The sequence below is a fragment of the Ochotona princeps genome, chromosome 3 (genome assembly GCF_030435755.1).
Source record: "Ochotona princeps isolate mOchPri1 chromosome 3, mOchPri1.hap1, whole genome shotgun sequence".
NCBI classification, from domain to species: Eukaryota; Metazoa; Chordata; class Mammalia; order Lagomorpha; family Ochotonidae; genus Ochotona; species Ochotona princeps.
In genome coordinates this window covers 16,892,388-16,964,476 of record NC_080834.1, presented here as the reverse complement: position 1 = coordinate 16,964,476, position 72,089 = coordinate 16,892,388, and the positions used below count along the sequence as shown (strand labels likewise).

At 42.7% G+C, this 72,089-nt stretch overlaps 1 protein-coding gene and 1 pseudogene across 1 annotated transcript; one reads left to right on the top strand and one right to left on the bottom strand.

Moving 5' to 3' along the window:
* Positions 1–20,318: 20,318 nt before the first annotated feature.
* MLF1 (myeloid leukemia factor 1) lies at positions 20,319–65,041 on the bottom strand. Its single transcript, XM_004598577.3, has 8 exons — positions 64,842–65,041; positions 37,693–37,837; positions 31,878–31,919; positions 27,487–27,570; positions 25,978–26,106; positions 23,965–24,124; positions 21,858–21,999; positions 20,319–20,440 (listed from the first exon to the last, which is right to left on the bottom strand). The coding sequence occupies exons 1-8, from the start codon at positions 64,886–64,888 to the stop codon at positions 20,335–20,337; spliced, it is 855 nt and encodes a 284-aa protein (XP_004598634.3). The 5' UTR covers positions 64,889–65,041; the 3' UTR covers positions 20,319–20,334.
* LOC131479768 (chromatin accessibility complex protein 1-like) lies at positions 39,523–40,748 on the top strand (annotated as a pseudogene).
* Positions 65,042–72,089: the final 7,048 nt, after the last annotated feature.

Here is a 72,089-nt window from a genome sequence, read left to right as displayed (position 1 = left end):
TCTGTATACAGAGAGATGACAAACTTCTATCATATCAAATTAATAGTCCTAATCTGAGTATCCTCTATTGTGAAAGCACAGCAGGAAGCCATTGTCTTACATTAACTTCCTGTTCTAGACACCAATAGATCAGGCTAAAAACCAAAATGGCATCACTCATGCCAAAATTCCACATTACTATGCTGAAACTAAGATATCAACCTGACCTTCCAAGAAATTTCCCAATACAGTGATTTCAGTCGGCCTATATCTTACACAAAAAAGGATGATCTCAAATCGTCTGATATTAATCAATTTGCTACTTTCTATTTTTCTGGCTCCTTGTTTTTGCCTTCCAAAAAAAGTAATTATGAAATGATGCCAACTAAGATCTTTAAGCCACATTGTTGTAATTTTGAAGTTGGAAAACATCCTAGTAGTTTTCCAAATTTAGAATATAACGACATCAACTAGAAAGCTGTTTAAAATACATAATTCTTGGCTTCATGCCCAGGATTTCTGATTCTGTAAGTCTGGGCTAGAGCCTGAGAATTTCTGTAAATTCCCAATTGATGGTGACGCTGCTGGTCTGGTTACCACTTTGGAGAATTCCTGTTCTGCGTAAGTCACTTTCTCTGTGTGACATTGCCCAGTGAGGCTGGACTTCTCGCTCTCCTGGGTTGTTACCGAGCATGGCTGACTCCACATGCATGTGGAAATGTTTTCTCTGTTATTACATTTTTGATCAATTCAGTTTTGTGCCATTTATTTAATTCCAAAGAAGAAGAAGAAGAAAAAAAGAAATCCTAGGTCTTGCAACAAAATGAATGCAACTTGGTTCGGGCCTTGGGTTTGGGGGCAAGTGCCGCTCCTCACAGTGTGGCGGCTGTGAGGGGGTGCCCCTGCCAGGTCGGACCCAATGCTGGGGGCTCACGCCAAAGACATTGCCGCAAGGCAGTGAATGAGTCCTCGGCCTCACCCAGGGCGGCCAGTGCACCATGTGGTGCCAGGCTTTGCCTGCTGGCCACCCGGCGGCCTGCTCTGGGGTTTTTTAAGATATGTTTGCAGCCTGGGGACACCCATGACTAAGTCCAATTTTAGTGTAGGTGAGTAGTGAATCTTGGGTGATTCCCAGTGACAGGGTCATGGAAGTTTTAGGCATGCGTGAGGACTGAGACCTGGTGGTTTGGAGGGAAGTACCCAGGAGACAATTACGGTTAGTCAGATACACCAACCCAATTCGGAATACAGAAATGGCCTGCTTGCCTAGAACATCACTGATCGTCACACACCAGCCCACACCAATACTATGAATGGGGGCCTCTTTGGCAGTGATGGGTACCATTACCCAACCGTTTGGTGGAGTGGTGGAATGGTCACATTTGGCAGGGTCAAGACTGTATCCAGCACGCGAGAGAATTTGGTCTGGGGGTAGACTCTATGGGGTTGTGTGGGCCCAACCCTGTGGAAATACAAGTTCCCCTACTAGGACACCCTAACAGGGTTGAGGTTCCCACCAACGGGCGCGTGTGCTGGAATCAGGGCTGCGTTCTATCTAGGAAACAGTTGCAGTCACCCGAGGCACTAGTGTGGGCTGGGATTGGATGCACCAGGCCAGTTCAGACCCCAACACCATCTGGTGTCCTGGAGAACCAGGATAGATGTGGGACTGACTAGGCTGGGTCTCAACCCCATACTGAGCCATGTGTGAGCTGTATATGGGTATGGATGAGCCATGGCTGGGCTGAAACATCCAACAACAAGAACCAGAATGGGGTGAAAGCCAGCCAGGAAAAGCCACTGTTCCTGCTAGGACAGGAGGTGAACTGAGTAGGGTTGGCTCAAGGACCCCCTGGTATGCGCAAAATCTGCCATTGGGAGGGGTTCTGATGGAGGAGCCTGGGCAACTCCTCTGGCAGGACACAGTCCCTGCAGGTTAGCGCAAGAAGCATGATAGGAAACAGCCCAGAATAGGCCATGGAAAGTTTCCCACTGGCACACATTCGGCATAGGTCAGGGGCAGACCAGGCTGAATCAGTTCATGTCATCCACTCGCAAATCCGAACACCAGAACAGAGTGTGGGTTGAGCCGGGTTTGGTTGCGACAAAACCAGTACACATTATGGAACGCCAGGGTGAGGTTGCCTGTACTGGATTTGACTGCAGCACCCAACCAGCACACGTGAGATCCAGGAAGGGAGGGACAGAGCTGGCAGGGGCATTAAGGGGCTGGTCCCCTTGCCAGACAGCTACTCCCACTGGAGAGCATGGGCTGGGATCGGGACAGATCAGACTAAGCAAGGCTGCAACACCTGTGCGCTGCATGTGGACTAGATCAGGGAAAAGCCAGGCTGGGCTAATTATTCCTGTGGGTGCAAGCATAAATTAGAGTGGGTGAGGGATGTTTGGGCTTGGCCGTAGCATCAGTTGGCAGGAGCTGGCACTGGGGGCTAATTCTGTCAAGTCAAATCACAGAACCACCTAAAGAGTGCATAAACTGGGATTGAGAGAGACCTGGGAGGGAAAAAGTGGGTTCCCCCTTCCTGGGTCACTACTCCCGCGGGAGGGCATGAAAACTAGGACAGGGGCTGGGGTGGCTAGACAGAGAGGCACTCAACAACACCCGTGAGGGCTGGATGGTTGAGTTGGTTAGATGAAACTAAGCTTTAATACCCATTGACAAGTACCAGAGCCAAATGGGATGGGGGACAGACTGGTCTACTGCTACAATACTGGCAAACCAGGGTAGGGGGTGGGCCTGGTGGGGGTTATTGTGGGTCACCCCGACTAGGCTGCAGCCCCCACTGGTTGATGTAAGTGCCAAGTATGAGCTGGGCAGAACCAGACTGGACTGCAACACCCATTGGTTCCAGTGCAACTTGGGACTGAAAACAGAACCAACCCAGCAATTGAGACCACCAGCTGATTGGGGTGATGGACTGTGCCGGGCCCTGTGCTTGCTTGAACATATAAGAATCTGGTCTGGGAATACCTCAAGGTTTCTTTGGAGATCTCCCCAATCGAACTGCTAGACTCAGAACTCTAACCAAGAAAAGACAGAAGACAGAATACGTCAATCTCTCATCTCAGCTATATGTTGGCAGCGAAAAATGGGGTAAACGGAGACTTTATGATGGACCATATCAATCAGTGGACGACCTCATCGAGCGAAACTGGCAGCGATTCATAACTGAAGAACTATTAAAACCACTTGAGCAAATATCTCAGAGCATGCCCCACATCCGGGACTTGGGGTGGGCGGGAAACTGGGTGGGGCTTCTCCCTGAATAACCCCCTTTACCTCAGATACATGATGGAAACAATATGGACATAATAGTATTACCCACTTCCCTATACCCCCTGAACCTTTTTTTTTTAACCTCAATTAACTATGTAAAGATTAAAAACAACAATACAATAAAAAAAAGAATGCAACTTGAAGCCATTGTGCTTAATAAAATAAACCATCCCCAAAAGACAAATGTTTCCCTGATTTGTGGTAACTAATATACAGAGTAATGAAAAGCAATGTATATGAATGAAATTGACACTGTGATAATTGATTATTGTGTATAGTCCCTGTTTATACTCTTAAGGAACAGTTCCACCGTCCTTTTCAACTTTCTGCTAACATGAATCCTGGGAAGCAACAGGTGACGGCTCAAGTACTTAGGTCCTTGCAGCCACGCAGCAGACCTAGGTTGAGTCCCAAGATCCAGGCCTTTGGAAGAGTTAGACTATAGTAGGAGGTCTTCCTACCTCTCTCCCTGCTTCTTCCCCGTCTCCTGAAAGTTAACCATTTAGAAATAAACCCCTCCAGGTGACGGTAACCAGAGACAAGAACAATGGCCACTGTGAATTCACATACGTGTTTAAGGAAGGTCATTATTAACCTAAAAGCTCACAGCTGAATGAAAGCAAGATTAGCAGAGCAAGCTATCACAAAAACTGAGTTCCTACAAACTTAAAACTTCTTAAAAGAGTTGAGAACTATAAAAATCCTCTGGTGTGAGGACTTTTGTAATAATGGGCTATGTTTAGGACTTAATTATGATTGCAGAAGTAAAATGAGATACCAAATGCTATTTGATATTCAAAATTCTATACAAGGATAATATTAAATTTTCTTCAGCATTGTCTTTTGAAGACTATGTGTAATCATAGCCTAATTTTTAAAAATATATAAACTACTAAAACTAACTTCACTAAAAAGTATGTTTCCGTGTTTAAAAATAGACTTCCACATGAAACAGTTCAGCAATAAAATTGCCTTAACTTGAATGTGTCAGGAAGAGAGCACACAGTTTACAAGACACGCAGACAACTTGGAATATCTCAGGGGTTCACCGAAGAGACTCAAATCTTACCATTTGCATATCAGGTTTGCTGGAGTGGCCTAATGTTCCAAGGTTCGTCTTCATGCTTCATTCTTACGGTGTCGCTTCGGTCACTCTCTCCGTTTCGACCACCTCCTTCCTGCTTCTCTGTTGTCGCTACCTGATGATTGTCCGTTTTGTGCTTCAGGTGTTTCCACAGTGTAGGTAGAAAGTTTCACTCCCTCGTTAGAATGATCAACGAGGAAGCAAAAAAAAAAACACCAGGAAGTAATTAGCAAACAAAATGCTTATAAAATTCTGTATCTGTTGCGAGGGACACTATTGGGTGGATGTGACAGAGAAAAGGTTTAGGTTCTTTCCATCACCAATACAAAATTGGGTGAATACCAGAATCATGTAGAGAATTTTTGCTTTGTTTTCTTTGGGTGCAGATGTAATTACTTGTTGAGGCCGAGACATGGTGAGCTGATTTGTTAGCTTGCCTGCCAGGTGACCCCTACATATAGAAAAGATTGAGAACTACTGTGTTGGAAGAAAACTTTCTAAAGAATTAGGTGTTTGGGCTGATACCCGAAGGAAGAAGGTGAAGATAGTTATACATAGGGAAGAGGGGAAGTGTTCCAGAGGGGGTGTTGTAAAGCCTGGGGTGGGGGCATCTCTGGCACCTCTGAGAACAGAATGAGAGCCTGCACGGCTGGAACACAGTGCGTGGGGTGGAGAGGGCACAATAGCAAGCCAGCAGGTAGAACACAGTTCATGCCAGAGTTCAAATTGAGTTTATACAGATTAAGATATCATCAGAGAATCTCAATCTGCTGTATGTCATGATCTTACATACTCTTAGCACACTCCGGCTGCTGTATGAATATGGATTTCTCCCATTACTGGTGGTGGTGAGAAGACTAAGCAGCAAAGCAGTGGCCTCAGTCCACTATAAAGGTGGCAGTGGCTTGGTTAAGGTGATAGGAATGAGATAGAAGGGGTGCACGCACAAGGAGAGCAGTGTGAACAAGATGTTGATGGCTCTGTCAGAGATCTGGCACCTAGCTTCACTAAGAAAGAAAACCGGAATAGAAACATCACTCAGATATTGACAGACCCTCTGCCACCACAATGAGAGTACCATTCTGTCTTTCCTGACTAATCGGTGGCCGAGTATCTTAGAATCTGGAGATTAAATGAGTCTTGGCCTCAAGGGCAGCTCTTACAGGACAGAGCAATTAATTGGTTCAGAAAGAAGAGCCGAATTTGGAAGGGAGCTATAGGTATGATTGCTTAGAGACTCCCCTTTAATGATCACTTTTATAGAAATAATTAACATTGGTGAATGTCAGAAGTGTCAAATATATAAATGATCCAAACTGACACAAAGGTGTGTGTCAATATGTTGCAATTAGACTCAGATAGAATAAGTGTATTTCCAAGGAAGTGAAAATGTTTCTTCAAATTCTGCTGGCTACAGGCTGCCCTGCTGAACTGTGACTTTGTAAAAAGTGCACATACATTAGTGATTATAAAGAAGAAAGAAAATATCAAGTAATTTTTGTTAGAATGTTATAATTGCAGAAAACAGTTGAGAATTTGCTTTTCAGTGTAGCTTTTTATATCCCCAAATTCACAAACGTTCAAATAAACCTTGTTAATGAGAATTTTTTTAAAAAGATTTATTTATTTTCATTACAAAGTCAGATATACAGAGAGGAGGAGAGACAGAGAGGAAGATCTTCTGTCCAATGATTCACTCCCCAAGTGACTGCAATGGCTGGTGCTGTGCCGATCCAAACCAGGAGTCAGGAACTTCCTCTAGGTCTCCCAGACAGGTGCAGGATCCCAAGGCCTTGGGCTGTCCTCGACTGCTTTCCCAGGCCACAAGCAGGGAGCTGGATGGGAAGCAGGGCTGCTGGGAGTAGAACCGGCGCCCATATGGGATTCCAGCAGGTTCAAGGCGAGGACTTTAGCCACTAGGCCACGCCGCCAGGCCCTTATTTTTCCTGTTTTCACAGAGCAACCTCTTCTTCCTTGTTTTTACCTCTGTGCTTTCCCCCTAAGCCCCAGCACAGGCTATTTGGGTGTTGGCATTTTTCAAGCCATTCTTTGGCAGCTGGGAGGTAAGTTGTTTCAACAGTTGAGAGATAAAGGTGTTTCAAGAACCACTTTTCTTTTTTATTCCTAAAATTATTTATGTAGTTCACCACTTTTCTGGTGCACGAATTGTAGCATTTCCATATTCAGAAAAGAATCAATAGTTTTACTAAAACCAGATTTTTGCATATAAAAATTGCAGAATTCTCAGTTACCAGTTGGCAACTCTGAATTTGTGGTTTTTATTTCAATAAGAGAACTACCCTAGATTATATATCTACCTACCTACCTACCTATGTATACTTTATTTTTATTTGTTTGAAAAGCAGAGTCATGTGAAGCCAAGAGATTGGAACTTCATCTGGCTCTCTACCACAGGAGTGGCTGATGGCCAAGTATTTAGGCTATCATTGTTGCTTTTCCAGGCACATTAATAAGGAATTGGGTTGGAAGTGGAGCTGCTAAGGGTTGAATATTTGCTTATGTGGGGTGCCAGCATTACAGGTGTTAGGTTAATTTAATGTGCCACAACAGAAGCACAGATTATGCATTTATTGACTCATTCATTCAACAAATACTAATAACATGTATCCACATATTCTGGGCAATGATAGAATTTTCTAGAAAAGTTCATTTCTATGCTCATTGTGCTTACATTTTAATTGAAGAAGAGAGAAACATGTAAAGTAGTGAAATACAGTTTATCATGTGATAATAAGTGCTTTGAAGAAGCACAGGGTAACAAGGTTGAAGCAGTTGTTGAAGGAAGACTCAGTGCCTGTGGAAGGCTGCTGAGGAAGGCCTTGCTGAGAAGCTGTCTTCTAGAAAAGCCTTGAAGCATCGGAGGAAGCCACCTGTTTGAATTTCTGAGGGAAGAGTGTTCATTTGACTAAAGCAGTAACACCATAAATGTTTCTCTAACTCCTCCAGTAGATTCTTCTTCCCAGAAAAGCCTTTGTGATGACTAGCACAATGATGGAGACCACTGGCATCCTCTTTTCCAGGAATTGCTCCAGTGAGCCAGAGTTCATATGTTCGTGGCACCGAGGCCATGCATCACGCTTGGTGGAATTTTCCTCTGTAAATTTCCAGTGACAGGAACTGCTGCATCTCCACACGGAAGGAACCGCAGCAGGAAATATGTCTGCAGGGTTGTAGATTCTGGCATCTTCACTCAGTGCAGGTTAGATGTTCATTTTCATAGTCTGGGTTCTGAGAGAGTGAATCACACACTAAATGTTAGCCCTTCCCATCAAAGGAGACACTCCTATGTTGTATCTAAGGAGTCTTAAACCTTTGTGACAAATTTATGCTGCCTTAAATATATATGCGTCTGTATGGCCAGAAAAGCCTCAGTCTGTACTGCTGCTTTACTGACTTCCTCAGGAAACAGTGGCAACTTCTCATGTATGGTTTGAATTTTTTGACAAAGAATACTATTTTTATCCTGAGTCTTTTCTGACTTATAAAAAGTTGTTCAAATCTCTCATCCAGACCAAAGACTGCCTCCCAGTGAAACAGTTGAACTTTTCCTAACAGTAGGATGGTGGAATCTCTGGCATGGTCCATGCCCACAATGTCATGAAACACCTCAATAACAGCATGATGGACTTATGAGTGTTCATGAAGGACCACCCATTGTGATACTAGAGGGGAAATCAATAGGGGGAGAGGGGAGTGTGGGGAGGAAGATGGGGAATCCCAGAGCCTACAGAACTGTATCAAACAACAACAGCAAAAGTTACTCAAAGAATGAAATTTTGCCAAGCTTGAGGCCCTCTGGGTTTCTCTTCTAAGCTTGCAGGAGAAACAGCAGGCTCCTGACAACAGTAAATGCAGGTTAAACTGGAAACTTGTAACCTGCCCTAACCAGTGTTTCTCTTAGAAGATATGATGGACACTGAATTTATGTGATGAAGTTTGAGAGGGGCTGAAAGCCAGCAGTTTTCTTTGGTGTAGTTTGAACTGCTTTAATCTATTTTATCAAATAATCATGATTTGAAATAATTCTTATCTAGAATTTTCTATTGATGCCCAGTCATAGTAAGCTTTGCCACCTTAAAATGGAGGGCACCCTTAAAGATTTTGGTGAATTTGGCAGCAAAGAAAAGGGAAGAGATTTCTTTTTCACTTCATTGGCAGCTGAAAAGGGGGTTATCTATTTGCTTCCCAATGCAACTCTGAGCATATCTAATTGATTTACTCCCTATTATTTACTACTTTTTAATAGGAGTGAAATGTCTGGAGTTGTAAGTCTGGCTTTGGTTTCTTTGGGGTTGCTTTTTCAGAGTGGTGTTATTCACTAAATACAGTGTGGACAGGCATGATAAGGTAGAAAAAGTTGAGTAAGGAGATCACTTTGTACTTTTAAAATTTAAAACTATATTTTATTTATTTAAAATGGAGAAAAGAGGAAGCAGGGAGGAAGAGGGAAGAGAAAGAGAAAGAACACACACAGATACCTCTCAATCACTGATTTATTGTCCAACTGTCCACAGCATCTAAAACTAGGTTAGGTTTTAGCCAGGAGCCTAGAACCCATGTTTTTCTGTGTGGGTGGAAGGAACAAAAGGACTTACTCCATCGCCTACTGCCTCCCAGGGTGCTCATTAGCAAGATGCGACAATGGAGAGAGGCGCTAAGGCTCAAGTCCAAGGATGTTAATACAGGAATCAGGTGTTTCAAGCGGTGGCTTAATTCATGGTACCAAAAACCCACCCAAGTAATCACTGGTTTTAAGGGCCTTATAGAGAAATAGTAAATTGAGAAGAGAGGGAGTTTATAAACTTCATTCAAAATAAGACACAGACAGCAACTGTGGAACATCAGTGGAGGAGGCTGCAACGACACTGGTTTGGAAGATATCCAAGACATATATTGAAGATTCCCCATGTGTTTACATTGTAGCTTTAGAGTTGTTTGTGTGACTTTGAATTTCATTATTTCTTCATTTGAAGTGTAAGCATGTTCTTTCCTAACTCACAGTAAGGAGGCTTCAGTTATTCAAGGGATTGCGCACAAAGCCTTGTCCTCTTCCCCAGGGTAAGGTGGGTGATACTAGCTTTCATAAGGGAGGTGATGAGGAGGCTTGAGAATGGAGTGCCCAGCAACTGGAATTTCAAGACGCAAGTTAAGATGGGATTCCACCAGAGGTTAGCTTAGTGCCAAGGGGCACTGAGCCTGGGCCAGACTACATTGTTTGCAGAATGTTACATGGGGTAATAATAATACTAATAATTGCCCCAAGTTGGCTATAGGGTCAGGAGGTTAAGATACAATCATAAATGTGAAAACACTTGAAGAGGAAATGTTAGGCACACAAATCTGAAATAGTCTGATGTTGTGTACGACAGATGTGTCAAGAACCTGCAGGCTAATCTACCTGTGGGTAAATTTGCAGCTTATGTCAAGCAATGAGAGAGCTGACAGGGAATGCCTAGGTGGGAAAGCAAGAACTAGAGAAAGAGAGGGAGGGGGCAGAAACTGACTTTATAGTAAGAGAAAATGTTCTAAATGAACAAATAATTGGAAGAAACACTGATATTTCTCAGAAACTAAATTTCAGTATCAAGTTAGCTTTCTTAATTTTGAAACAGACCCCCAAAATTGTGGCCCAGGCACAAACTCTTTCCCCTAGCCGCAAATATCCATGCCTGCTCTTTATCAGAAGGAATTAATTCACTGGCTTAAGGGAGTGATCTAACTGACCTTACAAGCTTTTCATCTTGGGACTCAGGAGTAATTTGTTCCTTTTTAGATAAGAACCTTAATGACCAGTATTGTCCGGAGGACTTCATCTGAGGGAATTCCTGGAGAAACACAACTACATTCAGGTAACACCCATATGGGCTGGAGCCCACCTGACCATTGTAGATTGCCTAAAGATCACAGCATCACTGATCAATCAAAGGAAAGGTCATGAGCTTCACTGACCAGCCAGGCATCTTGAACAAATGTACCTTTCAGCCTGTTTCTGGCTATCAAAACCTTCATCCCTAACTCCCCTTTATCAATAATAACGCTGAATGTAAATGGCTTAAACTCAGCAGTCAAACGCCATAGATTGGAAGATTGGATCAAAAAACAAAACCCAACTATCTGCTGCTTACAGGAGACACATCTTACCAACAAAGATCAGAAAAAACTGAAAGTGAAAGGATGGAAAAAGATATTTCAAGCAAATGGTAAGGTAAGACAAGCAGGAGTAGCCATTCTTATATCAGATGACATAGCCTTTGATGTGAAGAGCATCAAAAGAGATAAAGAAGGATACCACATAATGATCAAAGGAAGCCTCCCGCAAGAAGAGATCAGCATAATAAATGTTTACGCTCCAAATGCCAAAGCATCTAGCTATGTGAAACAAATATTAACGGACTTAAAGGGAGAAATACACTCCAATACGATCATAGTGGGAGACCTTAATACCCCATTGACACAAATGGACAGATCAAAAAACCAGAAACTCAGCAAAGAAACAATAGAACTCACCCAAACTCTAGAGCAAATGGACTTAGTTGACATCTATTGAACCTACAATCCTATAGAGAATATACCTTTCTTTCATCAGTACATGGAACTTTCTCCAGAATTGATCATATTACAGGCCATAAAACAAGCCTCAGCAAATTTAAAAAAGTGGAAATCATACCATGCACCTTCTCAGACCACCAAGGAGTGAAGCTTGAGACCAAGAATTCAAAACACCAAGGAAGACTTACAAACATATGGAGGCTGAATAATATGTTACTAAATGAGCAATGGGTTAGAGAGGAAATCAAAGGGGAAATTAAAAAATTGCTTGAAACAAATGAAGGCATCAACACAACCTATCAAAACTTATGGGACACAATCAAGGCGGTGCTGAGAGGAAAGTTCATTCCAATCAGTGCTTATGTCAAGAAACAAGAAAAGCACCAAGTAAATCAACTAACCCTACAATTGAAGGAACTAGAAACACAACAACAAAGCAATCCCAAGATTAGTAGGAAAAAAGAAATCACCAAAATAAGGGAGGAAATAAACCAAATAGAGACCAAGAGGACTATACACAAGATCAATCAATCAAAGAGCTGGTTCTTTGAGAAAATCAACAAAATAGACTCCCCACTAGCTTGACTAATTCAAAAAATGAGGGAGAAAAAATAGTATCAGAGATGAGAAAGGAGATATAACAACAGATACCTTAGAAATACAAAGAATCATCAGGAACTATTACAAGCAACTATATGCGAACAAATCAGAAAACCTAGAGGAGATGGATAGATTTCTGAACACATACAATCCACCAAAGTTGAGTCAAGAAGCAATTAACAATCTAAACAGCCCAATAACATGCAAGGAGATTGAATCAGTAATTAAAGCCCTCCCAACCAAGGAAAGCCCGGGACCAGATGGCTTCACTGCTGAATTCTACCAAACGTTCCAAGAGTAACTTACCCCAATCTTACACAAGCTTTTTCAAACAATAGAAAGAGACGCAATCCTTCCAAACTCGTTCTATGAAGCTAATATCACCTTAATACCAAAGCCAGAGAGAGAAACAACAGAAAAAGAGAACTACAGACTGATATCCTTGATGAACATAGATGCAAAGATCTTCAATAAAATACTAGCCCCAACAGGATCCAACAACATATCAGGCAGATGATTCACCTGGACCAGGTGGGATTCATCCCAGGCATGCAGGGATGGTTCAACATCCACAAATCAATAAATGTGATACATCACATCAACAAATATACAAATAAAAACCATATGATCCTCTCAATAGATGCAGAGAAGGCATTTGATAAAATCCAACACCACTTCATGTTAAAAAACCTAAACAAGATAGGCATAGAAGGAACATTCTATAACACAATCAAAGCAATTTACGATAAACCCAATGCCAGTATCATACTAAATAGGGAAAGACTGGAATCCTTCCCGCTAAAATCTGGAACTAGACAGGGATGTCCACTCTCACCGCTACTCTTCAATATAGTTTTGAAAGTCCTTGCCAGAGCTATTAGGCAAGAAAAAGCAATTAAAGGAATACAAATTGGAAATGAGGAATTGAAATTATCGCTATTCGCAGATTACATGATTCTCTACATAGGAGAACCAAAAGACTCAGTCAAGAGATTATTGGAACTCATAAGAGACTTTGGCAGAGTAGCAGGATACAAAATTAATGAACACAAATCGATGGCACTGGTGTACACAAACAATCCCACTGCTGAGAAAGAAATTGTAAGTACAGTTCCCTTTAAAATAGAGGAAAGGAATCTTAAATACCTTGGAATTAAGCTAACTAAAGATGTGAAAGACCTCTATGATGAAAACTATAAATCATTTTAAAAAGAAATAGAAGACCACCTTGAAAAATGGAGATCCTTACCATGTTCCTGGATTGGCAGGATCAACATTATCAAAATGGCCATATTACCAAAAGCAATATACAGATTCAATGCAATCCCAATCAAAATCCCAGCAACATTCTTCTCAGAAATAGAAAAGATGATACAAAAGTTCATCTGGAATCACAAAACCATGAGTAGCTAAAGCTGTCCTGAAAAATAGAAACCAAACTGGAGGAATCACAATTCCAGACCTCAAGACATACTACAGAGCAGTGGTTATCAAAACAGTCTGGTATTGGTACAGAAACAGAGACGAAGATCAGTGGAACAGAATAGAAACACCAGAAGGGAATCCACACAACTAATCTTTGACAAGAAAACTGAAAACAATCCAGGTAAAAAACCTGGGCTATTCAACAAATGCTGTTGGGACAACTGGATAGCAGCTTGCAGAATAAAGAAGCAAGACCCGCACCTGTCGCACTATACAAAAATCAGCTCTAACTGGCTCAAGGACCTAAATCTACACCCAGAAACCATCAAACTATTAAAGGAAAACATAGGAAACACACTCCAAGATATAGGAACAGGGAAGGACTTCTTAGAAAAGATGCCTAAAGCAAAGGCAATCAAATAAAAAATGAACAAATGGGACCACATCAAACTAAAAAGCTTCTGTATAGCAAAGGAAACAATTAACAAAGTGAAGAAGCAACCAACAGAATGGGAGAAAATTTTTGCATACTACACAAGTGATAGGGGACTAATATCCAGGATCTACAAAGAGCTTCAGAAACCCAGGGACAGTAAAAAAACCAACCCTGTAGCAAAATGGGCAAAAGAAATGAACAGACATTTCTCAAAAGAACAGGTTCAAATGGCTAACAAACATATGAAACGATGCTCAGGCTCTCTAACCATCAGAGAGATACAAATGAAAACCACCTTGAGGTACCACCTAACTCCAGTGAGACTGGCCTACATTCAGAACTCGAAAAACAACACCTGCTGGCGTGGATGTGGGGAGAAAGGTACCCTCCTTCACTGCTGGTGGGAGTGTAGGCTAGTCCAACCACTGTGGAAATCAGTATGGAGAGTGCTTGCAAAATTGCAAATAAAGCTGCCATATGACCCAGCAATCCCGCTCTTAGGAATATACCCAAAAGGAGTGAAATTTGCATATGAGAAGGGGATCTGTAATCCTATATTTACAGCAGCACAATCTACAATAGCAAAGTCATGGAAACAAAACAGATGTGCGTCTAAGGAAGAGTGGTTAAAAAAACTGTGGTACATCTACTCTATGGAATATTATTCAGCTATTAGGAAGAATGATATTATTCTATTTAAAACCAGGTGGTCCCAACTAGAAGCCATTATGCTCAGTGAAACAAGCCAATCACAAAAGAACAAATACCATATATTCTCTCTCATATAAGGAAGCCAACATTAAAAGTGTAACTCCAACAGTCCAATCTATACTGTTTTTTTTTTTTTTAGTTTTATTTATTTATTTATTTTTGATTGTCTGTTTGCTCTTTTGGCTGCATCTCATATGTTTTGATGTTTTTATGTCAGTTTGCTTGCTTCCAAATAATCTCTTTTCTTTAGTAGAATTCATCAAGTGCTCATGAAGTATATGATGGCATCATCTTTCCCAAGAGACTTCCGTGTTTCCCTTTAGTTAAGCATGTGCTGCTTACTCAGTGGCACATTATTTTAGCAGGGTGCTGCAATGTGTTGTTGATGCTGTTGTTGTTGTGCTCGATGTGGCTGTTATGAACTGATGTCAATCCGAAAAACAGTAATATTATTTCAACCCCAAACAGCCTGTATCTCATGCAATAAGATATTGTGAAGTAACCAATGATATGAGGCAGATTGCTTATGATCTACATCAAAAAATTGTAAAACCTAATGTACTTGTAAGGCCCCATGATACTTGGAAATGGGGAGGGAGAGCAGAGAAATCTTACATCACCCTAGAAGGTGTGAGGAAGATGGGAAATATAACCTATCAGGATCATAACTGGTAACTCATAGACAACAGACTCGAATTAGCATTAGACAATAGCAAAACTACAAAGGCATATGGGGGAATCAGGAGTAATCCTAACAACCTCTTAACAGGAGGCCATACGCATAGAGCAGGGGGGGACCCCAGAGTGGAGTAGGCGGACAGGAGGAGGCTTTTATCCCAATCCTGAAGACTCCCAGATCTTCACCAAGGAGCACCGAGGACTACATCCCTACTGCCAAGGAGACCATGGGGAAATGGAGTGCCTTTGGAGACCAAGAACTCTGAGGTCAACCACCCCCATTTGGATCTACCACATGGGATGGAAGAAGCCCAAATCCTGCCTTGCAGGTTCCAAGGTCATCGGAACAACAACCAGCATCCCTGAGCGGTCCACAGAAACAGAAGAACAGTAAACTTCCTTCAGGACTAGGGAGAGGAGCTTTCTCTGGTCCTTGCCTGCTTCCAACTTTGGTCCCCACCCCCTCTCGTAATAACCATCAGGAGCGCTCCAGAAACCCCTCAAAACAAACAAACAAACAAACAAAATGAGGATAGATAGACAGAGAACAACAAGGAAAGCTTAGAACCAGACAGGAAATGGTCAGCGGGGATGCACTTATACCTCACTGGGTGGGACACAAAGATTAGTTACTCCTCACTGGGGTATGGAAGATTTCTCTGCACACCCCTCCTAAACATGCTCACCTAAACTGCTGACATACATCCTGTTAGAATTACAGAGTTAGACTACCCGAAAAACAGCCAGGTTCAGCGAAATCATGCTTCAATGCTATAAACTGCTAAAGACTAAAATTAAAATAGGCATGAGACAGCTGAATAGTAATCTAAGCCATTTTAAGGTGTATAGAATATGGCTGAATGTAAACCAAAATTGAAATGTCTATGAAGAAGTCACAGGTTGTGGTTGAGAACCTGCATTTTCCTATTAACATATTGGTTAATCAATACCATGTCAATTAATGCCATAATGTTGTAAATGGTTGGAAATATTATGTTGGGACTTTTAATTGATTGTAATGATACTCTGCCAGCTCTACCTTCAGACCAGAGATGGTCTCACCAAGAAACTATTGAACTTACCAGGACAATAAGATGCTGGACTTTATGCTTGGCAAATACCTCCAATGAAAGAATGTCAACTGAATTTGAACTATGGAAATGCAATAAGGTGGAGCAATCCACCATGGGGGGAGGGTTTTGGGAGGGGTGGGGGAATCCCAGTGCATAAAAAAATGTATCACATAATGCAATGTAATTAGTTAAAAAAAAAAAAAGGAAATGCAATAAAAATATATGTTTAAAAAAATTTAAAAAAAAAAAAGAAATTAAAGACACTGAGATGGGCTGGCATTGTGGTGCACTGAGTTGAGTTCCCATCTGCCTTGCTGGCATCCCTGTGGGTGCCAGTCTGCATGGCCCTAGTGCCTGGGCCCCTGTTACTCGCAGGGGATGGAGTTTCAGGCTCCTGGCTTTGACCTGACCCAGACATGGTGTCGCAGCCCTTGGGGGTGAACCAGCAGGTCTCTGCAACACTGCCTTTCAGTTACATAATCTTTTTAAGAAGGTGTTAGGGCAATATAATGTCTGATGAACATTACAGATGCGATACAGTAGAAAAGGAACATGCTACATAAAGAAATGACAAATATATATTAGCTATATTTTCCCTTGAAAACAAACTGTATGATTATTTTTTTTTAATCCATTTTATTGTATTGTTGTTGACAATCTTTCAATCTTTACATAGTTAACTATAGTTGAAGGAAAAACAAGAAAAAGAAAAAAAAAGGTTCAGGGGGATAGGGAGGTGGGCAATGCTATTATGTCCATATTGTTTCCATCATGTATCTGAGGTAAAGGGGGATATTGAGGGAGAAGCCCCACCTGGTTTCCCGCCCACCCCAAGTCCCGGATGTGGGGCATGCTCTGAGATATGTGCTCAAGTGGAGTTAATAGTTCTCCAGTTATGAGTCACTGCCAGTTTCGCTCGATGAGGTGGTCCACTGATTGATATGGTCCATCATGAAGTCTCCATTTGTCCCATATTTCGCTGCCAACATGTAGCTGAGATGAATGATTGTCCTATTCTGTCTTCTGTCTTTTCTTGGTTAGAATTCTGAGTCCAGCAGTTCAAGTGGGGAGATCTCCAAAGATACTTTGAGGTATTCCCAGATTAGTTTCTTGTGTGTTCTAGCAAGCATGGGGCCCGGCACAGTCCATCACCCCGATCAGCTGGTGGTTGCAATTGCTGGGTTGGTTCTGTTTTCAGTCCCGAGTTGCACTGGAACCAATGGGTGTTGTAGTCCAGTCTGGTTCGGCCCTTACATCAACCAGTGGGAGCTGCAGCCTAGTTGGGGCGACCCACAATAACCCCCACCAGACCGCCCCCTATCCTGGTTTGCCAGTATGTGTAGCAGAAGACCAATCTGTCCCCCATCCCATTTGGCTCTGGTACTTGTCAATGGGTATTAAAGCTTAGTTTTATCTAACCAACTCAACCATCTAGTCCTCACAGATATTGTTGAGTACCTCTCTATCTAGCCATCCCAGCCCCCGTCCTAGTTTTCATGCCCTCCCACGGGAATAGTGACCCAAGAAGGGGGAACCCACTTTTTCCCTCCCAGGTCTCTCTGTCCCGGTTTATGCACTCTTTAGGTGGTCCTGTGATTTGACTCGACAGAATTAGTCCCCAGTGCCAGCTTCTGCCAGCTGAAGCTGTGGCCCTGATCTAGTCCACATGCAGCGCACAGGTGTTGTAGCCTTGCTTAGTCGTGGCTGTCTCTATCCCAGCCCACGCTCTCCAGTGGGAGTGGCTGTCCAGCGAGGGGGCCAGCCCCTTAACCCCCCCGCCAGCTTTGCCCCTCCCTTCCTGGATCTCACGTGTGCTGGATGGATGCTGCATTCATATCCAGTACAGGCAACCACGCCCTGGCGTTCCATAATGTGTACTGGTTTTGTCGCAACCGAACCCGGCCCATTCCACACTCTGTTCTGGTGATCGGATTTGCCAGAGGATGACATGAACTGATTCAGCCTGGTCTGCTCCTGACCCATGCCGAATGCATGCCAGTGGGAAACTTTCCATGGCCTATTCTGGGCTGTTTCCAATCATGCTTCTCGCGCTTACCTGCAGGGACTGTGTCCTGCCAGAGGAGTTGCCCAGGCTCCTCCATCAGAACCCCTCCCAATGCCAGATTTTGCGCTTGCCAGGGGGTTCTTGAGCCAACCCTACTCAGTTCACCTCCTGTCCTAGCAGGAACAGTGGCTTTTCCTGGCTGGCTTTCACCCCATTCTGGTTCTTGTTGTTGGATGTTTCAGCCCAGCCATGGCTCGTCCATACCCACATACAGCTCACACATGGCTCAGAAGGGGATTGAGACCCAGCCTAGTCAGTCCCACATCTACCCTGTTTCTCCATAACACCAGATGGTGCTGGGATCTGAACCGGCCTGGTGCATCCAATCCCAGCCCACACTAGTGCCTCGGGTGACTGCAACTGTTTTCTAGATAGAACACAGCCCCCATTCCAGCACATACACCCCTTGGTGGGAACCTCATCCCAGCTGTGGCATCCCAGATTGGGACCGTTCCTAGCCGTAAATCACGCACCTGCACGTGGTTGCTCCAAGGACCATTAGGTGCCAGCCTGCTAGAAAGGCCGGAGCTTATCTTTTACTTGATAGGTGTTCAAAGCTCAGCATTATTAAGGGATTGGAAGTTCTTCAAAGAAAGAGTTGCTGGTATTGGGAATCTTTAGGATTGACTCAGATCCCAGAAACAGTGGGGTCACTCTAGAGCTATCTCAGCAGCGATTCAGACGTCCAAAACCCCAGAGCTCCCCGGCCGGGCGGGCAGCAGGCTCAGCCTGGCGCCAAATGGCGCACTGGCCGCCCGGGCCCGCCATGAGCCATGGGCACATGGCGGACTGGGTTCGGGATCCGAGCTAGACGTCCTCTCCCGCAGCCCTCGGCTCGCCTCTGGCAGCCGGAGGTGTAATCCTGCAGGCCCGAGGTTGCGCCCCTCCCCAATCCCGTTCACCACCCAATGAGGGTGGCGGGTGGGCCCCGGACATGCCCAGTCACGGAGGCCTCCCCCCTCGGCGTACTCACCCCAGAAGGAAGCAGGCCCCGCACCCAGGCATGTCCGGGCCCAGCCCGCCATGAGCCATGGGCACATGGCGGACTGGGTTCGGGATCCGAGCTAGACGTCCTCTCCCGCAGCCCTAGGCTCGCCTCTGGCAGCCGGAGGTGTAATCCTGCAGGCCCGAGGTTGCGCCCCTCCCCAATCCCGTTCACCACCCAATGAGGGTGGCGGGTGGGCCCCGGACATGCCCAGTCACGGAGGCCTCCCCCCTCGGCGTACTCACCCCAGAAGGAAGCAGGCCCCGCACCCAGGCATGTCCGGGCCCAGCCCGCCATGAGCCATGGGCACATGGCGGACTGGGTTCGGGATCCGAGCTAGACGTCCTCTCCCGCAGCCCTCGGCTCGCCTCTGGCAGCCGGAGGTGTAATCCTGCAGGCCCGAGGTTGCGCCCCTCCCCAATCCCGTTCACCACCCAATGAGGGTGGCGGGTGGGCCCCGGACATGCCCAGTCACGGAGGCCTCCCCCCTCGGCGTACTCACCCCAGAAGGAAGCAGGCCCCGCACCCAGGCATGTCCGGGCCCAGCCCGCCATGAGCCATGGGCACATGGCGGACTGGGTTCGGGATCCGAGCTAGACGTCCTCTCCCGCAGCCCTCGGCTCGCCTCTGGCAGCCGGAGGTGTAATCCTGCAGGCCCGAGGTTGCGCCCCTCCCCAATCCCGTTCACCACCCAATGAGGGTGGCGGGTGGGCCCCGGACATGCCCAGTCACGGAGGCCTCCCCCCTCGGCGTACTCACCCCAGAAGGAAGCAGGCCCCGCACCCAGGCATGTCCGGGCCCAGCCCGCCATGAGCCATGGGCACATGGCGGACTGGGTTCGGGATCCGAGCTAGACGTCCTCTCCCGCAGCCCTCTGTATGATTATTCTTGTCCTTAATCAAAAATGCTTTCTCACCAAATAGTAGTATAGTTCTGCTGTGTTATTTTTAAAGCTTTAAGCTGGATGTTTTATGTAATATATCATAAAATTTGGGAGATTGCTTAAAACTTTATTAACATCACTCTAGCCCAGCATGGGTGAAAATGGACACTTGTTAACATTTTGCTTTTTTATAACTAATTATAAATGATAGGAGTACTTGCATAATCAATCTTGATAACTATAAGAAAACACAGCTAATATGGAAATTGAGAAAACAAAATGAATACTTTAGCTTAAAAACTAGTGTTTTTTAAGAGTCTTATAGAATGTTTCACAATTTACGCACACTGTTCAACATCAAGTTTTATTCCCAGAGTAAAACAACATAAAGCTAGAATTTTCAAGAACATTCAGATGCCAGAACAAAATTGCCAAGTATAGAACTGATCTAACAACAAGAGATTGGTCTTATGTGTATTACATTACCCAGCACCATGACTTTCTTAGTTGAAACAAGGAAAACTAAACACATCAAATGCACGGCAATTTATTTTCTGTGGGTTTTCACAGGTGACCCTTTGATGTTGAGCTTGTCCACAAAAACGTTTGATCTTCTTCCACTTTCAATGGCTGGACTTGGACTAGATTTCTCCCTGAGAAACATAAAGAACATTTATACCATTTGGGAAAAATGGTTAATGATTTATAAGTCACTACAAACACATGAAAAAGCACTGCAATTATGGAGCCTTTAAAAACAGAAGACAATTATTAAACATGTAAGATAGCAAGAGCTATCTGAGACAGTTTTACGTATTTACAGTTTAAACCCTGCTGGTCAATACGGTTGCCACAAGTCATATTTTTATTTTGTATTTAATTGAAATTAATTCAGTACTCAGCTGTACTAGCAACATTTCAAGTGGGGTTCCACATTTCTAGTGGTTGCCACGTTGCGTAGAACAATACATAACGTTTCATCACTGCACAAAATCATTTCAGAAAATGCGACTGGACAGATTGTTCAGAGAAGAATGCCACTGTTAGGGCCTCAGCTCCCAAGACATCCCTAGGGCATGCCTCCAACTGGAAGCTGGCTTTCATGTTTCAATTTAACACTTGGTTTTAGTCAATACATTCTTCACTGTCAGCCAAATATTAACTAAAACTAACATTTTAAAGCCACTCAACAAGAAATGTTAGATCTCCAAGTTCCTAAATAAGCATTTTGAAAGAAAAGACACAGCATGTAAAATTTGACACAAGGCTTCTGATTTGATTGATACCCACTTGTCCACTGCTGATTCTGTGACGACCTCCACCTTCCACTGCAATCCTCCACTCTCATCGCCTCGAACAGATTTCTGCTTTAAGGCCTGGGGGGTTGGTGGGGGCTCCTTCTCATTCTCTCAAATCTCATTTCAATAGGATTTGAATTTTTTTCTATTTTTCGCTATAAAACCAAATTAAATTGCAGCTCTAGACTATGTACTGCGTGTAGAGAAACACAGTTCAGTGTGGTTTCAGCACACTTAATTTTCACAGCCAATCCAAAAGCAGGCTGAAGCTTTTGTAATACTCTTAATATATTTAATGTTTATGAAACTTAGTATTGCATCATAGACTGTTGCATATTCATTTTATACAAATATCTACAATTTCATTTTTTGCTAAAGGCTAAATGTTTGTTAGGGCAGCTAACTCTTGCAAATACAATTCCTGATTCCTTGTCTCTACACAGAAGTAACTTTACCTGGTGAAATGGTTATCTTCAGCCAGACCAGAATGTTCCACAGGAATGACTACATTCTACTATACCCTTCCCTTAGATGGATTTTGGATTCTGCCCTTTGAAGCATAATTTCCTAGTGAATTACTAACCACACAGTCCTAAATACTTTTAGAATGAAACTTAAATTTGTTTGGAATACTCCAATTTAAGTAAAATCATTACATCTCTCACAAAATCACCACCGCAACTTACGTGTTCGTCAAAATTCCTGAGAAGAGATTTTATATAAATTTTATAATAATTCTTTATATAAAAATCTGTACAGAAGTAATTCGTACCTTCTTCTCACTTCTCGGGATCCTGAACTCTTCTCATGACCTACACTTCGCATTTTAGCGTTTTCAACATTGCGCCACCGTCCCCCGGGCTTGTACTTCAAAATCTCATTTTGCCACTCATCATCAAAGGCATGAGCATCAGCTGTATTAGACATTGAAGTTTAAAACAAATGTTGAAATATAAAGTAGGAATCAAAATTATTGAGCATAAGGTCTCAATTTCACTAAGTCCTGCTTCCCACATACATTGTTCTAACCTGTGTGTCCATTAGCCTACCTGATGAAAAACAGATGCAGCAAGCTGCTTCAGACATAAAATATTTGATTAGGACACTGGCTCTTTCCCAGTCTATCACACTCCTATTGCTATCAGTTGTTTATTTTTTTGCACTTACTTGCCTGGACGCCACAGTATTCTAACCCAATGCGGCAGCTGACTCAACTACATGGACATTCCGTCCCCCTTCAGGTCCCTTCTCAGGAAATTTATATGCATATTTCAATAGAATTTCACTGGTAAATGAATTAAGAAGCAAATTTTATTTTAAACAAAAAATATTAAAATAAATATAAATTGATTTAATTTGTTGCTTCAATTTGGTAACATATTTTATATAATTAGAGAAGGTCAAAATACCAGAAGGCTTGAATGTATTGAAAAATGAATATGAAATCTGGAAAAAGGAAAGATTCACTTGATACGTATGTATACATGATATTATGTATATATGTAACATATACTAGAAATTAGAATCTCATTACACAGAAGCTTAAGTGCTCCAAAATACAGACTGGTTTAAGAAAATCAATCTTAGTTTTTCTGAAAGGTATTGGAGGGAGTGAATTTTATCCTTTGGTTCACTTCCCAAATGCTCACAGTAGCAGGGGCTGGGCCAGGCAGAAGTCTAGCTGGGCACTCCACCTGGGCCTCCCACATGGGCAGCGGGGCCCCAGGCACTGGGGCCGTACTTGCTGTCTCCCAGGGTGCACACGAGCAGGAAGGTGGAACCAAGTGCAGCCGGGCCTGCGGCTCACACTCTGAGACAGAATTAAGGTCATCACCAATGACACCTTAACTTTTGTGTCAAATGCCTGTCCCTTACAGCAAAAACTTTACATAGCTACTTAGAATTTGTTTTTGAAAGAACATCATAAAGTCTGTGGTGAACTTTTCTCTGGTCCTCTTTTCTTTTTAAAATTTTTTTATTTTCACTGCAAAGTTAGATATACAGAGAGGGGGAGAGACAGAGAGGAAAATCTTCCGTCTGATGATTCACTCCCTAAGTGACCTCAATGGTAGCACTGTACCTATCTGAAGCCAGCAGCCAGAAGCCTCCTCTGTGTCCCCCATGAGGTTCAGGGTCCCAAGGCTTTGGGCTGTCCCTGACTGCTTTCCCAGGCCACAAGCAGGGAGCCTGATGGGAAGCAGGGCTGCTGGTATACAAAATGGCGCCCATATGGGATCCCGGTGCATCCAAGGCGAGGACCCTAGCCACTAGGCAAGCGTGCAGGGCTCTCTCTGGTCCTCTTTTTGGGCACACAAAAATAAAATAATTTATAAAGGTATTTAAATAAATAGTTCTCAAAATAAAAAAAAATAACATCCTAAGAAACTTCACAATTAAAATAAGTTAAAACAAGCACAATGAAAACTATATAATGCATATTAATTTTAAAAAAGTATATGTGTTTACAAATTTATATAAAGCAATTGAAAAGAAAAACACTGAAACATTAACGTGATGATTTGGGGTTGGTATCATGGATGGTTTTATTTTCTTCTTTTCAAACATACTTACTTGATAAAATGGAAAAATATTTACAAACTAGTTTTTTTGGCTATTGATAGTATTACTAAATAATATTTCAAGATTCTGCTTCCTAAGTATAAAATAAGAAAAATTAAACAACACCTTATGTTATTATCAAAAGTCACTGTAAAAAACAAAACAGTTACACAATGAATTGATATCGCTCTACAAGATATTCCCAACATTCCTTTATTATTCATGAATTATATTAAATGTTTCTACGAAAATATCAAGGTCTACAGGTAAACTGTTGCTTCAACTTCGGCTCAGAGGACACGGTTTTTGTGATAACTCACTTTCATTCATGTTGATGAATTCCTGGTTGACCTCTTCATCCCCAGTCTTGCTGTTTTTTGACTTTTTGATGACATGTGCTCGGTCATGGATGTGATGACCAACAGCCATCTTTTCCAGGCCGCTGTCGGAATCTCTCATCGCCCTCCTGGTTTCTTTTATCTGTAAAAATGAAGAAACAGAAAACTATTTTATCATCTTTTAAATATTTATAGAAGAAACAGAATTCTAACTTGCAGAGGGCTTTTTCACCTCTTGAGGAAGACCATGTACCTTCTGCTATAAAGGCAATGGGTACAGTTCCAGTATGAACTTGCAATAAAATTGTGGTAATAGCTATGATGGTTTCTAACCTGCTTAAAATGGGAATGTCTAGGACAAACAGAAACAATACAATTTAGCTTTCATTTAAACGGTAATCATATAATCAAGACAAAAATAAAACACTAAATTGACAGGGTAATATGTTGGCCCTGTTTTCAACATTGTTATTGACAATATAATATGTACACGTTTGTGCTGGCATTCCTATGAATGAGTCATGGTGTCAGGCTTGAATCTCACTGTTCCCTCCTGCCAACTCTATGAAAGTGTTATTTAAATATTGTGACAGGGTCCTACGCAGTAGCCTAGTGGCTAAAGTCCTTGCCTTGCACATGCTAGGATCCCATATGGGCACTGGTTCGTGAGTACTCTTCCCTTTCAGCGCCCTGCTTGTGACCTGGGAAAGCCGTGGAGGACAGCCCAAAGCCTTGGGACCCTGAACCCACATAGAGACCCAAAGGAGACTTCTGGCTCTTGGCTTCAGATTGGTTCAGCTCTGGCCATTGTGGCCACTTGGGGAGTGAACCAGTAGAGGGAAGATCCACCTCTCTGTCTCTCTCTGTAAATCTGACTTTCCAGTAAAAATAAAATCTTTTTCAAAAAATATTTGTGACAACCAGACTTAACATAATTTGCTGCAGTACAGCCACAGTTACAGTGTTTATATTTAAAACTTTGTTACATAAAATATACGTACTGGATTAGCTGAACTATAACAAAAGCCTCATTAAAAAGTACATTTATATGTAATAACTAAGAAATGAACCAATTCTCATTCAATATGAAAAACATAAAATTTTACTCTAAGTACTAACAATGAAGTCAAGAAATGGCAACAGTCACACCAAAGAATCTGTGGAAGCCAATGGTTTTCATCACTGGATAATTCCAGATAAAGAGCAAGGTATACCCACCATGTATCAATGTAACAAGAGGCACAAGTTTATGGAATACTCATATTTTGGATACCATTACAGAACTTGAAGAAACCAGGGCTTCAAGCATCAATTTCAATAAATTTCAGAAGCATGTTAGAGTAAAGGCAGGTTTAAGAGGACACACGCAATATACCATTTTTATGATGTTTAAACACCTACAGAAATAATCCATTTTATGATGTACGTATAAATAAAATAAGAATGATAAACTACAGAGATAGAAAATATGGAGGGAAAAGTGAAAAGGACTTTGGATGAGTACACGAGAAATTACCTGTCATATTTTTACTTAAAAGAAAACAAGATGAGACAATTTGAAGTAAACAGAGGATAGTAAATAATTTGGTTAACCTAGGTGGCAGATAACATGTACACTCATTATGTATCACTATATTATTCTATCCTTTCTATATACTTGGTGGTATGTTTTCATGAGTTCAGAAAAAGCTTCAAATATAAAGTAAAGATATTTCACAGAACAAATGCTTCTTCTAGTGTCTAATTATTTCGTAAACATAGGATGGTAATTAACATGAATAGATATTTATGTGAAAGATGAAGCCCTCATGGTGGAGGGACTTTAATGTAAATACAGTGGGGCTTTAATGGCTTTCATAATGATGACTGCCCTACTGCTGCCTGTTTCTTCCCCTCAACTGGAACCAGATCATATTTCAATAGTTACAATCTGATAGAAACAATTTATCATCCCACAACTTTATCAACCTTGAAAACTCCTTATTAAACACTTACCCCTCCTGGAGCCGTGCGGGTTTGAGTCGAGGCCTGGAAAACTTTCGGTGGTTCATCCCCTACTTTGGAGTAAGTCATCACTGAAGAGGAACAAAATGAATGTCCATGTGGATCCACGGAAAGATTACCCTACAAGTAAAGACAAGTGGCAGGTTCAGAGGCTAGTCAAATACAAATAATTATGCCAGATGATTTAAATAACTAACAAAACTAGCTATGAATTCTATGGCTACCACACTACCAATTCTTATTCTCTTTGTTGAGAAAAATAATTTACTCAGAGATCCTTAAATACCTGTGGCTTAGGTTTAAATAAAGACACTCTGCCCTAAAACCTGTGATACTCCTACAGTGAGTGGTTGACCCCTGTGTGTAATCTTTCCAATGTCAAGTCATTTTGGTCACATACCAAGAAGTTCTATATTTTCAGTGAATACTGTATTGCTATATTATTAAAATTATTAGTAATAAAGTCCTAGATTTGGACATTCTTAGAAGACTCACAGAATTTAAGCTGGATAATTAGAATGATACAGGTGTTCTTCAGATCAAATCAAGTTATTATTTTTGACGTAAATATTTTAAGTAGAAAAGGAAGGATATTAGTACCATATATAGTAATTTGACCATACGGCTCCAACTCAATCTAGCACCTAAATATCATTACTAAAATTTCTGCTTTAAGATATTTTCTTTAATGCTAACAGTTAACTTCTTAGATGCTACACATCCTTTCATGTTTACAAATAAAGAAAATATGCAAATTTATTTGTATCAAATCTTCATTAGCAATACCGACTTTCAGTAGAAGAAAGGTCTTTGATGCTAAATTTTTAAATTTTTATTTTGAAAGCTAACTACTGTTTTGTTTAAACTTGTAGGCTGTGATATCAATTTAGTGGGATATGACCAGGATATTTTATTATTTATTATTTCACTTATTTGAAAGGCAGAAAGAGAGAAAATGAGAATAGCCTGTAGACCCACAAACATGCACAGAGAGAGAATGCAAAGAGAGATATCCCACTTGCAAAGACAGGTATCCTCCATGCAAAGAGAGTCCCACTTGCTGGTTCACTCTCAACGCCTGCATCCTGTGGAGGCTGGCCAGGCTGGAGCTAGGATCTACCACGTGCCGGGGATCCAGGCATCCGGAGCGCCACCTGCTGCCTCTGCAAGCCATGAAGCAACCAGACCAGAAGTGGAGGAACCATGGGCATGTCCTAAAAGGCAGCTTACCCTGCTCATGCTGCGACACTTGCCCTGGGATCAGGATTTCAGAACATGAAATAAAATCCAAAAATCAACATATACTACAAAAAGCATACTTATTTTCTCATAAAACTTGTGTTTCAGGTGCATGTGTAAGGTATACAAGTCGTGTGCATGAGTTAACAGTGTATGATGTGTTTTTTAGTACTGTCGATTGTGAGTAAAAACTGGTTAAAAACCAATATACTGAATATCAATAACTGAAATCAAAGTTATCACTTTACTTTTAATACTTACAAAGTTTCTTTGTAATTCCTGCATACTGTTTCTCATATTTGACATCATTCGGTCCATTGCCTGAAAAGGGTTGACATCTGTACGCTACAGGATATTAGGAGGTACGTTATTAACTACAAGTACAACACAAAAGAAGCAAATCAGTTTTCCCAAAACAGCTGAAAAATTCCCCCCAATTCATTCACTGAGATATCATGCAGTAATCCATCAGGCAAAAATAAATTAATTACTACATAATGAAAGTTATTTGCTAAAGAAAAACTGAAGCAAATGAAACTATAAACATATAAATGATTAGGGAATTGTAATATTATAACAACATTTACATATATATGAATATATACACGCACACATACCTATACACAAACATGCAAGTACATAGAAAGATGTATTTGCATATATCATTGGTCAGTTTCCTTAGATTCTGGTTGATATTAAATACTGAGTGGTATATTCTGGACCAGACCAGACAGGACAGTCTTCAAATGTTTCCTTCTTGCCTCTCAATTTCCCACCATGCAAATAAACACAATCTGGGAATTAGATGCTACTATTGCCTCCAGCAGTACCCATGGCCATATGGCCAACGGCAGCCGTCCTTCTGACACAGGGTTGGAACAACTGGGCTGCAAAATTATTTGGTCTGGCCCTGCTAAGGCAAGCACAGGCAAAGCCGGATGGAAATCCAACAAATCTAACAGGCTAATCTTTAAACTGATGACTTTGTATGACCTGCAAATGATGTTATAAATATCCAAAAGCCCTTGGTAGAAAATAGGTTCTTTACCTATTCCAGTAACTGGTTCTCCTGTCGTCATTATAAGCTCCAGATTATGACAGAGATCAATTTATTCTGCCAACAGGTATTCAATTTGCTGCCTGTTAAAGGAGCAGAGGGTCATACCCTTGGAGTGTGAGGAACGTTCTTTCAGAAAAACAGTTAAGACTTCCTCTAGAACAGTGGCCTTGGGAGACATGTGTCAATAATTGCCAGCATTTTCAGTTGTTGCAACAGAGGGAAACTGAGACCAGTGAGTGGGGAGATGTAGGACAACCTCCCAGAGCAAAGTATTATCTGACCCTAACCATCACTAGTGTTGAGATTAAGAAACTGCTTCAGAAAACTCTACCATTCATGGATTTTAGAATTATTTCTGAAGACTTATTTTTTATTTCAAAGGCAGAGAACAGAGAAGGAGAGGCAGACAAATATCTTGCATCTACTAGCTTATTCCACAAATAGCCACAATGGCCACATTGGCCAGAGCCAGACTTGTCTGAAGTCAGGAGCTTCTTGTGGGTCCTCCCACCTGAGTACAGGGGCCCAAGGACTTGGGTTATCTTCCTAGGTTATTAGCAGGGATCTGGATGGGAAACTAAGCAGCCCAGACTTGAAATGGTGTTTATATGGGATGCTGGCGCCACAGGAGGGGGCTTAGCCTGCAATCCCACGGGGCAGTCTTCATGTTGGGTTGCATCACTAGGCCATTCACCAGAAATTAAGAGTGGAGCACATGCTGTAGAGTGCCGCTTAGAGCATAGTTTACCACACTAACAGGAACTGCTTTGTTCAAGGAATTCCTCAAGCAGGAGGAATCTCACCAATCCTACATAGCATCAGGATTCATTCCTCATGTTTTGGTCCTCGTGCGGAGCTGGGCCTTAATAAAGAATTATCAAAGGTCTCTGTATCTCTGCCTTCGATTTGGTTCTACCAATAACACTGAGAAAGATCTGGGAAACCCAAATTCATCCTTCAGGACCTGAACTTAAGGAGGTAGGGAATAAGAAGAGGCAGAATTAAGGAGATACTGATATACATTTGGGCACACAAAAAACTGAAGTGAAATTAATTTGCATTTCAGAGATTCAACACAACTGAGAAAATATTCTGAAAATTTTGTTTCAATATTAGCTTGAGAATCACAGACTATTTTAGATACAATTAAAAAGAGATGAGAAGGTGAGCCCAAGGGAGGAGTACAGAGAGATGAGCGGTTTGAGCATAATCTGTTCTCTCCATTTACTTTCAAATTTGTCACCGTAAGATGTCTGTGTTGTAATGACTGTGGTGGCCCAACAGCCTAGAATAACTGAGACACAGGGATATGAACTGGAGCTGAACTCCATTGGGTCCCTACTGCCAGTGGGTCCCTACGGACTTTGGGACTTGGGAACACACACTCCTCTCTGCCACGAGTGTTGTTCCCTGATTTTAGCATAGTGGTCCCCTTTTACCCTCATCTAAGCACCCCAGCCTCCTTCCTGCACCACCTACTTTGCCTCTAGAGCATCATGCTGTTCCATCACATTCCGGGTACTGAGTATCTGAAACTGTATCCACATCTATTGTTCATCTTTCCACTTTATAAAATTAGTCTGTGAGGATAGCTCCATCTTGTGTTGTTCTATTGCTAGACTTCTAATATTTAAAAAATAATTTCTGCACATAGGACAGCTCAGTAAAATTTGCCAAATGAGTGAACAAACTGTTTCTAGCTAAGCTCAAATCTATATATTCATCTGTGCACCCGATAAATCCACCTGGGCAATCCGCAGACACTTAAAAATCCCAAACTGAAGCAAAATATCCAAAACAGAATGGTCACTCTGGTCACTTACACTCCAATCTACACGGAGTCAATGCTCAATTCTTGGTTCAGTGGCAGTCCCGTCCGTCTGCCTCCTCATGCCAGACTAGCAGGCGTCCTACTTTCTCCCTGCTCGTAACTGCCCGTTCCACCCAGCCAATGTCCAAGAGCTGGCCACTCGCCTCTTCAGCTCGCTCTTCAATATGACATCTGTCCTTATCACCATGGCATTACCAAGTCAAAGGCATCACCAAGGGCTTGCATGCAGATGTTCCCACAGCCTCCCGTGACTCCCTTAGAAACTGGAGCCTGTTGATCTTCAGGAGAATCTGACTCTGAATCCTTTGGTCAGCGTCACTTCCTGCACCTGAACAATGTCACACTCCTTGGGACAGCCTTGGAAAGTCTCTGCTTACCTCCTTCACCCTCATTTATACTTATTGTTCACCTCCTACTCTGGAGCCAAGTGACCCCAGAAATCTTTCGGCACCCCAGCCTCCAGGGTCTTTGTACATGCCGTTTTCTTTGTGTTGTATGCTGTTCGCTTCACTTTTATTTTTTCTTGGTTAACTCCTTACTAATCCTTAAAATTCAGGAGGTCTTCTCTGACCTCCATTCAACCTACCCCACCTGAAGGATCCAAATTAAGTACTTTCACCAAGTATTGAATGTTCCTGACCATTTCACTGATAATTCTGGGATATAATATTCTTCATTATGTGTCCACTATAAACTCTGGTCAGAAGAGACAAACATTATACAAAGGGATCTTTAACAAGTTCATAGAAAAATATGAATTATTTCCTAATTTTCCCTTCCAAGTATACTCTAATATGTCTAGGGCTAGTGCACGTGCATACACACACACACACGGAAACCTTTCATGACAGTGTGGATAATAAAAGTTCCAAATTCATGCTATTCTCTGCTAGTTCTCAGAGGCTTGTACCATAGTCACAGGCGCAAAGCACAAAACCCCAGAGGGGAGCAATGCAGGTAGGCGTAGCCGTCCCTCGCTGTGGGCGGGACACGCAGCTCGGGCACGAGGGGCACGTGGAGAGGGCAGCTGCTCTGAGCACTAGCTGCTGATCTACCTGCAGTGTGAGCTCTCTCAGTTTTTGAAAGTCATTATCAGCATGTGGAAGTTCCACGCTTTCAAGCACAACCATGGGCATCCTTTGGGTACATCCAGCAAATGTTCATCTATATCTTCTACTCTCAAAGACTGATTTTACTTGTGTTGATGTGACTTACTTGAGAAAACTCTTAAAATACATTTAACATGAATCCCCTTAGGGACCTACAAGCCGCGTTTTGTTTTAGGTAGCCGTGCCGCGATGTGGTTCGGCCCGGGGCCACCGTCATGGCCGTGTGCTTGAGCACCCCCGGAATGGCCACTGCATACAACAGGCACAACGAAAGAAAGGATTGCTCATTTGCGTTACCACTGGAGTTCTTTGGAAAGAGATAAACGCATCTCTGGAGTTCATCATCACAATGTGACAAAGGGTTTGGAGAACATTGATTAAAGAAGCATTTTCCCAAATGATGAAAGAACAAAAAAACGCAATTAGGCCTGTGTAGCCCTGTCAGAAGTCTGTGTGATGTATTATGTAACATGCAATGTGTTATATAGTGCTTAATTAACGTAAATTGAAAAAAAAGATATATTTAACATGAAAGAAGCAATCAGTACAAATACCCAAAAGCTAATATGCAAGTTAGTGAGCTGCATGCCAATTCGGCTGCTTGAGTTAATGAAAAATATTTTCCAGAAAATTGTTGTTTCATGATACGAACCATGCCACAAAAACTGCTGAAAGGTACAAGAGAACTCATTGCCTAAAAAAAAAAAACAATTTTTGACTATGCTATTTATTACATAATAATCCTGAAAAGGAAATACATCACAAAAAAAGAATAAACAAATGAACGTACTACATTAGCACACAGCTCAAGGTTACCAAAGTAAAACAGCCTTTAATCAAAACTGACCATATATATGCATATGTAAGTTATATGCTTATTACTCATTATAGAATCTGACAGAAAAATAGGGAAGCCTTATATCACTTCAAAATATGAGTACTCTAGTATTTATTACAGGAAGCTCAAAAGGAAAAGTATTTGACATGGTTTAAGATAAAAATGGGTAAAAGGAAATACAAATTCATCTCAAAATTCATTAAAAAGATGTAATGATTAAGAGCAAGTCATTTTTCCTTTGCTCAACTAACCCATATTTTCAAAAGATCAGTTAACCTTACATGTAAACAAATATCTTTAAATTCCCTTACTAAAATTTCCAAATATTAGTGGAGATGTTGGGAAAAATCTAATAATACCTCCTAAAGACTACAGGAATAAGAAATCAATACAGGCTTTAGAAAGGGTCATATATAGAAAATTTAACATATTTTGTGTCTTCCAATGGCAAAATAATATTAAGAATCATAGATGGAATAATCAAATTAATGAATAATATATTTATATTCTTCAACAGGTCCAGGTGAATAAAAAAATTTTAGATGTACACAATTTTAAAGCTTCCATTACTTATAAACCCTGAACACTGAATTTCTGACTACAAGGTCTATGCACAGGGCACTTCCAAGTCCAAGCTGCACAGAGCAGTGGGTGAGCAGTTAGATGGCTAAGATCGTTCTACATCCCACAGCGCAAGGCCTGGCCTCAGTTCCTAGCTCCAACTTCCGGCTCCACCTTCCCGCCAGTGCGGACACTAGCAACCCTAGATTTCTGTCACTTCCACAGGAGACCTAGATGGGGTTCCTGGCTCCCAGCACCGGCCTCTATGCAGCCCTTGGAGGGTGTTTAGGGAGTGTGAATGTGTGTCTCCTCTGTCACATTATCTCCTGCATTAACAATAAGCTTGGAGAAACATTATTAAAAGGTGGGAACCGCAGGACAGTCCCTGTCACCAGCACCCACCACAACGTGTGGAAAAGAAATAACCCATTCTGGGCAACACTTGTCTGAAGGATAGATCTTTTTCTTTAAACATTTAAAAAAATTTCTTCTTTTTTAAATTGGAAACTCAGATAATCAGAGAGAAGGAGATACGAAAAGATCTTCCACATGATGATTCACTCCCCAAGCGGTTGCAATGGCTAAAGCTGAGCTAATCCAAAACCAGGAACCAGAAGCTTCTTCCAGGTCTCCCATGTGGGTGCAGGGTCCCAAGGCCTTGGGCCGTCCTCCATTGCCTTCCCAGGCCACAAGCAGGGCACTGGATGGGAAGTGGGGCAGCCAAGATATGGATCGGCACCCTTGTGGGATCCCGGCACGTGCAAGGCAAGGACTTGAGCTGCTAGGCTACAGTGCCGGGCCTAAGAATGGATCTTTCTTGTTGAACTTTACAGTTTGTGGAGTGTGGGATTTTACACTATTCACAAGCTAATCCTTGGAACAAGAAAATGGGGAAATATCTATGACCATCTGTGTTAGAATTATGACCATATAATAGACAGTATGTGTGTCCCTGCAAAATCAGGTATGAATTTTTTGGTGTATCATGATGCGTGTGCCTGTGATGTGGAAAATCAAAGACACTACTGGTATTTCGATAATCCCCAATGAGTGACTTTCTAGGGATCCTTTTGTAATTCGGCTATTAACTATGTTGGACTGGTTTACAATACTGCAAACGTACTGGTTCATCTTGGTTTGTGATGAAATCAGTTTGCATGTTTGGTTTATTTTGAATGCTTTCAGTCACTTATTTTTTTCTGTAAGAAAAACCAGTTTAAGAGATTAGCCCCCATTCACCTCAGGACAGCCAGAGTGAAACAATTTTCTTGCCAATTTTTTGGCCTAAGATTCACTGGAATAGAAACAGTACCTAGATCTTAGTTTCCAGTGAAAGGGATCAAGGCTTCTTGGAATGAAAACTGATTCTAGAACTGAAGTGGGAAATACACAAGATGATCCTGCAACATTTTGTGCCACAAAAAAATGAAGCACTTAAATAATGACAGTGACAGGTGGTATGTCAAAGAAAGGAGTTGATGGAAGAAGCCTCTAGTCACCAAAGCTATTGCTTAAATACCATGAGGCATGGCATAATTTTGAATTGAGCTTAACTTTTTATAGAAGCTCAAATAATTAAAAAAGAACAAAAAAGCCATATTATATTATAACCCAAGCTACCTAACAAATATCCATGTGTCTATAGTGGTAAAAAAAAAGTTATTACTAAACACATGGGAGAGAATAGACAAACGTTCCAAGCAGAAAAATTCCAAGTGGTTTAAGTGGACTACCTCACTCTGTCTGTGGGAACTGTGCTTAGGTGTAGGAGGACATTGTGACCCTAGAAGGTCAGTGAGCACAGGATTACAGTTGGTTGGATAATATTTGGAGGAGAATAGCCAAATGGCTACCTTTTGTATACCTTATTGGATATCATTTGCATAAGAACAGTTGAGTGGACAGTATGTATATGAGAACACCTGGTAGAATATACAAGACAAAAGAGTTCCAAACAAAAGCATTGATGGTTTTGTTGATGAGCTCAATACTTCCTCCCTTATCCTGTATGGCCCTCAGTGTATAAAGTCTGATGCCACTAATAAACTACGGCTTTGACCATCAGTCAGGGTCCACGTGTGTTATTATCGGCTCCATGCACCAAGTCCATTGGTGTGGGACAGCGACACTTAGGGACTTCCTTCCGAAGAATGTCATTTGGGAGGTGATGGGAGTAACCTGACAGCCGTGAATCCAGCATGGTGATGGAGGAGAGCGGTGACAGGTCATGTTAACAGCATGTCCCCTGCTGTGATGAAACTCACATTTACCTGTGAGGCTTGCCCACCACATCCATAGCCTCACTCTATTCATGGGAAAAACAGCATAGAAATCCCAGTGGAGGGACATTCTGCAAAACACCTGCCCACACACTCCAGAGTGTCAACGCTGCAAAACAAAAGCCAACAAGGAAGGTCTGAGGAGCTATCGTAGCCAAGCAGCCTTAAGAAGAGGGTCCACTAACAGCATGTGTTCAGGTTGGATTCCAGGACCAGAGAACAAGGACATCTGGTAGCAATAGTGAAATACGGGTAAAGCATAGAAAACAGAAAAAAAAAAAACAAAAATAAAACAAAAAAAAGCAACTGCCACTTGTGAGGGAAACCTAAACGCAGTCTTTTGCACTCAGCTTTGGCACAGCACAACCACATCCATTGTGTGTCTGTGCATCCCTCAAATAAATTATTAACATTTCATGTTTTTAAAAAGTGCCATTTTAGGGGCTAGGAGTTTTGGCACACAGTTAAGCCGTGCTGCATAAAAATTGGTCTCTCCAGTCCTATCCAGCTCCCTGTTTCATTATGGGTTGCAAACATTTCACCCCATTATGTAGGCTGCTTCTCTATTAATTATTTTCTTGATTATATCGAAGTTTTCCAATTGATACCATCCCATTTGTTTACTTTCATTTTTGATGGTAGTACACTAGGCATATTTTAGGTGCTCAAAAATGATGTGGTAGTGGCTAGCATGCTGGACAGCGCACATCTGCAACCTCTTCGTTCTCACAAGTTGAAAGCTAACTCTCAGCATCCTAGTATTGAGAGGCTGGGCCTAGCAGAGATGACCACAGTCTTTAGAGCCCTCATGAACGGGATTGGTGGCTTCCAAAAGGAACCTGAGGGAGCCTGTTGGCTCATTGTCTTTCTTTCTGTCAAGACAAAGCAAAATGGTGCCATCTATGAAGCAGAGTGCAAGCCCTCAGCAGACAGTGAATTTATCAGCATATCATAATCTGGGACTCCAGTTCCCTGAACTCCGAGAAACAAACTTCTGTCATTTATAAGCTGAGGCTCAGTATAAAGAAATTTGCTATAGGCGTTCATTTACAACAACAAGAACTATTTTGGTTTTTCATTAAAATGTTGCTCTTGATATTTATATTTGGAATTGTTTTCCTACTTGCCTTTTTATACTCAATTATCTTAATTATGCAACCTTATCGTTTCAGCTGTTAGTTTTCTGCATAATCCGCAACACTCGATTTAAAGCTGCTTTGGTAAGGCAAATGTAATGCAAAGTATGCTAAAGTGCAAACAGTTCCTAATTTAAATTTTGCAAACAACAGTTTCAAAGACATTTATTTGGTTGATTAATATTTATATCAGATCTTGTTACAACACTCAGTGCTTTAAACACAAGCACCCATGAAAGAAACACTTCTGTTGGCAACGGGTGACCAGCAGAGTTATGGCTGACGTGCGTACAGGCATCTTCAGCAAGACACTTCCAGGTGAATTATAATAAGGTCTCTTTTCTATACTTACAATTATGGGATCAGGCTCCACTTCTCACTTCTTTCATAAGAGCTAATCCTATCTGTGTGTAAGTACAAAGAGCTATACATATTTTCTTTGCTTTAGTTGCAGCAGATAAATACAAAATTTTCAATTATGGTTTTTATGCCTTCTCTGACAACTGTTCTTCTACACAAGTTTTAAACTTTCTTTAAGTTTTAAACTTTTATGAACGCTAATAAGCCATGAAAGTAGAAACTTTATATATATATAGTATATGTATATATAATGATATCAAGTATTTACTACTGAAAAAACAGTGGCCATTTGCACATGGTGCTGATAGGCAGATGAGTGTACTCCAAAAAGGTCATGGAAAATGTATATCCTGAAAAAACTAAATATATTTCAAGCATTTTATTTTTAATTCCAGTTTTCCAGGAACTTGTTCAGGTGCACTCATGTATAAAACAAATGTGAAGATTATCATCATTTTAAATGGAAAATGTAATTTTATTCATCAGACTTCACAGGTGAATCTAAGTATTTTGTTCTTTTTAAGTTTGTTGCAAACAGAAAACTGCAAGTGTTTTTCTGGAAGATCCTAAAAGTGGTCCTAATTGAGTAATTCAGTGTTCCAGCTAACTGCGTTAACTGAGTTCCAATATCTACATTTTAATTGTAGAGATTCATTTTTATAGAATCCCTCCATGAATTAGTTATTCTACACATGATATTCCTGATAAGAAGAACACAGAGGCAAAAAAAGGAAATAATTAGAAAAAATAAGTATCCAGATTTCATCTTTTTGTTGAGCTGAGCTTATAATCACCCAGTTTTGCTCTCAGACACAAAAATATGCTGAAACTGTCAAGGCTTTTGCAATACAGCTCAAGGTTAATCAAAGCTTTGATAGTTGCAGGTACCCAGAAGACGTGTGCTTCCTGGCCCAATGAGGATAAAGCATTATACTACCACTGTGAAGTATTTAACAAGAGTCTGGGTCAAGAAGGCATTTCTTAGCCTGTTCTAATTTAAGACATAAGAAGAAGTTATAAAGTCAGAAGCATTTACACATGAAAAAATTCATGTTTAAGTTTGTCTTCTAACAACTATCCCCGTGGCCCTAAACGTTTTGTTATCACAGTAGAACTCTTTAAGCTAACAATCCAGTGGCCCAGAATTCAGATTTCCAGCCATTTTCCTTTTTATGTAATAGCCAGTTCTATAACATAGTATTTATCATAAATCTACACTTCTGTGATTCTTTCTCCAAGTTTCTAGAACACATCACTCATTGTCTTGAAAATAAATAAATAAATCAGACTTACAGTCAAGGAATTTTCACCGTCCTCACGCCTCGCGTGCCGATGCCGTCCTCTCCCATCAGGGATACTGAGCAAGTCTCTGCCAAAGGGCTCAGAAAAACTCCTCATCATCTGACGCATACTTTCTTGATGTGCAAGGAAAGAATCGCTGTTGAAAAACATACATAGAACCATGAAAGATTAAGTGTTCAAACGTAAAACATAGGCAATTAATCCAGAGCTAATCTGCTTTTTAAAAGAAAAGAATTAAGGAGAATAGAATAATTTCATTAAGACCTACTACATGTAGAAACAATTTAGGAAAACCAGTTCTATTCATTACTCACCATACCTCACTATGCACAAAAACAAAATCACATTTATCCTTTACTGTTAGACACACAGTAAAACAATGTGTTTTTTTTTTTAAGATTTGTTTTTATTGGAAAAGTGGATATACAGAGAGGAGGAGAGACAGAGTGGAAGATCTTCCATCCGATGGTTCACTCCCCCAAGTGGCCGCAATGGCTGTAACTGAGCCAATCCGGAGCCAGGAGCCAGGAGCTCTTCCAGGTCTCCCACACGGGTACAGGGTCCCAAGGCTTTGGGTTGTTCTCGACTGCTCTCCCAGGCCACAAGCAGGGAGCCGGATGGGAACTGGGGCCACCAGGATTAGAACCAGTGCCATATGGGATCCCGGTGCGCACAAGTCGAGGACCTTGACCCCTACGCTATCGAGCTGGGCCCACAGTAAAACAATGCTAACACATCTCAGGAAATGTAAAAAAAAAAAAAAGTAATCTGAAAAACACTACTACCAAGTTGATAACACTTTGTGTGGTGAGTAACAAATCCTAGGGAGAGATAATAAAGGATGTGTTTGTTTTTTAAACTCTTTCTTCCAAAATACAAGCACTGAGAACTACAGCTATGATACAATGTTGCTGTGGTTTGAACAGGGTGGAAATGTAACTCAATTACGGAGTTTATAGGTAAGGCCCTTGGGCAGTGACTAAGATTACAGAGAGCTAAAATCGGATCCTGGTGGCGCCCTGGTATGTGAAGCCCTGTGTGACCCTGGGACTCACCACCAGTGACTGAACCGGTGCAGGCCAGCTGATCTTAGAGGGTGAATCTCAAAAGCATGAACCAAAATAAGCGTCTTAAAGTTTGCTTGTCTCATCTATTTTGTTATAGAACAAAAAGCTGATCAATAGCAAGATATATTTTAATAAACAAAATTATAGATAATCTGCATGAGGCTAAACCTTGTTTCTAAGGACTCTAAAGACTAGAAGTCACTACCCAGCATAAATTTTTGCTAACTCTCAATATGGCATTTCTCAGGCACTTCTGGGGTCACCAACTAACTTGTGAGCTGGGTAGTAATACTACAGATTCTTGTTCCCCATTCCTGCCACCTCTGGGTTTGACTAATGGACACACATTCCCGGAAATTTTAACTTAACCAGGGCCTCACCAATATTTGAGGGATACTCCTCTTCTGCATTTGTGGTACCTGAGTTATTAGAACTCAAACCTCTCTTCCTGAGATTGTTTTCAAAGTTGCAAAAGCAAGGGTAATAACATATATCCCTATTGCCAAGACTAAACCATGCAACCTGAAAGCAGATAGTATCTGACCAATACAGTGTGCTGAATAAATTAATTTCCCTTATTTTCTCTTCCTAAGTCATTTGTGGGCACTACTTCCTATGATTTCATCATTAAGTTCTGCCCATGAAAAAAAAACTTTACTTAAAAAACCACAAAAAGCAATAGGCAGGTTCCAGGACCTATTCTATGATAGTTCTTTAAAAAGTTCATGAAAAAATGTAAGATACACTCACAAAAATGTCCATACCCATGCACGAACACATTCTCTATGAACTTTCTGAAAAATACTTCTACAAATGGATCTCTAAAATTGTTGCACCAATAAACGTCTTTTTAAAAAGAATTATTCTTATTTGAAAGGCAGGGTTGCAGAGAGGAGAGAAAGAGAGGGAGATGTTCCATTTGCTGATTCACTCCCCAACAACTGCCAGCCCCAGAGCATGGGAGCTGAGCCCACGTGAAGCTGGGAACCAAGAGATGCCTGCAAGTCTCCCACGTGGTGCAAGGATGCAAGGACTTGAGCCATTTGACTCCGCTTTCCCAGGTCATAAGCAGAGAGCTGGAATGCAACTGGAGCTTCTAAGACTGCAAGTGGAGGCTTAGTCCACCACACTACACTGTCAGCCCCCCAATAAACATCGCTAATTCTACTTTCTACAACCTTTTTGAAGTGTCCTCAAGTGTGCTTTATAAATGTGCTCACGATCTGTTGCTAACTCATTCAGAAATCCATAAAGTTTAACGCATTAAAGAATGGTTTCTCAACTTTGGAAAGGCACTGAAAAGATACTGATCCACTAGTAAGCTCATATTCCTCACTCTAGAACTCTAAGACATACACGATTGGCGTTCACTTTACCGATTTGACCTTGCCCCTTCAGACTCCCACCTTACATTCTCCCCTTAGGTCACCTTTCTTCCTTTTAATACAATTCTAATCCTATGATATCATCATGAGGAAACTAAAAAATTCTGTCATCTGCAGTAACCTTGAGAAGAAATTTTCTTCCCAATTCTGTAGTATTTGTACACACAAAATGTATCATGCATCAACTTTTTAAAGAGTTGAGTCGGGCGGCTACTGGCCACGCCCAAGCTGGCAGAGGTGTCAGTAGGCAAGGAGAAAGATGGGGGCACGTCTGGTCTCGCTGTCCCTGTCCCGCATCCGAGTCATCACGAAAAGCCCCCCTGAGCTGGCCAGCATTAACCAGGAGGCGTTGGTGCTCACAGCCAAGGCCACGCAGCTCTTTGTGCAGCACCTAGCCTTGTACGGCCCCAGCGGGGCCCAGGACAAGAAGGCGCTGACCTGCGGCGACCTGGCCAGCATCCCGCAGCAGTCAGACGCATTGCAGTTCCTCACAGACGTCCTACCCAAGAAGATCCCGGCCAGCAAGTACCTGAAGATGCTGAGGGAGAGGCAGAAGAGGAGGACAGAGACACGGAGGTGGGCTCCTGAGCGCTGAGTACCACCTGGGGCCTTCAGGGACTGCAGACTGAGGTGCACAGCAGGTACCGGGCCTGAGCCTGCACCTGCACACTGGGCCTTGGGGGGCTACCCCACAGTGAGGCCAGCTTGCGCCGGCTGCGGTCCAACAGGTATTCCATGGATCTCTGCGTTTAAAGCAGTTCATGGGGCGCTGTGTGCAGGTGCTAATTTTCTATGGTGAAGAAGCATCTTTTCTATGAAGGCCATGGGCACGTTTTCAGAGACAAAAAAGAGTGGAGCGGGCATAATAGCTCTAAACAGAATTACTTTTTAAATGACTTTTTTATTTTTATTTCAAAAGCAGAGTTAACACAGAGAAGGAGAGACAGAGAGAGACTGACCCTCTGTGCAACGGTTCACTCCCCAAATGGCACAACGCCCAGAGCTGGGCCAGTCTGAAGCCAGCAGCTTCTTCTCCATGTGGGTCTCCCATGTGGGTTCAGGGGCCTAAGCACTTGCGCCCTCTTCCACTGACTGCCTTCCAAGGTCATCAGCAGGGAGCTAGATCGGTAGTGCAGTAGCTGAGACTTGAACAAATGCCCATATAGGATGCTGCTGCAGATGGAAGCTCAGCTTACTGCCTCACAGCGAAGGCCCCAAGTGCAATGGTTTAAGATTAGAAAACAGTGTTGTGTTCTTGTGTAGAGAGAAGCTCCTTGGTTTGAGTCAGCTTTGTTTAGATACAATTTACATTCAATGAAATGTGTGCATTTTAACTGTACAGTTTGATACATTTTGAAAAATGCAGTATTGTAATTATCACTAAAATTAAAATCTAAGACATTTCTATCGCTCCCAAATTTCTCCTACTTTTTGCAGACAATTGCCATCCCTAATCCTAATTACCAATAATAGGCTTTCTGTCACTACGTTTTTGTTCTATCAGAACTTCATATAATGGAAATCACACTGTAATGTAGCCTTCTAAGGGTAACGTATCTCTGGGTCATCCATGTTGTCCCACTTACCAAGAGTTCATTTGGTTTTCTTACCAAACCAACTATGTATATGTGATTATGTAAGCATAATTATAAAACTTTCTAGTTTGCCTATTATGATTAAAGATGGTACGAACATTTATGTAATAATCTTTTGAGTAAACATCTTTGATACGAGTGGAACATCCGGGTAGTAGAGTAAAAGTGCATTAATTTACAAAAACTGAGAACTGACAGTTCCAGTTATACTATGTTCTTGCTAAAATTCGGTATTATGAATATAATTTTAGCCATTCCAGAGTAGTATAATAATATCGCACTGTGGTTTTATTTTGTACCATTTGTCACTGAAAACTTTTCTTTGATGAAGTGTGTGTGTAAGTCCTTTTAAATATTTTGGATACAAGCCTTTTGTAAGATATATGTCTAGTAGTTTTTTCCCCAGTGGGAATTGCCTTTCATTTTCTTAACATCGACTTTATTCAGCCTCACATCCATGAATCTTTGTTGGGTTTTCATTTTTTACCAGACTATGGTCTGACATGTCAGAGACTTTCAACAGCTTTACAAAAAGCTGGAGAATAAGTTATTTTCCATGAACCTTTTCAAGACCCTTTATATGTACAATTTCAAAAATTTTTACGCTAAAATAACTGACCTTTTAATTCTACTTCCTATTAATTTTGGAAAAGTTGTTTTACTTAAATTTTTATCCAGTGTCTTTCATCTTTTTTTAAAAGATAACCCGTAGTTCTAACATTGTATATATCTTTGTAAATATGTTCACAATTCTTTTTAGAAAATAAAGAATATAAATTTTAAAATGAAAATAATCATGAATTAGAAGTGGACAATTTGAGGGGAGTACAGTATAAAAAGATACATTGTAGTCATGATTGCAATGTACATTCAAAATTTTCTGTCTACAATTTAAAAGGCTCCATTTTCATTTTATATAATCTAATATGGGAGATCTGTTTGTGTGACATACTGCAAAATGTTCTGATTTTTTTTAATGTAATTTCAGTTAGGAATAATACAAATTTGATTTTGCAACCTCTGCATTAGTGAACTCAGTTTCCATGTGTAGTAGACAGTCGCTCCCACATGGGATGCAGGTTTCTCAACCGTGTGCATTCTAGCATGCTTTCAAGTAGTGCTAACACAGGTGCAGGGCCTCATATGAAAAACCACCCACACACCAGACCATTTCATAAAGCATCCCCAACTCATCTTGTGTTTGCTCTGATGGACATAGTCACTATATTTTTAACACATATTTATTGAATATCTATATAAAATTCACTGTGTTAGGTGATGAAACAGAGGGATCCGTTGATCTTGGCGCAGGGGATGTCTAGAGCAAATTTTCGACTGACTTTCTTTTTAAAAAAGATTTACTGGGCCCAGCACTATAGCCTAGTGGCTGAAGTCCTTGCCTTGCACGTGCCAGGATCCCAAATGGGTGCCGGTTCTACTCCTGGCAGCCCCACTTCTCATCCAGCTCCCTGCTTGTGGCCTGGGAGAGCAGTTGAGACGGCCCAAAGCCTTGGGACCCTGCACCCACATGGGAGACCCAGAAGAAGTTCCTTGCCTGGCTCCGGATCAGCGCAGCACCGGCCATTGTGGTCACTTAGGGAGTGAAGCATCGGACGGAAGATCTCCTTCTCTGTCTCTCCTCCTCTCTGTATATTTAACTTTGCAATAAAAAGAAATAAATCTAAAAAAAAATATTTACTTATTTTATTAGAAAGGCAGATTTACAGATTGAAAGACAGAGAGGAAGATCTTCCATCTGCCGGCTCACTAACCAAGTGGGCACAACAGCAGGAGCTGAGCCAATCTGAATCCAGGAGCCAGGAGCTTCCTCCAGGTCTCCTACACTGGTGAATCACCCCATAGCTTTTAGCCATCTATGACTGCTTACCAGGCCACAGGACAGAGCTGGATGGGAAATGAAACAGCTAGGACATGAACCAGAGCCCATATGCGATTCCGGGGCATGCAAGGCGAGCAGTTTAGCCACTAGACTACTGCGCTGTGCTCAAATTTTCAACTTTCAATTGATTTTATACTAAAAAACTTTCTAAAAAATTCGGAGTGTACATCAGAGAAAGCAAGGATTAAACATTTGCCCTTTTTATATCCTAATCACTCTGGAAGCTTCATATTTCCAACACTGACTTTTCCTTAGCCTTCCTATTCCTACATCTGATTTTACTAAGGGCACAGCCAGCCAGTAGTTTCCAAAGCTTCTAGTTTCAAAACTTCAAACATAGGCCTCACACTACTTGCGTTTTTATCTTTCTTGTGTTGGCACCTTGGGGAGGGAAAGGATGAACAGGAATTCCGTCAAAAGCAAGGTGGGGGGCTCGGCGCGGTGGCCTCGCGGCTAAAGTCCTCATCTTGAACGCGCCAGGATCCCATATGGGTGTTGTTTCTAATCCTGGCAGCGCCACTTCCCATCCAGCTCCCTGCCTGTGGCCTGGGAAAGAAGTTGAGGACAGCCCAAAGCCTTGGGACCCTGCACCCATGTCCTGGAGGAAGCTCCTGGCTCCTGGCTCCAGATTGGCACAGCACCGGCCATTATGGTCACTTAGGGAGTGAATGATCAGACGGAAGATCTTCCTCTTTGTCTCTCCTCCTCTCTATATATATCTGATTTTGCAATAAAAATAAGTAAATCTTCAAAAAAAAAAAAAAAGGCAAAGCAGGGATAGATAACTGCTGTAGCTGCCTTGATCCAAGAACAACTGAGTTTGATTCGGTTCTATTTACTTCTGCTCTGATATCTTATTCCTTCCCAGATTTCCCAGATTCCAACATCTAGCCATTTGAGCATTAACAAATTCTGAGAATTAAATAGCTACATTTGTGTTTCACTCAAACATAAAACACTGTCTTACCTAGGCACAGACACCTGCGTCCTCCTCCTCCATACTTGGAGGCTATGCTACGTATCTAGTGTTGTGAAGAGAAACCTCTTCAGGAAACAATTTTGTCTCATTTTCTTTTAATGTACACTGTGGAAGTTTTGATAGACAGACACACACACACACACACACACACACACACACATTTACTCTAAAGGCAGTTAATGGAGAGATCTTTCATTTACTGATTCCTTCCAGAAATGGTCATCATGACCAAAAGTTTTAATTTTTGGCATCCCATTCCTTTTAAGATTACTTATTTTCATCGGAAAGGCAGATTTACAGAGAGAAGGAGAGACAGATTTTCCATCCACTGGGTCATTCCCCAAGTGGCCACAATGGCCAGAACTGAGCCAATCTGAAGCTAGCAGCCAGGAACTTCTTCCAGGTCTCCCTTGCAGTTGCAGGGTCCCAAGGCTTTGGGCCGTCCTCAACTGTTTTCCCTGGCTACAAGCAGGGAGCTGGATGGGAAGTGGGGCTGCCAGGACAATAACCGGCACCCATTTGGGATCCTGGCGCTTGCAAGGCGAGGATTTAGTCGCTACGCTACTGTGTCGGGTCCCATTCCCATTTCTTTCTTTTTTAAATGGCTGCATCATCCTTTGAAATCGCCGTAGACATGCAACATTTATCCACATTTTAAACATCTCTGATGCTCTTTCCCTTCTTAATATGCAAGATATCATCTGATATCATTTCGATTAAACAAAGAACTAAATTTAACATATTCTACAGGTATTTGTGACAAAATCTCATATTTTCTTCTATCTGAAAATATTTTTACTTTCACAAGATATACCTAGTTTCACAGGTTTCCTTTTTTCTTTCTGTACACAGAAAATATTATTTCACCTTCTTTCTTCCAGTGAGAAGTCAAGGCCAATTTTATTGCTTTTTCCCCGTGTCCAATGTGTACTCTTCTCACTGCTTGCCAGAGTTTTGTTTTTTTGTGTACTGCCTGGAGAAGTTTGACTCACATGGGTTGGTTGGTAGGGCCCAAATATTTTGGCACCCTACCACTATCTTCCCGGGAACTTTAGCAGGAAGCTAGATGGGAAGCAGAGAAGCCAGGATTTCAGACCATGCTCTGATATGAAATGTAGGCTCCCAGAGCAGTGGTTTAACATACTGCAAAAATGCTTGTCCCTGAGCATGGTAAGCCTCCACCTGTGGTATCCGCATGCAATATGCCTGCTGGAACTGATCCACTTCTGATCCAGCACCCTGCTAATGTGCCCAAGAAAGCAGAAAATAGCCCGACTCTTGGGGCAGTACACCCACATGGGAGACCCCTTTGGGAATGAACCAGCAGATGGAAACTCCATCTCTCCTGCTCTCTGCAAGTCTGCCTTTCAAACAATAAATAAACCTTAAAAACAAGCAAAACAAAACAACAACAAAAAAACAGCCTGGCTTTTTTCCTTCTCCAATTGTAGAGCACTCTCAGATGTATGCTTGTTTTGGGTAATTCCTCAATACCTTGTCCAGTGAATCGTTTCACATTTTTTGCCTGAGAAAAGTTCTAAATCAAATGCAAATTTTCAGTGTATACTGTATTAATCTGTTTTTCCTTTATAATAATAAAAGTCTCTTGGCAATGGCCACTATAATGTTATAAAATGAAAGATAGTATTTATTCTACTTTGAAAATCCTACAAGCATACTAATCATTTGTCAAACTTTGATCTTCATAAGATGCTAGTATGTTTTGTGATTTAATAAATTATAGTTTCCAGGTATTAAGTAGGCATCAGTTTTGGGGGACAGCATTGTAGAGCAGTGGGTTAAGTTGTCGGCTGTGTGGCTGGCATCTCATACAAGTGCTGGTTTGAGTCTCAGCTGTTTTACTTACCCAACTCCCTGTTCATGCAAAAGGGAGAGCAACAGAAAATGGCTTAAGTACTTTGGGCCCGTCACCCACCTGGGAGACTTGGAAGGAGTTCCAGGCTCCTGGCTGCACCCTGTTCAAGCCCAGACTGTTAAAAACATTTGGAAAGTGAACCACCTGATGGCAGACCTATCTTTTTCTGTCCCCTTCTCATTGTAGTTCTTTCAAATAAATAAATAAATACATAGATTGAAAATCTAGGCATCAATCTTTAAAATACAATAAAGCAGAAGTAATACTCTTTCAAAACACTGTATAGTTTTAAGGTGTTATTGCCTTAAACTTGAACACAATTTGAAATTTCTGAAAACTCATTGCAGAAATTCAGTGCATAGAGTATTTTACAGGCTCCTTTTCAATAATCGCGTGTACCTGCCATCGTCCATGAGAGGTGGGAGAAGCTATGCCACTATCTCTGCAATACAACTCTCCCTACTTCTACCCCCTGTGTGCAGGCAGGGGTCTTCCGCCCTTGCTGCCCCCCTCCGTGCAATTTTGAGACAACCCTGTGGGTGGAACCCAGAGTTGAAACAAAGGTGGATATGAACTCCTGGTTTCTTTCTGTTTTGCCCTTCAATCTCCCTTTTCATACTGCTGCTGTGCTGTGGTTTCTTTCATTTTTATAAGATTCTTAAATAGAATTCTTAAAAAGAGAAAAAATTGTAGATGGTTAAGCTGGATATAGTACAACAGGTAGGTTGTTTTTAATCCACTTAAAGGATTTTTTAAAATTGGAAACTACTGTGAAGAACAAGTTAATTACTTATTTGCAGTTCAGGAATATAACATCTCAGCAGTATGTTTTTATAAAAAACAAACAAAAAAACCCAAACCGAAAAAAAACTAGGTCTCAGATGATCTCTGGACTCCGTTCCTACTCTTATAGAACAGTGATACTTCCCAGGTGTATTTGATAACATTTAGATTTATTAAAGTGAAAAACTGCAAAGATGAGTATTCTCTAAATAAATCTAAGAGGGAGACTGTATACATCTCTGGACACTTCTACACCTTCTTACACTTGGGAAATATCACTTGTTTTGTGGGACAGAAATACGCAGTCATGTGCTACAGGATGAAGTTTCAGTGACACCCTCCTGGGTGACAGTGATCCCCAAGATTGTATTGCCTAGTTGTTTCGGCAGTGTGTTTGCTCCCGACTCCAGCTTCCTCTTAATATCAACCCTAGGCAGTAACACTGACGGAAAGGTAACCTGCTACCCTCAGGGGGCCCTTGGACATTCCCAGGGCCTGCTCTCATTCTGGCCCACTTCAGGCCATTGCAGGCATTTGGAAGTAGGCAATTTTTTTTTAATTATTTATTATTTAACTTCATTAATTACATTGTATTATGTGACACAGTTACACAGATACTTGGGTTCTCCCCACCCCTCCCCAAACCCTCCCACCATGGTGGATTCCTCCACCTTGTTGCATAACCACAGTTCAAGTTCAGTTGAGATTCCCCCATTGCAAGCATATACCAAACATAGAGTCCAGCATCTTATTGTCCAGTCAAGTTCAACAGCTTCTTAGGTATACCCTCTCTGGTCTGAAGACAGAGCCAGCAGAGTATCATCCCAGTCAATTGAAAGCTCCAACATACCATCAGCAAAAATTTACATCATTATGGAATTAATTGACATACTAATGAGTAACCAATATGTCAAAAGTAAATGCGAGTTCCCAGCCACCTTCTGTGACCACCTCACCTATACTTCAATTTTAGTTTATACACAACATATAACATTCAAAACATAACATGTTATACATAACATCATATCATCTTAAATTAAGGCAAACATGTGGTATTTAACCTTTTGGGATTGGCTCATTCCCCTTAGCATTATGGTTTCCAGTTTGCCCCATTTGGCCACAAAGAACTGCATTTTGGTTTTTTTTTAATAGCTGAGTAGTATTCCATGGAGTACATGAACCATAGCTTTCTTATCCAATCCTCTGTTGATGGGCATTTTGGTTGTGGAAGTAGGCAATTTAATGGATGGACTCTATTTGCCTTTTTATTACTGTAGAACACTAGCTCCTCCCCATCATTTTACCATTGTATTACAAAGGCCTGTTCGGGGCAGGTGTAGAGCTCTTTCAGGTAAAACCCACAAAAGTGGGCTGGGGAAGTCCCTCTGGCCTTGTGAACTCTCACAGGTGCTACACTGAGCTTCCTGCAACTCAGCAATTATACTTTGGGTTTTCTTCTTGGGGCATTCACTGGCTCTGAGGAGGTTCTGCCTGTGGCTTGCTGCTTAGGTAAGCTGTGATCATCTATGTGCCTGTGCCTTACTGTGGGGGCCATGATGTGCCCTGTAACCTCACTTCTCTGACAGAAGTTAGGAAGAATCACTGGTTTTTAAAAATGTTTAGATTTTGGGCCCGGCGGCGTGGCCTAGCGTCTAACATCCTCGCCTTGAACGCCCCGGGATCCCATATGGGTGCCAGTTCTAATCCCGGCAGCTCCACTTCCCATCCAGCTCCCTGCTTGTGGCCTGGGAAGGCAGTTGAGGACGGCCCAATGCACTGGGACACTGCACCCGCGTGGGAGACCCGGAAGAGGTTTCTGGTTCCCGGCTTCGGATCGGCGCGCACCGGCCCGTTGCAGCTCACTTGGGGTGTGAATCATCGGACGGAAGATCTTCCTCTCTGTCTCTCCTCCTCTGTGTATATCCGGCTTTCCAATAAAAAAAATGAATAAATCTTTTTTTTAAAAAAAAAGAATGTTTAGATTTTAATGTGTTAGTAGAGTGGTGACTTTTAAACTCTTACTTGCGGGATTTTAGCTTTAACTGCTATCTTACAAATAGAAGGGGCACAAGAAGTTTAAGAAATTGATCCCTTTCTTTTTTATCAGCTGAGAGAATCAGTATTTTATCAAAAGCTGAAAAATTCAAGAGCACACTGAGTGCCTCAGCTTTTGATATTCTAGAGGGCAGAAAAGCAATGATCAAGTTACTTTCAAATTAAGGAATCAAAAGCTGGTATATATTTACCCTATTTTTTAATTTGAAGGAACAATCTTAAAAGTGTTTTGAGAAGTCCTAAGATGCATAAACAAGTTGTCACTTCACAAACCAGATTAAAGTATTTGTTATACCTTTGTAGTATGTTTGAAATGTTGCATAATAAAAAAAGAAAGAAATATAACTATATGGAGTTGATTTAATAATGCATGCTTAAGAATAGGTGATGCGTTAGTAGTGTGAGGACAACAGCAAGCTGGCTGGGCAGGGTTGCAGTACCCATAGGTCTGCATAAGATATGGGGCTGGGGCAGGACCGACCAGGCAGCTGCATCCACCAGTATGTGCTTCGGCTGGTGTGGGTGACAGACCACACCTGACCCTGTGCTAGCTGACATACACAAGAGTCAAGTCTGAGGTCACCCCAGGAGAGGTTTCCAGGGAGGAGGCTTCCCAACCTGACCTCTGGACTTAGACCCTGGCCACAGGGAAAATCACAGGCTATGTGATCTGAGACTGAAGTGCATGTGTCTGGACTGAGCAGCCTCAATTGCTAATGCCTATGCAGTGGACAGCATGCTCCGAAACACATGGGGGTAATGGCAGCAGGCTCTTCTAGGGCAGCAAGGGACATTGACTGAAAGCAGAACAGGTTGGACAATTCTGGCAAAGTTTGCATCATATTCTTGGCTCTGTGGAAGCACTAAGGTAGAGTAGAAATCACCCAAAAGATCTTGGAAAGATTTTTACATCCCTGGAGCAACAAAACCAACAACTTCTCAGAACTATCAAAAATATTCAAGTAATACCCTCAGAACACTCTTTCCCACATTAGAGTCTCTAAGGTGTCGTCATATGACTATCTTCCATCCACGGGTACTGATGTAGTTTGACACAATGAGCGGTCCCCCTCTGACTTTCCCCACTGCAGACAAAGGAGGAAAAAAACCCTGAAACATTTGTTCCATCCACCTTCCTCCGTACTTATCCCTCTCAACTACGTAAATATTAAAAAGAAAAATTGAAAAGAATAAAAATGGGTAATACAAAATGGGGTCCTTTTGCTTATGGCTGTATACTCACTGGAGATTTGCAAGCACAGAGGTGAAAATGCTGGTTCTTGGAATTACGTAAGAAATTCTTAACAAAAAGAGATGATTCAGTTATAATGAAGACAAATACTTTGGTGAATATTCAGTTTTTTAAGATTTATTTTATTTTTATTGGATAGTCAAATGTATACAGAGGAGGAGAGACAGACAGGAAGATCTTCCTCTGATGATTCACTCCCCAAGTGACCGCAATGGCTAGAGCTGTGCCAATCTGAAGCCAGGAGCCAGGAGCCTCTTCCGGGTCTCCCACTCAGGTGCAGGGTCCCAAGGCTCTGGGCTGTCCTCCACTTCTCTCCCAGGTCTCAAGCTGGGAGCTGGAAGGGAAGTGGGGCTGCTGGTATACAAAGTGGCGTCCATATGGGATCTAGGAGCGGGCAAGGCGAGGACTTCACCTGCTCTGCTACTGTGCCAGGCCCCAAGTATTAGATTTTTTATGTGAATGAACATTAAAGAGCTATGGTTTTCCTAAAGAAACATAGAACTGATGAAGTTTATTCTCACTGCACTGTAATTGAGCTTAAAGCTTAATGAACTAGATGTATTTCACTTAAATTGTTTCTCCAGTTTTTCCTTTTTAAAATAGTTATATTCATATGCACAGCAAATGCTAAGGAGTGATATGAACAAATGGTTACATTTTGGAAGAAGCAGTGAGACAAAAGTGGTCCCACAGCATGACTTCTGCACTGATCTGAGCAACCGGGGGAAATCTGGTTGAACTTTCTTCTGAGTTAAATTCCTGCTTAACCAGAACGGCAACTGCTTGGAAATAGGATTTTATGATTTTTCTTGTTCATGCTTGAATTCACTTTTATCACAGTTAAAAAATGTTTGAGGTAGCAAGGAGCTTCTATAGTTTTAAAATTAATCTTTAGAGTTAGTTTTCTTAACTGAGAAAGTTTACATGTGTATATCAATATATCCCATAACTTTGCTGTTCTATTTGGAGAACAAATATTTCATTCATAGGATAACAAACTGCAGAATTCATGATGCTTTTAAGAATTCATATCCTACAAACTAGTCATCTTACATACATAAACTACTATGGTAATTTAAAATGTAAAGACTTATGTGAAGGAGAGAGGCAAGATGGCGGCAAGGAGTGGGACACGTTTGGGATGATGGAGAATCATTAGAGTGAAGCACAAGGAACAGATTACAGGAAAAGATAGAGGTCAGTCAGTTGGCAGGAGGGTACCTCGAGACCCCTAAACACATGGAAGCGGCGGAAATGGCAGAGCTGTGTCGCATTGAACAGAAAACCCTCAAGTAGCTGGATGCCATCTTGTGTAGTGGGGCAGAGGGCAAATTTGAAATGATGGTCTGGAGAGGGCTTGTTTCTAATTAACTGCACTGAGCTGAGCCCACAGGGAACGCAGCACCAGCTTTGCAGCTCGGCTGGCAGCCTCCGATCTCTGTCGTTGCCCTGCCAGGAGTCATTTTGCACAGAGGGGCAAGGGCTCAGAGGTCAGGAGGAACAGAGGTAAATTGCGCATGCACTAAATCAGTAGGATTCAGGTGCCATTTTTATGGGACCAGGTACTGTTAGACTGAAAGGAGGACAGCTGAGCCACACAAGAGCTAAATTGGGAACAAAATCACTTCCAACTTTAAGCATTGTACCAGCTCCTCATAGAAAACAGTTCCAATGTGACACCCTACAGACTCCACCAAAAATAACTCCAGGTGGCACTCAAACTTATGGCCAGCACAATTTGGCAAGATCAGTGCCACTGATAACCCAGTTATTCAGGACACCTGGCATTCTCAAATCTGGGACACTGATTAAACGTAAAAATCAATGTGTAGACCTGTAGCTAAAGCATCTTAGAAACCTGCCCTAAGGAGAAGAATCCGCCAACCAGAATTGCAAGGACAAAAGTAAGAGAACAGACAGAGGCACTATGAATGTTACTGAAGACTCTCCAGAAAAAGAAGCAAAGACCTCTACCAACCTCAGAGTTAACTGAGGAAGACATTCAGAAAATAGGGGACACGGGCCCGGCGGCATGGCCTAGCAGCTAAAGTCCTCGCCTTGAACGCCCCGGGATCCCATATGGGCGCTGGTTCTAATCCTGGCAGCTCCATTTCCCATCCAGCTCCCTGCTTCTGGCCTGGGAAAGCAGTCGAGGATGGCCCAAAGCTTTGGGACCCTGCACCCGTGTGGGAGACCCGGAGGAGATTCCTGGTTCCCGGCTTCGGATTGGCGTGTACTGGCCTGTTGCGGCTCACTTGGGGAGTGAAACATTGGATGGAAGATCTTCCTCTCTGTCTCTCCTCCTCTCTGTATATCCGGCTTTCCAATAACAATAAAATCTTTAAAAAAAAAAAAAAGAAAGAAAAGAAAATAGGGAACACAAAATTCAGAAAACTCATTATAAAGCTTTTGAACAACAATGAGAAGCACCTATTACAGGAGTTCAAGGAATTTAAGGAACATGTCACACAGGAAATGAATCAAATGAAAGCTGATATAAAAGAAATTAACAATAGAGTGGAATAAATTAAAAGTACACTGGAGGGCCCAGCGGCGTGGCCTAGCGGCTAAGGTCCTCGCCTTGAAAGCCCCGGGATTCCATATGGGCGCTGGTTCTAATCCCGGCAGCTCCACTTCCCATCCAGCTCCCTGCTTGTGGCCTGGGAAGGCAGTCAAGGACGGCCCAATGCCTTGGGACACTGCACCCGCGTGGGAGACCTGGAAGAGGTTCCAGGTTCCCAGCTTCGGATCGGCGCGCACCAGCCCGTTGCGCTCACTTGGGGAGTGAATCATCGGATGGAAGATCTTTCTCTCTGTCTCTCCTCCTCTCTCTGTATATCTGACTTTGTAATAAAAATAAATCTTTAAAAAAAAAAAAAGTACACTGGAAACTCTCCAAAATAGAACGAATGAAGCAGAAGAAAGAATCTCAGAATTAGAAGATATTTTCTGTTACCAGGGGGAAACAAACAAAAGGCTGCAACCACAGTTGAGTCAAGCTAAAAAAAACACAAAAATCCAAGACTTAAGAGATGGGATTAAAGGCTCAAAATAAGAGTTATGGGAATCAAGCCTGGTATGATAGCATAGCGGCTAAAGTCCTTGCCTTGAACGTGCCACGATCCCATATAGGCACTGGTTCCAATCTGGCGGTCCTGCTTCCCATCCAGCTCCCTACTTGTGGCCAGGGAAAGCATTTGACAATGGCGAAACGCCTTGGGACCTTGTATCTACAAGGGAGACCCAGAAGAAGTTCCTGGCTCTTGATTTCGAATTGGTTCAGCTCCAGCCATTGTGGCCACTTAGAGAGTGAACCATCGGATGAAATATCTTCCTTGCTGTCTCCCCTCTCTGTACATCTGTCTTTCAATAAAAATAAACAAATCTTAAAAAAAAAGAGTTATGGGAATCACAGAATGGACAAAAAGAAAAGCTGGGATAAAGGTGTATTCAATGAAACAATAAATGAAAACTTTCCTAATCTGAACAAAGAATTGGAAAACTATATACAATATACAGAGGGTCACAGAACTTCCAACAGAGTTGATCAAAAGTGAACTTCACCACAACAAATGATAATCAAGCTCTCTTCAGTTAAAGACAAGGAAAAGATCCTTAGACGTGCACATGAAAAAAATCAAGTGACTTATACAGAAACCCCAATCAAACTCACAGCTGATCTCTCAGAGGAAACGCTATAGGCCAGAAGAGAATGGAGTGACATTCCAGAATGTAAAAGGGAAGAATTTTCAGCCCAGAATAATGTATCCAGTAAAGCTCTCCTTTGTCTTTGAAAATGAAATAAAGTTCTTTCATAGTAAAGAAAAACACCAAGAATTTGCCTCTGCTAAACCTGCCCTACAAATGATACTCAAAGATGTTCTCATGAAAGAGAAAAGGAATAGCAACTACCTAAATCAAAGGCAAATGTGGAGAACATCCCACCAAAAGGCTAACGGAAGACTCAATCAAAGAACAACTCATTGCTAAAATGACAGGACCAAACTGTCACCTATCCATATTAACACTGAATGTAAATGGTTTAAACTCATCAAGCAAATGTCATAAATTAGAGGACTGCATCAAAGAACAAAACTCATTGATCTTCTGTTTACAGGAGATACATTTTACCTTCAAAGATCAGAGGAAACAAAGTAAAAGAATGGAAAAAGATATTCTAAGCTATTGGTAAGAAAAAATGTGCCCATGTAGCCATCTTATATCAGCTGATATTTGACTTTGATGTGAAAAGCATTAAAGGAGATGAAGAAGGACACCACATAATGATCCAAAGATTCATTCAGCAAGAAGAGGTACCATAATAAACGTATATGCACCAAATGCCAAGGTATCTAGCTACATGAAACAAATATTAATGGATTTAAAGGGAGAAACAGACTCCAATACAGTAACAGTAAGGGATTTTAATACCCCTTTAACACTAACAGGCAGATCAATGAGACAGAAACCCAGCAAAGCAGCAACAGAACTCACCCAAACACTAAAGTAAGTGGACTCAGTTGATATCTACTGAACTTTCCATCCTACAGACAGCACATGAAACCTTCTCCAGAATTGATCATGTCATAGGACACACGAAAAGCCTTAGCAAATTAAAAAAAATTATACCATGCCTTCTCAGACCATCAGTGGAGTAAAATTAGAGACCAAGAAGTCAAAATACCCAGGAAGACTTGCAAACACATGGAGACTGAATAATACGGTACTAAATGAGCAATGGGTTAGAGAGGAAATCAAAGGGGAAATTTAAAAATTTCTTGAGGGCCCGGCGGCGTGGCCTAGCGGCTAATCCTTGAACGCGCCGGGATCCCACATGAGCGCTGGTTCTAATCCCGGCAGCTCCACTTCCCATCCAGCTCCCTGCTTGTGGCCTGGGAAAGCAATTGAGAACGGCCCAATGCTTTGGGACCCTGCACCCTTGTGGGAGACCTGGAGGAAGTTCTTAGCTCCTGGCTCCAGATCAGCACAGCACCAGCTGTTGCACTCACTTGAGGAGTGAATGATCGGACGGAAGATATTTCTCTCTCTCTCCTCCTCTCTGTATATCTGACTTTGTAATAAAAATACATAAATCTTTAAAAAAAGTTTATTTAAAAAAATAAATAAAAATTTCTTGAAACAAATGAAGGTATCAACACAACATATCAAAACTTATGGTACACAATCAAGGCAGTGTTCAGAAAGTTCATCTCAATCAATGCTTATGTTAAACGAAACTAGAAAAGAACCAAGTAAATTAGCTAACCTTACAGTTGAAGGAACTAGAAAAACAACAACAAAGCAATCTCAAGAGTACAAGGAAAAAAGAAACAACCAAAATAAGGGAGAAGATAAATCAAAAAGAGACCAAGAGAACTATACGCAAGATCAGTAAATCAGAGAGCTGTTTTTTCAAGAAAATCAACAAAATAGACTCCCCACTAGCCCAACTAACCAGAAAAAAGGAGGGAGAAGATACACAGCAATAGCATCAGAGACGAGAAAGGAAATGTAACAACAGATACCTCAGACATACAGAGAATTATTAGAAACTATTACAAGTAACTAGAGGAATATTCCCAAAGGAAATGAAAATTGCATATGAGAAGGGGATCTGTAATCCCACATTTATAGCAGCACAATCTACAATAGCAAAGACATGGAAACAATCCAGATGCCAGTCCAAAGAGAAGTGGTTAAAGAAACTGGCACATCTTCTTCATGAAATATTACTCAGCCATTAAAAAAGAATGAAATTATACAATTTGGAACTAGATTGTTGCAACTAGAGACCATTATGCTCAGTGAAATAAGTCAATCCCAAAAGGACCAAAACAATATGTTGTAAATATAAGAAAGCCATCATGCAAATTTTAACTTCAATAACCCTTTCCATACTGTTTTTGCTACATTCTATGTGTTTTCATGTTTTTTTTATTTCATTTTCATTTCTTCCAAATGTTTTTTTTTTTTCTCTTGTCGACTTCATCACTAGCTGATGGATTGCACGGTGGCATCATTTTAACCAAGAGGCTTTTATGTTTTCTTTTCTTCACCCATGCATTGGTTATTCAATGGTGCACTTTTTTGACTCCACGGTGCTATAATTTTGTTGTTGTTGTTTTAACTTCATACCTGTTTTTGACTTTATTTCATGGCTTCTCGTGTAACGGAATACATAGTGATGTCATAGTAGAGACTACCGTATCCAGATGTGAAGATACAATGCAGTAATGCAGTACGCATCCCTAATTTCAAATCAAAGATGGACTCCCAATGAAACTCTTGGACATATCTAGATAATGGGATGCTGGACTGTCTGATATTGTCTGTAGCAGCAATGTCAGGGCACACGTAAATAACAGACTGATGGAATCATAGCTCCTTTGCAGGACTATACTTCTGTAATAATATGGAAAAAATCAGGGGAGACTCAAATGAAGCTCCTGGTTCCTGGCTTTGGTCTGCACCAGCCCTGGCTATTGTGGCCATTTGGGAAGTAAACCAACAGATGGAAGATCTGTCTCTCCTCTCTTATAAACCTTTCAAATGAATAAATAAATAAATCTTCTTAAAAAAAAGTGTTTCCACAATATGTGTTTTAATTGCCTTGTCATAAATTTCTTTGGGCTGTGTCAATATATAGATGTGCTTCTACGTAGAATGCATTGCACTGCTACACATGCTCTTAAATCATTAACATGCTAATTCATAGCAGCTGCAGATCGTTCTGGCTCTCTTGGTAAATAAATGATCCTTAGTTTCAATGAAGTTGTTCCACGAAGGTAAAAAAATATTCAAGTGATCCACATTTTGACATTAGAAATAACACATGCGATACTGGAAAAAAAAAAAAAACGTTCTTGAGGAATGAGGTCATGAGTTCTAGAAATTGGTAACAGGCTCCAAATGGTTAGATCTATGTATAACAGAAATCCAAAATATTGGAGCAATGAGCTAAATTTCCAAAGGGCAGTTCTGTTTTCCATGATTTAAAACTACAGTTCAAAATTTTTGTATTTTAGAACCCATCAAAAAGCTGTAGGAATGATATGTCTTCTTGTAATCCTACAATTACTTATCTCCTTTTTCTGTGTAGATTTACACTACACATCAACAGAACCGCCATTATGATGTATGTAAAACGACATTATTATGAGTGTGCAACTAACCATGCCAGAATCAGGTTGTGCTTCTTGGCACCTAACTCATTGCTTTCACCTAACAAACCAAAGGATGCTCACATGAATAGTTTACCCTGCATCCACATTTTTTCAATTCAAAGCCTCTAGAGCTTTATCTGTCAGATATCTTAAAGCTTAAAAATTGTCTTGTGAATAATTGCTATAATAAAGCATTTCTGAGAAAATTATAGCAGGAGCTAAAAAGAACTATGGAGAGAGGGGTCTTAACATAGACGGGAACTTGAAAAATCAGTACCCTTTAAATTTTTTTTTTAATTATTGTTCTATGATGTAGTTCCATAGGCTCTGGGATTTCCTGTACTCTCCTCAAGTCCCCGCCCCCTCTATTGATTTCTCCTCTAGTATTACAATGGGTGGTCCTTCATGAACAGTCATTAAGTCCATCATTCTGCTACTGAAATGTTTCCTGACATTGTAGGCATCAATAAAAATCAATAAATTAGGTGAATATTCTTGATTTACCTTTATTAAGTGCTGAGGATGAAAGATACATGTGACAGAATATTAGTTACAAACTATGACATCTTGTTGAAGATTCTACCTCACAACACACATCTGAAACAAATATGTAGATAATTTTGAAAGCTTAAAACTCACCTCACAAGATGCTCCTGTCTTATTTTCTATTTTAGAAGAATGCTCTCAATAAAGACAACAGTTGAAGCATGATTTGTACATGAATGCATTCACTTTTAACTCAATAGATGGGTCAAAGTGACATCCTTTAACAACCAACTATACTTCCAAAGGACAGAATATGTATTTGTAAAATGTTTTAAAATTCAACCTATAGAAATGTAAGTTTAAGCTACAGCTGGGAGCAAGGAGATGAGGTACTAACACACTGTAAATATACAAGGATCCTTGAAATGGGCAAGGCAAGCATACATGATAAGGCATGCATGAATTTCATTGTTTTTGCACCAGAATAAACATCTCTAAGCTTCTTTTCCCATAAACTTTATGAAGTGCCCTTCTATACATGGGTGATTGGATCTCAGACTAGTCATCACACACGATGTGCACCTGAGACAGTAAGTGGTTTGAGCAAAATAATTCATTAGAAATAAGGCTAGTAGGTTTGTCCAGTCTGTTCTGAGTCTTCAATCACCCACCGCTTGTAGGTGGTAATAGAACCACTGTTTGCAGGCGTGCCTGACCAGAATTTTTCTGTAGCTCTAAAGATTCAGTTTCTGTATCAAGTAGAAAATTCTGAATCACTACACATATTTAAATTCCTTTTTAAAAAAGATTTATTTATTTTTTATTACAAAGTCAGATATACAGACAGAGAGAAAGATCTTATGATACACTCCCCCAAGTGAGCGCAGCGGCCGGTGCTGTGCTGATCCAAAGCCGGGAACCAGGAACCTCTTCCAAGTCTCCCATGCGGGTGCAGGGTCCCAAAGCCTAGGGCCATCCTTGACTGCCTTCTCAGGCCACAAGCAGGGAGCTGGATGGGAAGTGGAGCTGCCGGGATTAGAACCAGCACCCATATGGGATGCCGGCGCATTCAAGACGAGGACTTCAGCCGCTAAGCCAAGCCTCCAGGCCCCCATATTTAAATTCTTATACTAAAAATTTGATATTCTTTATATATATCAAAATCATTTTAACTTCATGGGCCCGGCGGCGTGGCCTGGTTCTAATCCTGGCAGCTCCACTTCCCATCCAGCTCCCTGCTTGTGGCCTGGGAAAGCAGTCGAGGATGGCCTAATGCATTGGGACCCTGCACCCGCATGGGAGACCCGGAAGAGGTTCCTGGCTCCTGGCTCCAGATTGGCGTGGCGCGGCTCACTTGGGGAGTGAATCATTGGATGGAAGATCCTTCTCACTGTCTTTCCTCCTGTCTGTATATCTGACTTTGTAATAAAAAATAAATAAATCTTTAAAAAAATAATTTCAGCTTCAACTGTCATGTCTATACACACATATTTAACTACATATTCCATATTAACTTTTATTTTAGGTGTATAGGCAGAGAGGTGCCTCATGCCCAGGTGCCCATATACAGGCGCATAGAGATCTCCAATTTGCTGGTTCACTCCTGGAAGCTAGAAATAGATGTGGTTGGGCCAAGGCTGTAGCCAGGACCTCAATCATGTAGCTGGCAGAGACTCAACGACTTAAGCCGCCACCTGCTGCCTCCCACAGCACAGATTAGCGGGAAGCTGGAATCGGGAGCCAAGTCAGTACTGGAACCCAGCCACTGTAATATGGTATTCAGGTGTCCTAAGTGGCATTTTAACTGCTGTGCTGTAGGTCCAATCTCAAATTTATATGTATATATTCTTAAACAGAACCAAGTGTGAGAAAGTATTTTTTGATGATTATTTTCTTGGAAAGTCAGACATACAGAGGAGGAGAGACAGAGAGGAAGATTCTCTGTCTACTGATTTACTCCCCAAGTGGCTGCAATGGCCAGAGCTGAGCTGATCCAAGCCAGGAGCCAGGAGCTTCTTCCGGATCTTCCATGTGGGTGCAAGGTCCGAAGGCTTTTGGTCATCCTCTACTGTTTTCCCAGGCCATAAGCAGGAAGCTGGATGGGAAGTGAGGAGGCCAGTACACAAACTGGTACCCATATGGGATCCTGGCACATGCAAGGCAAGGACTCTAGCCACTAGGCTACTGTGCCAGACCCAGAACAAGTATTCTTCAGAAAACTACATGCCAGGAGGTGTCAACTGTTTTATATTCTGTTAAAGATTCATCTATTTTTACTGGAAAGGCAGATTTAAAAAGAGAAGGAGAGACAGAAAGATCTTCCCATCTACTGGTTCACCCCCAAAATAGCAGCAACAGCCAGAGTGGAGCTGATTCAAAGCCAGGAGCCAGGAGCTTCTTACTGGTCCCCCACACAGGTGCCAGGCCCCAAAGCTTTGGGCTGTCCTTCACTGCTTTCCCACGCCACAAGCAGGGAGCTGGATGGGAAATGGAGCAGCTGGGACACGAAAACAGCACTCATATGGAATCTTGGTGCTTGTAAAGAGAAGATTAGCTAAATCAACCATTGCACTAGGCCCGGAAGGTATCCACTTTAGCTTCATTTTTAACCAAGCATTACTCAAGAAGGTATGCCTAAATACATAATGTGAATTTTTTCACAGAAATAACCTCAGCTTAAAGAGATGATGCCAATTTTTTAAAAAGTCTCAAACATGAACACACCAATTTTCAAATATAATTTTTAAAGTATCTTTTTTTTTTAAAGATTTTTTCATTTTTATTGGAAAGTCAGATATACAGAGAGGAGGAGAGACAGAGAGGAAGATCTTCCATCCGATGATTCACTCCCCAAGTGAGCCGCAACGGGCCGGTGCACGCCGATCCAAAGCCGGGAACCAGGAACCTCTTCCAGGTCTCCTACGTGGGTGCAGGGTCCCAAAGCATTGGGCCGTCCTCAACTGCTTTCCCAGGCCACAAGCAGGGAGCTGGATGGGAAGTGGAGCTGCCGGGATTAGAACCGGTGTCCATATGGAATGCCGGCGCGTTCAAGGTGAGGACCTTAGCCGCTAGGCCACACTGCCGGGCCCAATTTTTAAAGTATCTTTAGTTTTTCAAGGAAACATTTCAACATACACTGTTAGGAAAATGTAACAGTTCTCTGAATTCTATAAATTTGAATAATTTTTAACTCAACATTCTTAAGCATTTAACAAATTGACTAAGGATTATCAGTCTCAAATTAATATTTCTAAATTTAAATCCCCCAAATTATATTCTTTGTCTATCAACTTCTGAATAACTGGTAAGAGTACAGCGTACCTACAGTGATTATGCTTGATTGTGATCTCATGGACTTCTTAGAAAGCAGCAATGTTGTAATCAGAAAATGTCAACATTGGGGCTGGTGTGGCAGTGTGCTAGGCTAATCCTCTGCCTATAGTGTGGAAATCCCTTTATGGGCGTCGGTTTGAGTTCCAGCTGCTCCACTTTACTTTTGATCCAGCTCCCTGCTTGTGGCCTGGGAAAGCAGTGTAGAATGGCCCAAGCGCTTGGGCCCCTGCACACAATGTAAGATCTCAGTCTCTCTATCCCTCTCTCCGTATTGCTGTCTTTCCAATACAAAATAAATCTTAAATGTCAACATCAACAATAGCATTTTCTGAACACAATCAACTCTATGGTGAGTTAACTACAAGTAATAAAGCACACCAGATCATTATTAAAAAAAATACATTTACTGAATTCTTTCCATGTAACTACCCACTGTGGAAGCCAACAGGAACAATGTTTACATGAAAGATGGCAGCAGGCATGGGCTATGTGTGCCACTTCCCTTCTACATCCCAAAGGGGTGCAGATAATTTAGTTTGTCATTTTTATGAATCCCCTATGTTTCAATTCAATTAAATAAGGGATACTTGTTTTGTTTGGAGTTGGGGTTAAAAAATGTAGGCTAAATGACAAATTACCTAAAATAGGTATAAACCCACATTCTTTCTCCTGTACCCCCAATTATTTATTTGTAATTAATTGAAGAAAGAAATGACCAATTGCAATCATTTCATCTCCAATGTATCCACTGTTGCCCGTGTCTAAACAAGGCTATGGTGGTGATGACGGATGTAACTGATGACCTTTTACATTCCAGGCAGAGTGCACTTTGATGTGTGACTACTACTCTGGTCTGTTACTATTCCTGACCCTGACCTTGGGGTCACTACCTTTACTCAGAAAGCGTCACCCCGAGTCTCAATTACACTTCTGCTTGAGGTTTCAAAGAAGATCCTAATTACATATTCACAGTTTACTTAAGCCCACTGCTCCTTTTGATATAATCCAGCAAATCACACAATTAAAAAATTCTGTCATATGGTCTTAAGTGTTACTCTCTATACTCATTCGCATCTACATAAGAACCACTTCAAGACCTCAACTCCATACATATATTTAGTTGAGGGGGTTTTAAGAAGAGAAAATTTTTGCTTTTGAATTGGTACTAGTATATTTAAACCAAGGTAACATTTTTTTTTTCTTAAAAACAATGAGAGAACCTGTAGCAGACTGTGGTGAACTTTTGCCTCACATTATGCTTAGTAAAATAAGCCAGTCTCAAAAGGACAAATCCACATTTTCCCTGATTTGTGATAACTAATAGAAAGGGTGCAAAAAATACATCAGTGAAATTGAGATTTTGAGATTTGACTATTGTTCTTATCCTTTGTCTATACTCCCTGAGGAACAATTTTTTTTCACTTAGTATTTGTTTAGTAGAGGGTTGTTTATGAGTATAAGCTGAAAATATGTCATTGAAAAATTAAAAAGGAAGCAGGGTAGGGTGGAAAGTCTCATTATGCACTTACAACCACACATATGAAATACATAAAATTTGCTGTTTATAAAAATTAAAAATTACTATTTTTTAAAGAGAAAAAATGATCTTCACGTTGCATGCAGAATTCTAAGGGATTAAAATCAACTGTGGAGGAGGGATTTGTGGAGTACCATTACATTCTTAGAATGGCACTGACAAATCATATTGAGTTTGCTAAAAGCTAACTCAAAGTTACATTAAAAAAATAAACTGGGACACAAAAATCCAAATCCAAATTGGCACAACAAATTGGCAAAGAAGTTTCACAAAATTTGCTATCTTGGGGAGTTCAACTAAATTATTCCATCTCCTTTATATAATAGCCAGAACATGATGCTTTTTGAAGAAAATAAAACACCAGGAAACTGGGAGGGTGAAGCTAACTTCTGTTCCCAGGGCATCACAAGCCGTTGGCGGGACCTGTTCTCCCGGTAGCCGCACCTGTTCCCTTGAGGTGCTACAAGCTCCCGTCCGTCCTGGGCTGCTGACCGAAAGGGGTCCGTGGCAAACAAGGCCAGCTTTGTAGATGCAGCAAGCCAAGGCAACCAGCAGGGCCCCCGCGGGACCTCAGCAACCCGGGAGTGAGGCGCCGTCAAGGACGCACCCTCCCTCACCTGGAACAAGGGGCTATCATCCGATACCTCTGAGATATGATATCCCGGGAGTGCAGAGCATCCTGGCCGGCAGCCACGGCCACCTGCAGCGCCAGGGGAACTGGGCCGGGAGTGCGAGCACCCGGGCGTGAGGACCTCACCCACCGCCTCTCCCGTCACCCCCAGCCTCCTATCCGTCACCCCCAGCCTCCCCTGCCCCGTCTCCTCCCGGTCACCTCCACAGCCTCCCCGGGCCTCCCCCACAGCCTCCTATCTGTCACCCCACAACCTCCTCCCGGTCCTCCTCTCGGTCTTCCCCACAGCCTCCCCTGGCCTCCCCACAGCCTTCCCCCGGTCTCCCCCACAGCCTCCTGTCACCCCACAGCCTCCTCTCGGTCTTCCCCACAACCTCCTCCCGGTCCTCCTCTCGGTCTTCCCCACAGCCTCCCCTGGCCTCCCCAACAGCCTTCCCCCGGTCTCCCCCATTGCCTCCTCGCGGTCTCCCCCACAGCCTCCCCCCGGTCTCCCCACAGCCTCCTCGCGGTCTCCCCCACAGCCTCCCCCCGGTCTCCCCACAGCCTCCTCGAGGTCTCCCCCACAGCCTCCCCCCGTCTCCCCCACAGCCTCCCCCCGGTCTCCCCACAGCCTCCTCCCGGTCTCCCCACAGCCTCCCCCTGGCCTCCCCCACAGCCTCCCCCCGGTCTCCCCCACAGCCTCCCCCCGGTCTCCCCCACAGCCTCCCTCCGGTCTCCCCACAGCCCCCCCCCCCGTCTCCCCCACAGTCTCCCCCACAGCCTCCTCGCGGTCTCCCCACAGCCTCCCCCTGGCCTCCCCGACAGCCTCCCCCCGGCCTCCCCCAGGTCTCCCCACAGCCTCCCCCAAGTCTCCCCACAGCCTCCCCCCGGCCTCCCCCACAGCCTCCTCGCGGTCTCCCCCACAGCCTCCCCAGGTCTCCCCACAGCCTCCTCCCGGTCTCCCCACAGCCTCCTCCCGGTCTCCCCCACAGCCTCCTCCCGGTCTCCCCACAGCCTCCCCCCCCCCCCCCGTCTCCCCCACAGCCTCCTCCCAAGTCCCACCCGCCCTCCTCGCTCTGTGCCCTCGGCAGCCACCGCAGGTTCTGGCCCGGCACTCACGAGAAGAAAGGGTCGTCCTCGAAGCTGCTGCTCAGCATCCTGAACATCGTGGCTCTGTCTCGGCGGCCACAGGCGCTCAGGTTGGAAATCGGTGGAACTCGCCGAGGCCGCGGACGGAGCTCACCGCCGAAGCGCCGTTGTCGCAAAGCTCCCGGCCGCGCAGGCGGAGCCTGCTGGGAAAGGCGGGGCGAGGACACAGGACCGCCTTCCTATTGGACGGCGGCCTGCGACGTCACCAAGACGGGCGGGGAACACGGCGCCGCTGTCATGGCAACCACAATCAACACAGTGGAGGGGAGACGCTTGGCAAGGGTTCACCAAGCCTGTGGAGGGACACGAAGGCTTGTCAGAGCTTCAAGACGCAAAAGATAAGACCATCCTCTTTGTGACCTTAGGCAGCTAGCCCTCGGTACCGACCCCTCTAGGTCTCTTTTTGGGAAAATGGAGAAGGGTCGGCATGGAACTGAAACATGCTTCAGTGGTTGGCCAAAAGCTATGCATGGTAGTAACAAAAGTATGCAGAAAGTTTTTGAGAGCAGTTAGCAGATAGTGCACTCCATTCTTGAAGAAAGTAAGTTTTTATTTGCCTTTTCTGAGTTTGAAACTGAAGCTGTGTTTCCCAAGGTGGGAACCGTTAATACAGAGGCAGGACGACAAACAAACGACACTGTTACCCTGTTTTTGACCTCCTTTCTGCGTCTCTCAGAGGCATCCCTTAAGCTAACTGAGCAAGACTGAGCTCACTACTAGGCCTGTGACAAGCAGCCATATCCATCAAAAATTCTATTGTGATACGATTTTTATTATTATTTTTAAAGTGTTTATTTTTATTGGAAAAGCAGATTTGTAGAGAGGAGAGATAAAGATCTTCCACCCGCTGGTTCACTTCCCAAATGGCCACAACAGCCACGGCTGAGTGGATCTGAAACCAGGAGCCAGGAGCTTCTTCTGGTCTCCCATCTCAGTGCAAGATCCTAAAGATTTGGGTCATCCCCCACTGCTCTCTCAGGCCACAGGCAGGGAATTGGATGGGGAAGTGGAGCAGCCGGGACATGAACCAGATGCCCATTTGGGATGCCATTGGTTGCAGGTGGATGATTAGCCTATTGAGCCACCATGCCAGACCCAGGGAACTGCTTTTAAATATAATACAGGTACGGGTCCGGCGGCGTGGCCTAGCGGCTAAAGTCCTCGCCTTGAACGCCCTGGGATCCCATATGGGCGCCGGTTCTAATCCCGGCAGCTCCACTTCCCATCCAGCTCCCTGCTTGTGGCCTGGGAAGGCAGTTGAGGACGGCCCAATGCATTGGGACACTGCACCCACGTGGGAGACCTGGAAGAGGTTCCTGGTTCCCGGCTTTGGATCGGCGTGCACCGGCCCGTTGCGGCTCACTTGGGGAGTGAAACATCGGATGGAAGATCTTCCTCTCTGTCTCTCCTCCTCTCTGTATATCCGGCTTTCCAATAATAATAAAATCTAAAAAAAAAAAATAAAATAATAATAATAATACAGGTACATGTTGCTAGCAACACTTTTACAAGTCACATGACAAAGAAAGCTAACAATGAGTACAGGTGAGATTCGGATGCAGGGGGGTGTGTGGCGTCTTTTCTGCTGTGGTACTCACATTACTGACTTCGAAAGCACCTGCCGTGGGGCCTCCCAGGAGCCTGGAGTCAGAGGAAGAAGGCAGAAGAAAAGAGACTGAACAAGAATGATAAGGGTCTACGTTTTGCATGTCCACTCTTCCTTCAGGGGCCCTGCTAACCTCTCTAGGGGCCTGCCTTGTGGGGATGGAGTGCCACTCACGGCTCATCAGAGCCCCTGGGACCAGGCCAGAAAGGGGGCAGCCTGCCAGATGAAGAAGCAGGGAGGCCTGATTCGGAGGTGGCAGGAATACTCACGGGCTATTTTGGGAGCTGGAAATTTAATCCATGGACTTTGTCCCCTCCACCTCCAGCCACGTCCTCTGGCAGGCTCCTTAACGCTGGTGGCATGAGTGAGGACAGACTTTGCTGCCTCAGATAAGAGACACACAGCCCTTCAGGGAATAGGATATTTTCTATTACTCTGGACTCAGAATAAAACTCAGCATATAGATACTAGGAAATTTCTCAGTTTCAAGGCCAACAAATTGTTTTACAAGACTTGAAATTACTTTGTGATAGTATAACCACCAGATATTAAGGGGGGCACACTTGATAAAAATAGAACCGGGGGAAGTGCTATGATAAATGATAGCAATAAAATAGAACTGGACGAAGGCCAAATAAAATGGTGCAAAATTTCCTCCTCTTGTTTACATGCAAATTTTTCTTGGAATCATTTTGTTAAAAGCATGAAAGTGGGTGCAAACACAAGCTAGCCAAGGCGCTCCCTGGAGGTCTGAAAGCGGAATCATGCTAAATGTTTGAGAGATCCCATAATGGGTCATCGCAGGAGACCTGCAGCTGGAGACCCTGGGGTGTCTGTAGCTTGGCTCAGTCCACCTCCAAGGGAAACTGAAGGTGTAACTGTTTGAGGCTGATGGCTTGAGTCCCAGCCGAGGGAGGTGACAGGTTTAAATCCTGGAGTTCAAGGATCAGCAGTTGACATCCAAGGAAGGAGTGGAGCCATGGCCCAGCTCTCAAAGCAAAAGATAGATTGGTCCTCTGCATTAATTCTCTCCATCTGCCCAGCCAGCTGAGGGCTGCTCCTGACACTGATGCTGGGTCCTCTCTCCCAACCTGCTCATCTCCCACGTTAATCTCATTCAAAAACACCCACAATAATGTGTTCCCAGGTTTCTGTGGATTTTTAAAATCAGTGAAAAGAGGTGGAAACTGAAAGAAGGGATGGGTTGGAAGCGGATGAAGAGCAAGCATGGACCCACAGCAGGGCTGAGGGGAGGCGTGGACTCTGCTAAGTACACAGTAGCCGGGGTGTGGCACAACGCGTTCACTGCCTTGAGGAAAGCCACTGCTTGCTGTGACTGCATCCCACCTGAGGGTGTGTGGCTTGAGTCTCGACTAGGACTATACGGCTTCCCACTAGTACACATTCTAGGAGCCAACACATGATGCTTCAAGTCCACCTGCATGGGAACCTGGATGGAGTTCTGAACTCTTCGCTTTGATCCATCCCAGCCCTGGATATTGAGGGCATTTGGGGACTAAACAAGCAGATGGAAGACTCTCTTCTCCTTTTGAACCCTCTGTTCTCCTCTGCTGGCCTGGCATTTCTAATAAAGGTTTGGGCTAGTACCATGGCATAGTAGACTAACCCTCCTCCTGCAGTGCCAGCATCCCATATGTGTGCTTGTTCTAGTCCTGACTGCTCCACTTCTGACCCAGCTCCCTGCTTATGGCCTGGGAGAGCAGCAGGGGATGGCCCAAGACCTCGGGACTCCCATTTGGGAGACCAGGAAGAATTTCCTAGATTCCTGCTTGAGATCTGCTTAGCACGGCCACTTGCTGCTATTTGGGGAATGAACTAGTGGATGAAAGATCTGTCTCTCTCCCTCTCTCTGTAACTCTGATTTTCAAGTAAAATAAATAAATATTTTAATAAATGAATAGACCTTTAAAGTCACTATAAATAACATGTGTTGCTGTCTGTCAGGCTCTATTGCAGGTGCTCCGTGTGCATTGCCTCCCTGAATTCTCACGAAAGCTTGGTCAGGCAGAGCTGCTCCTTGGAGCACCTTGGAGCTCACCTTCAGAGAGAGGGAGCGAAGCATGCAGGGCAAGTACAAATCACTCAGGATCCTAACGCTCCTTCATGCTGCCTCAGTTAGATGTGCTGTGGGAAGCACTTCTCAGCTCGTACAGAAGCTTTGTACACTAACATGTACTGAATGACTTTTGAAAAAGCTGATGGAACACCCTGAAGGTGATGGCTGTCCCCTCAGTTCAAACCCTGCTCTCTTTTCCTACAAGCTTGCATTCTCATCACCTACTTTCCCGCCCTGTAAAAACCCAAGGAACCTACTTCCCACACCCTTCCGTGTGACGGGTCAAACCCTTACCACACTACGCCTCAGGTTTCACCTGCAGGACACTGGCCAAGTTAAGGACAATCAGAGAAATGCATGAGACCCAAGCCAACCCTACAAATTCTACTACAACACCAAGAATTTATAATGTCAGTGAGTCCATGTGTTTTTCCTGCATTATTTCATCCAATGTTTGTTGAGACCAATTGTATCCCAGGTGCCTAGAGTAAGGGGGAGGACAAGGCATGCCCTGGCCTCTCGGAGCTTGCATCCTAGCAGCAACTTTTCAACAATTAAGTCTGCCAATGCATTGTCTCAGCCCTGCAGAATTTTCAAAACTACTCTAAGCACATTTCTTAACTGCCCCAAACAGGAAATAGACAGGCTCTTAAGTGCTGGGCTTTTGGCTTAGCTATTGCTAAGACCCACAAGTATTGGGTCATGACAAGCAAGTTTACCACAGTGAATTCAACCTGCTTGGTTTCCTTGTCTTAATCCCCTTGTTTTAAACAGTGCACAGCAGCCTCGAGGAGCAAGGCAGCACAGCCAACTCACAAGGGACCATGGGGCAGGTGGGGAGAGAAGCAATTATTGTACATCTCTCGGGCACTGTGCCGTGGACTAGCTCAGGGAAGCTGCTTATTTCCATGTCAGAGTGTACCACATGGCCTGCAGGCGTGGGACTGTCCAGCCCGGGATGCAGAAGACCCTAAAATCAGGTCTTCCACTGAGAGTGAGACTTGAGATTTAATACACTGATAGCGGGGTAATTTTTAAGGTGACCATTTTGTATGGCCCGTGAATGACGTTTCAGATATCCAAATGGTCCTTTGCAGAAAAGAGCCTCGCCAGCGCCATTAGAAGAGGTCTGTCACTGGACAGCTGGGTGTTGGAAAGTTGCTCTGAAGGAAAAGCAGTAGTTCTTGGAACTCCGGCTGGATCAGGAGACTCTAGTGTCTCTTCCCAAGGTGTGCGAGATGCTGCTGCGCTGGGGTTGCCTAAGGATGGTATAACAAAAACTTTAAAAAGATATATGTATTTATTTTGAAAGGCAGAATGACACAGAGAGGGACACACACACACACAGTGAGAGTTAGAGACAGAGAACATTTTTTGGTAGCTCACTTCCCAAATGGAATGGACCCACCAGCCAAGGCTGCGCCAGGCTGAAGCCAGGAGTCAGGAGGCAATCCCAGCCTCTTACATGGCTGGCGGAGGCCCAAGGATTAGAGCCACTCTGCCTATTCCTACATGCAAAAGCAGGAAGCTGGATGGGAACCAGGGCAGTTGGGACTCTAATAGGCACTCCAATACAGAAGGCTGGAATTGTGAGCAGTGGCTTAACCGGTCATGCCACAATGTCAGCCCTACAAATTTCTTCTAATTTTTGTGCACTATATTTTTTTTAAATTACTGAGTTTTTAGGAGATACTTGGGTTATTTGGACATAAATAGACCTACATGACACAGTCAAAAACAGAGACATGGAGGCTTCTAAGATTAGGTAGTTTGGGGGATAAGTACAATAACACAACAGTTATTATTTCTTCATTTTTTCACATTAAAAAAGTTGTATATGACACCTGCTCTCTGTAACATATACGATGCATCTTCTATTTGCTGCTTCATCTTCTTGCCAGTGAGCTGTCATCCCAGTCCTCTGCTGTTCTCTGGGACATTGTGAAAGGTGGGGAGCTGCAGGCCTTGCGGTGAGGGTCCTAGCGTTCATGCAGCAGAGAAAGTTCACAGGAGAGAAGCAGAAGAATGTTCTGTTCCAGTGTTGGAAGGCCAGAGAGGCTGAAGATGCCAGGGAACAGTGGAGGAAACCAAGACCTGCTGTAGATGCTAGGCTGAGCCCAAGACTGTTAATAAGTATGTATGCTGAGAGAGGCAAGACACTTGGGGAAGGGTATGGAGAGATAGAGGAAGATACATAAAAGATAGATAGATAGATAGGTAGATAGATAGATAGATAGATAGATAGAGCGAGCAAGAGATCATAGCCATCCAGTGGTTCAGGTGGCTCGTTCCCCAAATGCCCGCATCTAGGTTGAGTGCGGTCAGGGCAGGGAGACAAGAATGGAAACCAAGTGGGGTGACAGAGACCTGCTTACCTGAGCCATCATCATCACTTCCTGACAGGGCCTGCACTGGCAGGAAACTGGAGCGAGGAGCTGGAGCGGAGTATCCAATCCCGGACACTCCATGACAGGGCATCTGCTCCAAGCAGACGAGGAGGGTTTTCATCACGAGTCAGCTCTTTGGCAGTAGCTGCTGCCTGTGATATACGCTATGGAAGAAATGTCTTGTTGCAATACATGTTTCTTCTTTAAAAAAAGAAAGGTTTTCACATGTAGAGCAGGAAACAGGATGAATGGTAGAAAAGTTTGTCACGAAAGGTTACTGAGGTCACCTGTTCTTCGAAGCAGTTTACGGCAGCTGTCTAAAGTGCTGCTTTATTTTTAATACTTGATAAGATTTGGAAAGAGTTCAAGCTGTCTGTGTAGGGGATCAAAGAGTCTTCTGGAAAACATTAGGGGTGGGCATCCCTCCAGCTCTCCGTCAAGTGCTCAGAGGCTGGTCCTATTTAAAATGGTAGGACTGACTGCACTGCGAAAGAACTGTTTTTAACTTCTAGAAGCCACAGAGAATACAGCAACCATGTGAGGCCTTGCAAGCTCGACAGCTACTCCAGGTTTATATTTGGGGGCAAATGACAAGCCAGAGTGGCAGCCACGTGGTACAGCAGATAAGTCACCGCTCCAGACACCGACATCTCATGCAGGTGGCCCGATTTGAGCCTCAGCTATTGTGCTTTCTGCTAAGGCGCACCATGGGGGAAGCAGGTGAGCGCTCAGGCACCTGGGTCTCCACATGAGACCTCGTGAGTTCTGGGCTCCTAGCTTAGGCCTGGCCCGGGCCTGGCTGCTGCGGGCATCCAGGGAGTGTGCCAGCAGATGGAACAGCTCTCCTTGTGTTAGGCCTGATTCCTCTACCTCTCTACCTTTCAAAGAAAATGAAAAATTTAAAAATAAGAATAAAAAAAAAAAAGGGAGAGACAGGGAGGCTTCAAGCTGTACTTGTTTTTCTCCTATTCACCTGTCTTAGAACCTTCCACCTACCCTGCAATGGGACACAGCAGGACACACTGTGGAATGGCACTGCTGCCTAAAGGACATTGCTGGGGACACACTGCCATGGTCTGCTACGTATTCTCAAATAAAAGTTCACAACAGTTCCACTGCTATTTTTGGGGTACACATAGGTACTAGAG

What these genes read in the sequence shown, in the direction of transcription:
- MLF1 (XM_004598577.3), bottom strand. Translation starts at nt 64,888, where the DNA reads ATGTTCAGGATGCTGAGCAGCAGCTTCGAGGACGACCCTTTCTTCTC. An exon ending in AGGAATTACAAAGAAACTTT is followed by an intron (nt 26,107 to 27,486) that starts GTAAGTATTAAA and finishes CTTTACTTGTAG; the next exon opens with GGTAATCTTTCCGTGGATCC. An exon ending in CCCGCACGGCTCCAGGAGGG is followed by an intron (nt 24,125 to 25,977) that starts GTAAGTGTTTAA and finishes TCATTTTTACAG; the next exon opens with ATAAAAGAAACCAGGAGGGC.